The sequence below is a fragment of the Leptopilina heterotoma genome, unplaced genomic scaffold (assembly GCF_015476425.1).
Source record: "Leptopilina heterotoma isolate Lh14 unplaced genomic scaffold, ASM1547642v1 Lhet_409, whole genome shotgun sequence".
NCBI lineage: Eukaryota > Metazoa > Arthropoda > Insecta > Hymenoptera > Figitidae > Leptopilina > Leptopilina heterotoma.
In genome coordinates this window covers 339172-411260 of record NW_025111070.1, presented here as the reverse complement: position 1 = coordinate 411260, position 72089 = coordinate 339172, and the positions used below count along the sequence as shown (strand labels likewise).

Below are 72089 nucleotides of genomic sequence, written 5' to 3'. Positions count from 1 at the left end.
TTTTCAAATTAGCCACATTGTTAACAAATTAAAAAAATTACAAAAAAGGAAAACTTTTACAATTGTTTCAAATCTGGGGTACCAAACCACCCCAGTTTTTCGTTAGTCTATAAAAAAATCATATTTTAGTTCTAGGGTTAATAAAAACTCGTACTTTCATTAAAATTCCATTTACAATCGTGCGGCATTAAAACTGAGCGCTACAGCGCTATGCGAGGATTTACGTTTTATTTTTTTTTCTCTAAAACTACTGGCTGTCCCACGATGAAAATTTCAGGACAAGTTCAACACATTTATGGCTACAAATGGTAAAAAAATTATCAAAATTGAAGGTAGCATATTTTTTCTATGGCTTTTCAAAAAATTAAATTAATTTTTGAAACAAAAAATTTAAATAATTTTTTTAATTTTAATTTTTTAAATAAAAGTATATTTCAATACGAACAATTTAAGAGGTCATAAACTAAAATCCGTTAAGAACAAGCAGAGATATATATTTTTCAAAAAAAAGTACAAAAAAATTAAAAATCCAATATGTTCGCCAATTTTTGAAATTTTTTAAAATCGCTTGGGGATTTTATTTATTACCACCAGAGGATATAATCTACCCAATTTCAACTGAATCCCAAAACCTAATCTAATTTTTTGTGTTGAACTGACGTGGAATACACCATAAATAGTGAACATTTTGTAATTTTTTCAAAGAAAAATATCTTTTTTTTAAAGAGTTATTCGCTATATAAAAAAAAAACCAGTTTTCCCACTGCTGCAGTTATTGCGGCCTTCTGAGTGACTGAAATCAAAAAAACCAAAAAGATTATTAAACTAGATGATATTTGCCGTACAATGACCCTCGAATGTCAAAAAATATTGAATTGCAACAAAATGGTGGAGTTTTGAAAAAAGCTTTTAAATTTCGCCAAAAAAAATCCGATGGGTTTTGGCATCCCAAAATTTTATTTTTTATCCAATCAAAAAACTGGAGCCTCATTGTACGGCAAATATCTTCTAGTTTAATAATCTTTTTGGTTTTTTTGATTTCAGTCACTCAGAAGGCCGCAATAACTGCAGCAGTGGGAAAACTGGTTTTATTTTATATAGCGAATAACTCTTTAAAAAAAGATATTTTTCTTTGAAAAAATTACAAAATGTTCACTATTTATACAAATATACATGTACAAAACTTTAAAAAAAATTAGATGCAATAATTTCCCTGAAAAAAATTCCTAAAAATCGACGTTTTTTCAATCACTCACACTAGGTGTGCCCCTTAAGAATTATTAAAACTGCCCCCTTTAAGAATACAATAAACGATGTAAATTCTTTAACTTTCGTAACATGAACACTTTTATTAAACTAAGAAAATTACTATATTAACATTAATTTCACCTTGTGTGTGTGTGAGTACGTGTCATGAAAATTTATAAATGTGGAATTATTATATAGTTTACTCACTAATTGTAAATTGTAATTTACAATGAATTAATTTCTTTTTAGTACGAGAAAAATCTTTTTCTCCCTTTTTTATTATACAGGGTAATATCGACACTTATGGATGATATCCCGTTTTTAATTTCAATTATGCTCTTATCGATATTTTATACTTTTTACTTTTTATAAAAACGTAATTTCGTTTTTTTTTGTTTTTCTTCTAATTAAATTTGTACTCTCTGATTGGTCTAAATCTGAGACAATATTCAAAAAATAATATTTGTATATAAGTATCGAGAGATTCGTCGCGAGACCAGAGTATATCTGCGAATCTGTTTAATGACGCGGATATCTCTTGCCTATCATCTGCGAATCTATTTAATGACACAGATATATCTCGCCTATCATTGATTTTTCAATGATAGAATTTTTTTGCAGAATGCTATTTCGATTATTTCCTAATAGTTGCTGCATTTTTAAATAATTATAATTTATATATAATAAATTATTTATTAATTACATGAATTATTAAAAATAAATAATTAAACAAATAAATATATTAAACAAAAATTAAAAACATTAATTTTTTATTATTATTATTATTAAATTAAAAAAATTTATTTAAAAAAATTTTTTCTCTTGGTTGCCAATATTCGGCCAATATTGGACCAATATTAACAACCGATGCTTGGCGAACCCGTTACATCCCAAGCATCAGCCCATATTGGTCCAATTGGGAGTCAATCGGCGCCCAGCACGGCAACCAATATTGGACCGATATTGGACCGATTAAAGTCTATTGGCAATTTCTCACTGGGTATCCATTTTCCATTTAACTCGTTGTAGTGATTTTATAAAGTTGTTTACAAAAAGGAAAATTTTACTATGCAACATAAGAATGTATATTTTTTGTATTTCATAATAAACTTAATTTTAGGTACTCTTGATATTTTTCCTTGATTTTTTTCAAATTTTTTTTTATAAAGTAGTTCAGGAGAATACAGTTTTTTGAGTAATGACGTTTTTTTACGTAAAAAATTTTTTTAATGCTTATAACTCGGTCAAAAATTGATCAAATTGGACGTTTTTATAATGAACATTTTTGTTTTCACACGTAGTTTGTAAATTACGTACTATTTTCTTTTAAATTTTGTAATACACGGAAAGAAAAAGTCCGTCAACCATTAATGGATTAGTATATTACTTTGAGACGGGACACTTTTTCCGTTGATGGTTACTTAACTTTACTTAACGATTGAAAACGAGTCATGGATTGATTAGAATGCCAGTATGTGACCAATTGTTTTAGATTTAATGCTGAATTATTATCAATGGCTGTTTGAATGTTTACGAATCATTAGTGAAAGTTTGTGAAACGTTAGTTGACTCGTATTCTAAATCGGTGCTCTTCACTAGCGCATTGTTGCGCAGTGTACCGATGCGCATTTCTTCCGGTTTCTCTATAGTCCATGTGTTTTTGCTGTCTGCTATACATATCCCTATATACTATTATGTGTAATGTGAATATTTAACTTAACTAATAATTTGCAGTTGAATTGCGTCTAGAAATTGACCTCGATAAAAATATATTTTCTTTTATATTTCTCGCTAATTAAAAAGTAGTTATTAGTGCAAAATCATTTCTCACAAGTTGTGAAAAATTTTGTTATTTGGTATATAAGAACAGTTCGCTTCTAAACTTAAAGTGTTATAAGTGTGCGTTTCTACGTGTAGTTATTATAAGTGCGAAAATGTGTTGGTCTAAAGCGTCTAAGAGTGTAAATAAAATATCGGAACTGTGCAACGAAAAAAATGTTTTCATTCTGTACCAAATAGTGTCTAAAATTAGGGATAATTCTGAAAGAAGTTGAATTTTTTGAATGCTTTTGATAGTCATCGAAAATTTAATAGACAGTTTTCTAAATTTTAGTGAACGAGTTTTATATATTGATGACAGTTTTCTAAATTTTAGCAAGCAACTCGTCACTGATTGTGACTCAAAGTATGTTATCCATTCAATGATTTTGTGTCCCGTCTCAAAGTAATATACTAGTCTATTAATGATTGACGGACTTTTTCTTTCCGTGTACTTCTGACAAAGGAAACGTATTTAAAATAGTCCTCAAATTTGATGTTTATTGAATTATTACAAAACATCGTAGCGAGACAAATTTGGTTTAATTAGGACTTTAAAAAAATGTGTATATTTAACCATAGTTTATCTTGATTTAGTATATGTATTTAGTATATGTTTCATGCAACTGAGGTATATAAACATCCCTTTTTAGCAGGACGTTCATACAAAATTAGCATAGGAAGTCTCCATACTACAAACGCTTGATTTTTCTCTCCGTGTAATAATTTAATATTCTTCTTTTTTTTAATAAAAAGAGGAAGAATTAAATTGTTTTCTTAATGTGAAAGCACTGTGTAATATGTTTTTAAGAATTTGCTTTTGCGTCATATTTCGATTAATTTATCTTTTTTTTAGCTTTTTAAAAGAAATAATTTTATTTCTGCTTTTATCTTTTACAAAAAAAAAAATTTTTAGTATTAAAAGTTTCAATTTAATATTTTTAAACTTGATAATTTATATAATTTGTTATTGATGTTACAACAGTTTCATTTATGCTCGAAATGTAGAGTGTTCTTTCTTTGATATTACTGTTTTATGGTTTTTAAAGTGTTATAAGAAAATTAGTTGCATTTTCTAGAAGTATTTTAAGCATATTTTAATTTACAATTTAGCATTTTTTAATCAGAACATCCATAAAACGTAATTATTGAATATTTCAATGAATATTATAATTATTCAATATAAAGACATATTATGTACTGATATTTTGAACTTCAATTCGAACATAAATTTAGTTAATTTTTTAATATTAATAAAGATTATATATACAGTTGTTGTTTGAAACAATGTTAGAGCTTTCTTGATTTTATACGTAACGTTGAATAAGTATTTTAACCATGCAAGTTTTGCTTTTAATTAAAATTTTTTTTAGTACCGATTTTTAGTGAAGGTGTTTTGTTTATGTCTCCTGTATTTAGACCCAACCATTTTTCAAAGCTTGTTAAGTGGTTGAATTCTTAATACTCTTTTTCTAGAAGGATTTTATTTTAAATACAAAAATTTGCTTTCATTTAAATTCTTTTTTTAGTGTATACGGTTCATTTTATAGGAAGAATTTGCTTATGATAAATGCAAAATAAGAACTTATTTTCTGTTTTCTATGAGGAAATGTTTTGTTATAAATTTGTGTATTCAATAATGTTGTAATATGTAAACATTTTTTTTTATTTTAAAATTTTAAATAGAATTCTTGAGTTTTTGAAATTCTAATTCAATTTTTGTGCTAACTTGAAATTATTTATTCGACACAAATTAATGTTTAAAAAAAAGTTGTGTATCCTAATTTCGAAGTTTATTAAAAATGCTGAGATAGCTTTTATTGTTCTATGCGTAGACATTGTGTATGTTTTGGTTATTAATTTCGTTAAAATATACTTATTTAATTTGTCGACTATAATTTTTAGAGAGCAAGAATGATAAGAAATATATATTTTATTTAAATTACATAAAAGTGAATGAGAATTTAATTGTCTACGCAGGTATTTCATTTAATGTTTTCTTGCTACTGACCTAGTCACCTGAGATGTAACCTTACACAGTGTCGCGTAACAAAGTTCGTACACCTGTCTAATTTTATACATTTTCTCTGTATTTTATTTAAATTTTCAATTATTAATTTTCGTATTTAAAAATTATACTGTGGTAGGATCTTCCAAAAAATTGATCCAGAAATTAATTTTAGTTTTAATTATGAATAATACTAAACAATAAAAACATTATATCATGGATCTCAAAAACATTGAAATCTTTGAAAATCTAAATTTCATTTTTTTAGCATGACCAATGACTATAAGTAAACCTTTCTAAAATTATTTTTTTGTATCAGTTGAGTCTTTGTAAAATTTAATTGAACATGATTATATCATCTTAGTTTAAATTTTTCTAATAATATCAAACAATATTTCAGTATGTTTGTCTTTTTTTATGATCAAGTCATTAGAAAATTTTGTTAATATCAGTAATTTAATGTTAGTGACATATGTTTACTGTTTTTTAACTTTCAGGCTTATTTGTTTTAGTGCTGTGTTGCATTAAAAAATGCTCTTAAAAATACTATTTGCAAATATTTTACAAGTTAGTCGAAAGCATAATCTGATTAGAGCTTAAATGTCCTTTGTTTTATTAGTAATTCAGCTTGAAATTTCGATGGTTATTTCAATAAAATAATAGTATTCGATATTTCCTTGTAAAAAAAATCTGTCCGCGCAAGCGCGGACACATTCTCATCTGCGCTTCACGCGGGGGCTCGCTTCGCTCGCAAGTTTCAGCTCGCCTCGGGGCGCGCGATTATTGATCGTCGCGCTTCGCGCTCCGTGTGTTGTTGCGCGCTTCGCGCGCAAATGGCTCGCTTCGCTCGCCGGGGTCTGCAATTGTTGTGCATTATTTATGTTCTTGTTTCCTATTATATGTTTCATAAAACAGTTTTTTTTTCTTAAAGTTACTACGACTTTAAGGATTACATTCTCATCACATGTTTTAGTTTGCTGATGATTGCGATATTAAATGACACTGAAGTTACCAACGTTTGTTCGACGAAAAATATAATACGTAATAATTTCCATTTCCCCGCCTCAGATCCAATTTTTTTTCCACTTTTATTATAAATACTAATGTTAGAAGCCATTAGAAATTATTTTTAAGTGGAACCAGGTCGGGGAGGGCAACGATTTTGACATTTTTTTGTTACCGATTTTTCGAAAATTCAGAAATTTTGAAACAATTTCTATTTCCCCGCCTCAGATCCAATTTTTTTTCCACATTTATTATAGATACTAATATTAGAAGACATTAGAAATTATTTTCAAGTGGAACCAGGTCGGGGAGGGCAACGATTTTGACATTTTTTTTGTTACCGATTTTTCGAAAATTCATAAATTTTGAAACAATGTCTATTTCCCCGCCTCAGATCCAATTTTTTTTCTACATTTATTAAACATACTAATGTCAGGAATCATAAGAAATTATTTTCAACTGGAACCAGGTCGGGGAGGGTAATAATTTTGATTTTTTGTCGCGGATTTTTTAAAAAATCCGAAAAATCCGTGCCAAAAAATCAAAATCGTTGCCTTCCCCGACCTGGTTCCACTTGAAAATAATTTCTAATGGCTTCTAATATTAGTATCTATAATAAATGTGAAAAAAAAATTGGATCTGAGGCGGGGAAATTGTTACGTTTTATAATTTTCGACGAACAAACGTTGGTAACTTCAGTTTCATGATATTAAGTGAATTTAAATGTATATTTTTGGTCTTGATGATTAAAATTGTAAAGTTATTTTTAATTATACTAACTCTCTTAGTAAAAACATGATTTGCAGAAGCAGCTAAAATATTTTTAAAGAATTAGTATCAAATTTTTTGTGTAGTGTAGACCGGAGCGTAATGACTAACTTTTCACTCTTTGTTTATTTACTCAGACATTTTTGTTTTAATTAAGTGTTTATCTCCTAGAAAAGTTACTCTGGTATATTACTTTCTCATATGTGATGAGAATGTAAAAAACCATTTCCAACAAGATAGGACCAAAAATTGAAATGTAAAAAGGGGTCACACCAGCGCAACTGTATTAAAAAAATTTCATTGATTTTCTAAAATGTTATATCTTTTATGAATATATTTTAGTTATAACATTTTAGAAAACCAATAAAATTTTTTTAACCCAGTTGACCTCGCCTGACCCAAAAACTTAAAAAAAAATTAAGTTTCTATGAAAAAATGTTGTAGAGAAAAGTTGTTTGTATTTTTCTAATCGAAAGTAATATAAAATTAAAAATATTGAAATTTAAAAAAATTGAATTTTCAAAATTTTGAAACTACTGTAGTTTGTGTAGTTTTCGACGAAAATGGCTGGCTAACGAACTCGATCTGTATTTTAACAGTAACTTTGTGCATGCAAAGTTGCAAGTTGATGCAATAAGTTTTTCAAGAGTAATCGTAGGGACACCATTGTGTCTACAGACAGACACGAAGACAGACATACAGACAGACACTTTTTCTAGACCATGTTTAACAGACTCAGGGGACCCCAAAACGTCGAGATTTCAAGAAATTAGCGAAAGTCAATTTTCGACCAAAACTAATACTTTCTCATGTGATAATAATGTAAAATTGATTAAAAACAAAAAATATATTCAAATAGTGCAATTGAAAATGAAAAAATCATATTTCGAATTTTATATCGGTTAACCAGAACTCAAAAAAAATTTGTTTAATTTAGAAATACTAAAAAATTAAATTTTTAATAACTTTAAAAAAAAAATTTCTGAGTAATATGTAAAGCAATATTTCTAAACAATGTTGAGAGACAAAAAAAAAATATTTTGCTATGAAAATAAAATTTTTTAATTCTAGATAAACCGTTTGGCTAAATCTGGCCCAAAAACTTAAAAAATATACCTGGCCCAAGAACTTAAAAAAAAAAATTAAAAAATTCATAACTTTTTTGTTCTTTGTTGTACTGAAAAGTGTCTAAAGGAAAAGTTGTTTGTTTTTGCACCAAATTTAAGGAAAAAATTTTTAAAAAATATTTTTTTGAAAATTGTAAAAAGTACAAAATTTTGAAAATTTCAAAATTTTGTATTTTTGTTGTTTTTTGACGAAATTGGCTGCCCAACGAACTCAGGCTTCATTTTTATGGACTAAAAAAGTGTGCCAAATTGCAAGACGATTCATAAAAATTTATTCGAGTTATCGTGGCGACAAATTTTTCTACAGACAGACGACAGACAGACAGACGGACAGACACTTTTCTAAAAACCATTTTTTTGGAATCAGGGGGTCATGAAACGTAAAGATTTAGCAAAATTAGACATTGCTCAAAATCGCACAAATCCAAGACTTTCTCATTTTTGATGAGAATGTAAAAACAAATTTTATGGAAAAAATCAAAAAAAGGCAGAATTTTTGAAACTTTTGAGTTCTTTCTTGTTCCTAATTTTGTATTTTTACCTAAATTTGGCATCTAAAAGAAAAAAAGGAAGGTTTCGATATGTTTTTAATGTTTTCTCATGTTTCGGCTAATGCTTCACTCACTATAAATCTCAATTTTTTGCGCTTTTTTGGAAAAAAAATTTTTTAATTTGTGTAAAAGATGCAATTATCGATTCTAATGTTAAGAAAGGTGTATTAGCATAATGTGAACTAATTTTTATTAACACGGCCCCAATATGACAAATTTTCTACTGAAGAGAAGGCTGACAAAAAGTCCAAAAAAAGCCATAAATAGCAAATTTTTAAAAAATTAAAAAATTCATAACTTTTTTGTTTTTTGTTGTACTGAAAAGTGTCTAAAGGAAAAGTTGTTTGTTTTTGCACCAAATTTAAGGAAAAAATTTTTAAAAAATATTTTTTTGAAAATTGTAAAAAGTACAAAATTTTGAAAATTTCAAAATTTTGTATTTTTGTTGTTTTTTGACGAAATTGGCTGCCCAACGAACTCAGGCTTCATTTTTATGGACTAAAAAAGTGTGCCAAATTGCAAGACGATTCATAAAAATTTATTCGAGTTATCGTGGCGACAAATTTTTCTACAGACAGACGACAGACAGACAGACACAGGGACAGACAGACAGACGGACAGACACTTTTCTAAAAACCATTTTTTTGGAATCAGGGGGTCATGAAACGTAAAGATTTAGCAAAATTAGACATTACTCAAAATCGCACAAATCCAAGACTTTCTCATTTTTGATGAGAATGTAAAAAGTTGTATGTAAGACTTTTTATTTTAATAATTTCATTAAATATATTCAATTACGAATTTATTACAGTCGGTTGTGAATAAAATAAAATCCTCAACGAAAATTACTTGAAAAGGACAAGTGTTATAGTTAAGTTATAATTTGACTTGTTTGCCAATATTACTAAAACTTGGAATCTAGTTTTACCCTTATTTTAAAACATTAATGTTGTGTTTAATGAAGTTTATGTCTATTTATAGCATCAAACTGAATATTTACAAGTAATTTAATTTATGTTGTTAATTTTTTATGCAGAGATTATTTCGGGACAAAAGATATTTACTGAAATTTACCCCAATAACACTCACATGTAAAATCTATAAAAATTTTACACAAAAAATAACCTTTTACTTCGGTTATTAGTAAACATTTATAAAGCATATTTTGTATTTATACCTATGTATTTATTTTCTTTTACTATGTGCGTCACTTAATAACTCCAAATGCATCTCTTGTAACATTGAAAAAAACCTATTTAAATTCTGTATCCCATTTAATGAAGCTTTTTTTGTTCTATGTTTACTATTACGTTTTTTGTAAGTACTCTCTATTTTAAATTAAACGATTATTATATAGTTCGTTTATGAGATTTAATGCAAAATAAAAAAAAATTGAAGCTTTCTTATGCTTAACCGATACCAACCTGTTAAAGCTAAGTTTTGTTTCTAGTATTTTTGGTGTTTTGCTTCGTAATATTTCACATTCTTCAAAATAATGCACATTTAATTTGTGCTTTAAATTTCTACAAAGATTCATTCCTTTGTCGTGGACCAGATAATTTATTAATTTAATAAAATGAAAAATAATAATAAATAAAATAAATAAATAAAATAATTTAAAAAATTAATAATAATCTAAGTTTCATATTTAAATCGTCTTAATCGCGAGGCCCCCAAAGTCGCGGGGCCCCGGGATTTCACCCGGTTTGCCCTATGGTAGTTCCGCCACTGGTGGACTTTTTACTTTTTTAAACCTTCTTTTGCAACTAAAATTGTTTAAATACAGGTTAAAAATTATTTAAAAATTATGATTTTAGTTCCGGCTGTAACCACTTACCTATATTTTAATAAATCCGTTTGAATTTTTTGATTCCGTCTGTTCTGACTGAAGATATCATGTCAACCAGATTTTCGAGATTTTTTTTTCAAGTCGCCATTTCTTCGCTATTAAGAACAAAAAAAAATAGAAAAAAAATTTTTTATTTAGTTTAATATATGTGTAATAATATGTAAAAATTTTAAAATGTTTAAATAAATTTCACTATAAAAAAAAAATTTTTTCAGAATACGTGCAAAAGACCCAGACTGACGCCTTAACCCCTTAACTGTTTGAGGAAAATACAACATGATTGTCCCAAACTGCCCAGCGGAATCTGATACTTTCTCAAATAGTATAATATATTTAAATTATAATTAATTATTCAATTATTTTCTAAAATATCATTAATGACCCTTATAATTTCTTATAATATTGATATGAAGAAAAATATCTATCAATTTATATACAAATTATATTTATTTTAGTGATAGTGAACACGACCCACGGGTGGGTCGGAAACAGTTATGGCCATACTTTTTCACGACCCACCCGTGGGTCGGAAACAGGCAACGGGTTAAATAAATTTTAAAGATAAAATTTTTACTTTAATAAATATTGTAATCATTCTATTGTCAAATTGTTATAATAAATTATACTAAAATTTTTATTTATGACTTTGAGTAAATATACTTTAAGCTTGTTATCTAGTCTCAACATTCTTCCATAAATATTTCTTACGACTAGAAAAACTTAATAAATGTTTTGAAAGAGAATCAGGAGTAATTTTATTATTGCTGTAAGGTATTTGGTATTTCCCACTGTTAATCAAATTTCATTTCTACTAGTGGGCCCCAAGGCTTTACTCGCCCCAGGGCCCCGGCCTTTCTTGTTACGCTACTGAAGTCCACCATTTTGTTATTTTTCAATGAAAATTTTTTATTTTAGTTCCGGCTGTAACCACTTACCTATATTTTACTAATCCGTTTGAATTTTTTGATTCCGTCTGTTCTGACTAAAGATATCATGTCAACCAGATTTTCGAGATTTTTTTTGAAGTCGACATTTCTCCGCTATTAAGAACAAAAAAAATAGAAATTTTTTTTTATTTAGTTTAATATATGTGCAATAATATGTAAAAATTTTAAAATGTTTTTAAATAAATTTTACTATGAAAAAAAAAATTCTTCAAAATACGTGCAAAAGACCCAGACTGCCCCCTTAAACAAGATTTTTAGTTTCAAATATCTTCAAGTTAAATATCAATAATAATTTATTAATTTAATAAAATGAAAAATAATAATAAATATAATAAATAAATAAAATAATTTAAAAAATTAATAATAATCTAAGTTTCATATTTAAATCGTCTTAATCGCGGGGCCCCTAAATTCGCGGGGCCCCGGGATTTCGCCCGGTTTGCCCTATGGTAGTTCCGCCACTGGATAATCCCCTTCGGGGGCAAATTTTGACCATTTTTCAGCATGGTTCTTTTTATTGATTCTTTTCGAAGTCGTAATTTTTGTACTCTGCTGCAGGGAAAATCTTTTAGGAACAATATTTACTTTATTGCTTATCAATCTGTACAATAAAAATAGGTGGATTCAATATGATGGAGGACTTTTTTAAAATTTGATTTAATTTGCTTGAAATTTGCTATATTGCATTTTGTAGGTTCGTTTATTACGAAATCAGTGTTAGCTTTAAATAATTTTTAATGGCGTATCAAATATGAATTATATTTTTTTTCTAATTAAAAATTTAAAATAACAAAGGTGTCGTCCCATAAACCATATGTAGCTCTATTTTTGTCACTTTTTGACCCCTTGCTTTCTAAACTGGCTACGTGGATTATGGACGACCCCAAAGAAACATGGAACATATAATTGTAGATTTAACAATTGTTTAAATAAATAATTTTCCTTATGTATTATCACCCTATTCGAAGCGCCAAAAAACATAAATTGTTCTAAATTTGCAAATAACTAAGCTGGGCAATATTAAGATATTTTAAAGATTTAACAATTCAACAACTGTTTAAAATTATCGTTATTTCCTAACTCCACTGTAAAATAAAGGATCTAAAATAGAGCTGATTACTTATTGAATGTTTTAGATATAATTAAGATTTAAATATCATTAGTTATCACTGACAATTAATTCTCTTTATGATTTTTTTTATTTTAAAATTAACAAACATAACCTAAAATTTTTTCCGCGTTAGGTATTTTTCAGCGTGGAGCGTCACAAATAAATCAATTTATCAAAATTATATTCTTCTTAAAAGATAATAGTGTTTCATAATAATCTATAAGATTCTTTGTTAAAGCGAAGACAAAATTTAACAAACTTTGATTTCAATTTTGCTACTTTATTACTTGACACTTTTACTTTTACCTACACAAAAACAAGTGTCTTATTTTGAGACGTTTTGTCCCCATATTTGAAACACATAAATGTCTCACACATTTAGCACTGCATTTTGAGACACAATATGTGTTTCGAGTATCCGTCTCACAGTAAAAAGACGTTTTATGTGTCTTATACGCATTGAGTCACCTTTAATGTTTTAAAATGAGACACGAGATGAAGTTAAATGTCTCAATATAAAACAGATTTTGTATCTTAATGGTTTAAATACTTAAAGTATCTCATTTTAAGACACGAGTGAGATACCAGTTTTTGCAGTGTATTCGATCCGCTATTTTGAATTTTTTAAATCTGGCATCATGTTCGTAATCAGCGACCTCGAAAACCCCCCCAGTAACAAAGTCTAAGCGAATCCAATCATTTTTTAAAATAGTTGTATTTATGTACAGTGTGAGTCAAGCATTGACTCCTTTGACAAGTCTCTAGCACGTCGGATTTACCCGGTAGAATTTCTTAAAAACTACCAAAAACGAGATTTTTGGGACTTTTACTCCCACTTTTCTCAAAATCCTGACGTGATGGGATGTTTTCGTTACCAGATTCGGATTCAGCGCATCAAAAACTAGGGAAATGACTTCTCGATCTCAGACAACGTAAAATTTTTTTGCAGCAAAAGCCTGCAAAAAAATTTTTCTGCAACAGGGCCTGAGAACAAACAGCCACATTTAGGCTTAAATTTCAATCAGACCATTATAGGACCAGGTCGAGCCTAAGTTGGGTAATTTGTTTCATTCCCAAATTGATTTGAAACGTCTTGGACGACAAGGGTTCAATCTAGTCCGATTTGTTTACCGATTGACATCAAAATTATAACCTGGCTGAAAACTGTTTTTGTCCTGAGGGGTCCTATTAGGGGCCAAGTTTAAAAATAAGAACAAATCAGGACCACAGAATTAAACCCAACTTAGGCCTGATAAAAACCAGCCCTTATAAATCCCTGAGTCCGGTCATATATTTTATGTCAAATTTGAGTTCTTCTACACTAGCAATAAAGAGATTATTTCGAATATAAGAATTTAATATTCTTGATATTAAATAATTTTATATTTTTTTTTCCTTCTTGAGTCTGAGTATTATTTTCCTTTTTGAAAATATTATTTTTTTCATATACATTGATTGAGCTCGAATCAGAACGTGAGATCTGTGAACAAGAAATTACAAGTATACAATCGCAATCGCCTAGAAAGTCTAGCCTGTTGCCTTATAGAGGAGGTGCCCACAAAGCTTGCCAACCAATAAAATGTGCCGGCGTAGCGCCGACGCATTGATGTCACGACATCCCCATTCAATCTTTATCGTGAAATTTTTCTGGTTCTGATCAAATCCAAACCTAGCTACGTGACTTTAACTCCATTTTATATACTCAAGATGCAAGTTAAACGTTAAACTCCATTTGTCTAATTATTCCACTTTTGTGTAATAAAATGTTAAAAAAATGTTATATTACATATTTATAGAATTATTTAAACACTTTTATATGTGAATAAACTCTCTTTACAGAATATTCATCTGTTACAATATAATATAATTTGTATTTTGTGTTAATAAAAAATAAAATAAACAAAAAAACTTCAATTTCTATATACATACCTATATGTGTAGATAAGAAATTCTATAGAAAATTATTAGAAAAAATAATGAGAGAGTCATTATATCAATTTACTGATTGTCAATTTGATCCTTAAAATATTCACATATTCATATTTAGAGAGTAATGTATCCTATATTTTATTATATAATAATTAGTACGTTTTCTTTTGTATGTAAAAATTGTATGCAAAATGGTAATATCTCTAATACACTTGTCTATAAAAATTTAAATATTATACTTCAATTCACTTGTTTTTAAAACCATGCATTTAATATTAGGACTTTTATTATTCTTCTATGCATGGAATTTTTAACATTATCATTTTTTTTCATTTAAAAATAACCCAGATAACACGTAAGCTTACGGCAAGCTTGCGGCAAGGTTTCCATGCAATCTCACCAAGCTTACAGCGTAAACTCGCCTGAGATAGCAAATGTCCGCTGTATAGCAAGCTTTCCGTGAAAGGTTCTTGCACAATCTTTCCATGAAAAATTGCTACAAGATTGAAAGGAAAGATTGCTCTAAGCTTACAACGCAAGGTTTTTGCCAACTTGTCTTGAAAGATTGCTACATGCTTATTAGGAAATGTTGCTGCAAGTGTATTGCAAGGTTGTTACAAGCTTGTAGCAAGCTTGCTGTAATTTTTTAAAAATGAGTTTCAAATTTCAAAAATTATTTTTTTTTTTTATTTTTTCAATTTAAAGATGTTTTTGACGTCCATTTTTATTGATTAAGTCTTCCTTGTTTCATTTTAGAACTTAACATTGATGATAAATTTTTGGAAATAAATTCGAAGGTACTGAGAATTGAACCCGAGTTCGACGGACGCTAACCAAAAACCCTAACCAATAAGCTTAAACAACTAACTATCAAACAAAAGAAATCTTGCCTTAAACTTGTAAATGATTTTATGGGTTTCAGGTTAAAGGCAATATTTGTTGTTTGTTTGATAGCTGATTGTTTATTACCTTCGAATTTATTTTCAAAAATTTCTCATCAATGTTAAGTGAATGTCAGAAAGATCTTCAAATTGAAGAAATAAAAAACTAAAATTTTTTTTTTAATAATTTGAAACATATTTTTAAAAAAATTTCAGCAAGCTTGCTACAAACTTGATACAATAAGCTATACTAACGACCTTGCAACACACTTGCAGCAATATTTCTTATAAGCATGTGGAAATGTTTTATCGCAAACTTGCAGAAACCTTGCGTAGTAAGCTTGCAGCAATCTTTCCTTACAATCTTGTATCAATATTTCATGGCAAGATTGCAGGAACCTGTCACAGAAAGATTACAACAACCTTTCATGGAAAGCTTTATTGCTATACAGTAGACAATTTCAATCTCATACAAGCTTGCGGCAATCTTCCGCTGTAAGCTTGGCAAGATTGCATGGAAATCTTTTCTCAAGCTTGCCGCAAGCTTACGTGTTATCTAGGAACAATTAATACTCAATTAAATGTTTATTAAATTAACTGTTGCTTATCTCATGAACTAACAACTTTAACACGATAACTCGAAGAGGTTATAACGAATTTTGCTAAAATTTACCAGGTATATTTATCATAAAAATATCTCGAAATGGATTGATAGACTTTAAAAAATTCTCAGAAAAAATTTTTTTTTAAATTTTTTTCCAAAAAAAAATTTTTTTCACTTTTTTACTGAAAATTTTTTTGTTTATTTAGATTCATATTACTGTATAAGAAAATTTTATTCTTTCTATTAAGAGGAATGAACTTTATTTTATTAATGTTAAATTGTATTAAAAATGATTTAAAAATGAAATATATTTATCGTTAATGCTTCCCCCACGAAGAAGCAAATTTTTTTTGTTGATCGTAAAGAGGAAGCAAAATGTTCATGTAATGAACATCTGGATTTACAACTTGTTTATTAAAATTTGATATTGGGTAATAAATCGGATAATCACAGAAAATCTTTTATGCTTTCTGAAATCACTATTGAATTATATAAAAAGTTACTAATTATAGCCATATAGTGATGAAATATGAAAAAGTAATAAATTCAGTGTTATAGATTCACTAATAAATCAGTACTAAAGTTATTAATAAGTGAGTTTAACTCTCTTAATTTGAGTTAGTTATATATTAACAATTATAGTAATTCCCTTCGGTCTATCTCAATCAGTGCTAGTATTTAATTTATTTGCAGTCATTTTCACTGCAAAAACTGAAATTTAAATGATTTGGGTATAGGGTAAAGTTAATAGTGATTATATAGTGAAATTTTCACCGATTCGGATTAGGGGCGTTCAGAATCACTATGGAATCATAGTGACATAATCAGTCATAAATCATTAATATGATTACTAATGAATTAGTGTCAAAACCACTAATGAATAAATAATACAATAATAAATTAGTGAGAGGATTACAAATAAATCAATATAGTTAATTCATAAACACTAAAATTACTAATGTATCAGTTCTAGAATCACCAGTAAATCTGTTATAGAATCACTAACTTAATGGTGCTGAACCCTAGTTGATAAAAATATTACTCAATTTAACTCCGTATGTACATCTTATCCTATTGTATGAACAACCCCATGTCAGTGATATAAAAAATCCCACAAGAAAATCAACCCTACTCTATTAAAAAAAAGAATAAAAAAAATCGTCTCTGTCATTAGATTGATAAATGAATGCATGAGACACATTGTGTGATGACTCTCTAGACGAATGAAAAAGCAGTATTAACTCTCAATGTGGGAGGTTTAGAAAAGGTGTTTTGTGAAAGAGAGTAGTGAGTGAAACGGAAAAGGTGGTGGAGCGATAAAAAAGAATAAAGAGAGTGAAGAGGGGAGAACACAGAAGAAGAGGTGGATGATCAGAATCAGACTAGATAGCATATAGGATAGTTCGTGAGAAGATGATCCCCTCCACGTGTGGGCGGAGCGTACAGGTAACGTGCACACGTGAAACACCGATGCCATGTGTGCAACCCTGTGTTAGTATTTCGAAGAAAAACCGTGCAGGTAAGGGAACAGACCACTCGTCTAACCGGGGTCAGTCAGGGTCCTGCTCTTCGTTGGGACGCTCGTTCCTTCCATCAGAGAACTGGCCCCAGAGAAGTCGATTCCTTAAGTCACTCCAACAGTTTTCTTTTTTTTCTTTCAAACAAATATTTACACCTCAATTTCCTATCATCATCATCATCATCAACGAACATTCTTATTCATCAACGATACTTGTTTATCATTTCTTTCTCTTTTTAATTCTTGAGAAAGAAAAATCGATATTTTTTGACTTTGGATATTACAAGTGCCGAGGAAAGTTCGATTAGTGTTATTACGTAAGCGAACAAAAAATAGAAGAAGAAAATTAATACACATGCTTTATAATAAGTAGTCTTATACAAGAAGTGTCAAAAAAGTAAAACCGACTGTGAGTTTTGTTATCAAGTTTTGTATGTTCAAGTTCAAGTTAGTGGTGTACACGCAAGAAGACACTTGACATTTGTGGATTAGTTTTTAATTTTGTTTCCTGGAATGATCCAGAGGAAGAGATTTTAAACCCAACGAGAAAATCTATGCGAAACGAGATGTGTGGTGAGTTTTAATATTTTTGATGATTATTAATCCCAAAAATCCTTTAGGGAATAATTTTTTTAAATATTTTTTAATAGCGGTTTTGCATACGGATTTTTGATGCGAAAAGCAAATTTCTGTTTAGATAGAAGAGTAAATAGATCTAAAGAGATCTCAAATTGAAACCAATAACAACATACAAATGCTGCATTATTCTTGAATAAAATTTAGACCATCATAAAAATTGTGTGTCTGACTCCGAAATTTGCTCCGCTTTAATACCCCTTACGACATTGTATTTCTGCCAACATTTGATGCCAATTTTTGAATTCATTGTCAAATTCTGTAACCGTTTACTTGTTCTACACTTTTTGAATCATTAATATCCAATTTTTTTATATTTATTCTTGTCAATGCTATACGTTATGATGTACAACGTGCTTTTTGAATTATTAACTTCTAGATTTTTGACACTAATATACTGTATGATATGTTGTACAACATTCTTTGACGTTCTTAATGCTGTACTTTATGTGAAATAAAAAATGCAGCATTAATAAGATTAGATTAAAAAATTCTAAATATTAATGATTAGAAAACGTGTTGTACGTAAACGTATTTATACAGATTAAATCTTTAGTAAATCAAAAATTTTTTACATGTTGCACAAAATGCATTTCTATGATTAATATTCAGAATTTTTTACACTAATGTTGTTAATGCTATATACGATATATTGTACAACATGCTTTTTAAATTAGTAATATCTAGAATTTTTGACAATAATTAACATTCAAATTATTTATAGAAAGTCAGTTTCAAGCATATTTTTTTAATTTTGGTGTAAACGAAAAAATATTTTTAGACCAAAAATTTATGTTTTTGCATCCAATGTAATGGATTAAAAATCAAACATTTTTTTAGAATCTCAGACTGAGACAAAGAGTAAAATATCGGGTGTTTAAATTTAACTCTACTGACAGTTAATATATAGTTATATAGAGTTATATATATGTAGTATATATATATATATATATCACTGTAAAAAATTTAATATAAAAATTAATATTAAATTTGTAAATTGATTCAAAGGATTTGGTTACATTTACATTTTCAACAATAAAGTATAAGTTGGAGAATTTACAAATTTTATTATTATATTTAACAAATTCTGCAACTCAAATATATTATAACAAATATCCATATGCATTTTATTTAAATTCATATATCATTTCCATACCTCTTTGCTATACAAATGTTCTTTTGAAATCTGCAAATTAGTTCAAAATGCTAAAAAGCCAAGTGATTTTCACTTTCCTTTTCTGTAAAACACGTTTTCTTTATATACTTTTACAGGAGTTATGTTAATTCAATAGTGTATTTTTTCAGATGTATTTTTTATCACTAGAAAAGAAAAGTCTCTTATTATAAAACAAATTTTCATCCAAATTAGTTTGACGAAAATTAAAACAGTATTAATCTTATGTCTGAAGAAATTTAAAAAACCGATTATATAACAAAAAAGAATACCTATATTTTTATTTTTCAGTCAAAAATGAAGACAATTTTTCAAATTAAATAGTTTTTTGTATGTAAATTGACTTTTAATGTTGTATAATAATATACAGTCCGTACAATGAAATGTGAAAAAATTAAGAAAATAATTTTTTGCTCTTTTTTAAATTTTACTGAAAGGAAAGGAAACTCAAAAATTAATAATAATAAAATAATCATCTAATTAACAAATATTCCAATACATTTTAGTTTTAAGCTCAGTATTTAATTAAATAGCATATAAATATTCCAAAAATCAGTGGCATATATTTAATCTTAAAGTAAGAATAATTTTTTCCTTATTGTTTAATTCGCCACCAGTGTGATTTATTCTGTTTTAAAAATTTTTGAATTTACATAATAACAAAAGCGACAATAATGATATTAATAATAAAAATAATAACAAATATTGTAATATTAAGTGTAACAATAAAAATAATTTATTTATTATTTAATTAAATTAAACAAAAATTAAATTCTGATATTTCAAAATTTTTTACTCATTATTTATAACCGAAGATGCATAAAAAATGTGAAGAATAAATAAAATAAAAACAAATTAAGAAAAGATAAAAATTATAATTTTGATCGTTTACTATATATATACTCATCATCAGGGATTTAATTCATGAAAAGATCATTTAAATTAACAGATGTCATCATCATAGGTCGCAAAAGAAATATATCTAAATAATCAAAGTTTCGTTTTCAAAAAATTGTGAATTATTTTCATGCTTGAGTAAATAAAATATTTCATAGTATCCATTCAGACTAATTGATGTAATAATGTTAATAATTAATAAATAATATTCACATTTATATACTAGTGACTTTCTTGATTTCGTTAAATTTTTATTTGTATACTATATTTTATAAAAAATGCATTACTCTAAAAAATTTAAATACTATTGAAACTTAAGAGGAATAAATTTTCTATTTTGTGCTACAATATTATATTATATTTTATTATTTTTTTATAATATAAAAAATTATATTATATTGTATTTGTATAACTATAGTTAAATAATAATATACCGTTTTTAATTAAATGAAAAAAATTAATTAATTATGAACATATATAAATAATAAAATGTATAATATAATTATAAATATTTTTACATCAGAAAATAATGCAATATGATATATATATATTTTTAGACTAAAAATATAATATAAGTTGTTTGTATCAGTCGGTCTACAAATGTTGCTGTAAAGCATTTGGAAACTATTGGAGAAATGGAAAATTCATTTCTATAAAATAAGGATTTTATGAAGTTCGAGACCATCTGTTACAGCATTAACACGATGGAAATTTTTATTATGTTGATGATTTAAAAATAAGTCCCTTCCTTTTCTGAAAAGGTGATATTTGTTAAATTTAACAGATCGATTCTTGTACTTATTCAAAGTATATATTATATGTAGTAATATCATAATTAATAATACGAGTATAATAAAATTTATCTAAAATATAACAACATTATTTCTAATCAATTGACGTGACACAATCAATTGCTTTTATTATTTTCTCATTATTGTTATTAATATTATAATATAATATAACAGCAGTTGAATTTGTCAATATATATTAAAAATTATATATTATATATTAGGGGAGCGCAGTCCTAAGTTGGCCGTGGGCCTAAGTTGGCCACCCTGCATTTTTCAGAGATGGTATACTGGTCGAATCTATAATTTTGTGGTATGATATATTGATAAACCATGATATAATTTATGGACCTAATTTTAATCTAAGATTTTTCTATGCATTGTGAGGACAATAATATTGTTTACGACCAAAAAAATTTAATTTTTCTTTTTTTTCGAGAGCAGCTACAAGAGATAAATAATTAAAAATTTCTAAATGAGTGTGTGCGCTAGTTCCTTTATTTAATGTTGTAATAAGAGGTTCTGTTGATTTTTTAATTAAATTTTGTTTATTAGCGTAATAATTTGAAACTTGTAAAAATCTACAGTGGTCCTAAGTTGGCCACCTATTGTTTTTGTTTGTTTTTATTTAGGTTTTACATCTTTTTTGTGTTTTTCATCACAAGAAAGACCGTAAAAGTGTAACGTAGGAATTAAACAAAGACAAAAACAAAAAAAATGGTTTAAAAAACATTAGAAAAGACATAGTACAAAAACGCCTATCTCCACAGCCATCCACCACTGCAAATAAATTAAATAAAATAATGCTTCATTTTCTAAACAAAAATAGTTAAATAATGCGTTTTTATTCTCCTAAATGTATCAAATTTGTAAAATTTCTGCGTAATTGAAAAGAATATGCATTTCTTCCTTATACACAAGCGAAAAAAAGTGGTGGCCAACTTAGGACCGCTATTTCTGAAATGTCCAAAATGCAGCTTTTCACTATTTATTGTATTAAGACTACAAAAGCCATTCTAAAACGTTCTAAATACCACAAAATTATAGCAAAACGATCTCTGAACACTAATATATACTTGCCAAAGTGATTAAATTTCATTTTGTTACTATTTTCGAGCAATTTGCTTAGGCGGCCAACTTAGGACCACTCTCCCCTATATATTTAAATTATTATTATTATTATTATTTTTTATTTATTTTTTTTTGCTTTGGGACTTTTGGGAAATCTGCCTACAGATACCTTGGATTCCGCACTCCAAGATTATGTGGGGTTGGTAAAATGAAACAAAAGGAAATATTAAAAAAAAAGATAAATAAATAAATGTTATAATAAATATTTAATAAACTGGCGACCTACTACCAGCCCGACCCACTAAAACCCGTAACCCTTCTTCTGGAGCCCTTTCTTAAAAGATTAAGAATTAAAATCTTAGCACGTGGAATATATTTTATGATAATAAATCTTATTCACTATTAAATAAGTTATTTTTATCTCAAAATATTGGCATTCAATATATGCTAATTAAAAAAAGACACTATGTATACCAATAAGTTAATGCGAAGCAAACTTTAAATTCAAAGTGGTTCAAAATTTCCATACAACACAGTATTAACCTTCAATTATTTCCACCTTTGAAATAAAAAATTTCTCTCCGGTAATGTATATATATATATTGTTATAATTATTATAATATATTTAGTTTTTAATAGTCAAAGAATATATTTACAATGTAAAAGAATAGTTTGATTTAATTTAAATGTATACATATGTATGTTTATTAATATGTATCACAAATTAAAATATTGAATTGATGAAATCAAATTAAACACCCAACGGTTTATTTGTAACAGAAATCTTATAGGCTTAAAATTATGAAATTCAGTAAAATATTCACCTGTGACACAAAATATTTTATTGTCTAAATTCTGGGATTTGTTAAATAGACTTTATACATATTATTGGAACAGATTTCTGTTGTACATATTTTATATTAATCTACAGTGAGAAGTCAAAAAAATTCCAGAAGAAATATTATGTAATAAATTTTAACTGAGTAAATTAAAAAATATTAAAAATGATAATAATTATTATTCTATACATATTAATTTAAATTAATTATTTCGTTAATATTTTTAACATTTTGTTAAGAATCGTTTTTATTGTTAATATTGCTATTAGTATAACAATAGTTATAATTATTATTTTATTTGTATTTTTTTATTCTTTATTAATATTATTTTTTATTTCATTGTTATTTTTTATATTATCATAATGTCGTTAGGCAAATCTTAATTTTAAAAATCTAACAGCGAAAAGCTTTCATAACCACATGAATGTACAATAATTTTTTTACAGTAATTTGATGCTTGAGCGCCGTTAAAAGCTTTAATTGTCTTATTAGCAGATTGTTGGAGATAGGCGCGCAACCTATTTTGCCGTGCCGTCTATAAAAATAGAAAATAAATATAAATGAGTATATATTTAATAGTTTATATAATAAGTATGTAAAAGTATTCGATTTTTTTATTTGACATTGAAATATAATGAAAAAATATCCCACTGGAAAGCGTCATATAAAAAAAAATATGAAGATAAATTTTGTTTTAAATAATAAAAAATGTTTAGAAAATAGAGTTTACTAAATAACTAAAATTTTTTTTGAGTTAAGAAGCTTCCTTTGAATTAAAAAAAACTTGATAATTTCTAAGCTAAGAAAATGTTCTTTGATTTTTTTAAGTAAAAATATTTTCTTTGAATGAAAAATTATTTTTTACCTAAAAAAACTTTTTTTGAATTGGAATAAATTTCATTAATATGAAAATTCTTTTTCAGCACTGAAGAAGCTTTTTTTAAATTAAAAACTTCAGTTGAGTTACAAAAAAGCTTCAATTAGTTTGAATTTTATCGATTTTATAATAATTTAATTATTTAATGATTAGATTTAAAACAACTTTTTTTAAATAAGAGAACCTTTTTTCTAAGTGTAAATAATATATCACTGAACTAAAAATCTCTCTTTAAGGCGTACTTGCGTTTGCGAAGGCAAAAAATGGGCCCCACTTAAATGTTTTTTTTTCACAGTCATTTTATTTAAAATATTAAAAACGATTTTTGCACCTTAAAGTACATTATAAAAACTAAAAAAAGAAAAAATTGTTTCGTTTTTTAACCGTTATTTACGATTCGTAGAGTGCCTCAAAAATTGTCGATCTCAAATTTGTAAGAGTTTGCGGTGCCCCGCATAGAGCCTCTCCTGACTGTCTAAAATCAAAAAAACAAAATTTATTCTTTAGTATACATTAATACCTAGTGGACGTATATGATGAATTTAAAAAAAAGTAAAAAAAAACGAAAATGCGGTACTTTTAAAGTCAAAAATTGAAAAGATCAAAATCATCATTTCTTAAAAATTGACTTTAAAGGACCGCATTTTCGTTTTTTTTAACTTTTCTTTAATTTCATCATATACGTCCACTAGGTATTAATGTATACTAAAGAACAAATTTTGTTTTTTTGATTTTATACAGTCAGGAGAGGCTCTATGCGGGGCACCGTAAACTCGTACAAATTTGAGATCGCAATGTTTGGGGCCCTCTACGAATCGTAAATAACGGTTAAAAAACGAAACAATTTTTTCTTTTTTTAGTTTTTATAATGTACTTTAAGGTGCAAAAATCGTTTTTAATATTTTAAATAAAATGACTGTGAAAAAAAACATTAAAGTGGGGCCTATTTTTTGCCTTCGCAAATGCAAGTACGCCTTAACCAAAAAATATTTTCTTCTTTCCGTTGAAATTAAAAATTAAAAATTTTGTTTGTAATAGAAAAATCCCTTTTTTGAATTAATTTTATTAAAATTTTACATAAATATATATTTCTATATATTTTGATGAAACGTAGGTATATATATATATATATACTTATTTGAACTAGAAACCATTATAAATTTTTATTTCTTTTATTATATTTGAACAACCACACTCGATCAACGTTTGATATTATATTCAATGTAATTTTGTTAAGTAAACTTTAACTGGAGCATAAAAAGTTTATTCATAAATCAATATACACTTTACATTCGTCATTTCTGATGATTATGATGATGATAATGATAATGTTAATAATGATAATAAAAGAAAATGAAGAGAGCGCCCACACGTTAAGGAATATGTCAATTAAATTCACTTTAGTTATATAATTGCTAGTAAGATAATTAACAAATATCACATTTCCATTTTTCTCAAATTTCTTCATTTTCTTTATTATTAATATCATCACTATTTTATTATTATTATTATTATTATTTTTAATGTATGTATTTTTATGTATATATGTATTTTTCATTTTATTATTCCGTTTCAATTATAATTTCAAAAATTAAATAATTTCTTTTTTGATGAACAGATTTAGTATCAAATGTTAATTTACAAAAATTATTATTAACGTTTGAATTTATTTATAACTAATTTAATTTGCAAACTTAAAGTAATGTTTTTACTTATTGGTGGGCATATTTATCAAGTTTTTGAATTTTTTAAGAGGTGTTATTTTTACACATATATATCGTGAAAATATAAAAAATTTGAATTTTTTTTCAATATTCTAAAAAAAAATTTGTTACTTATCTCAGAAATACATGAATATTTTTTTCGTGAAAGATAACCTTCGAAATGAAATAATTATTGGATTTTCAATTGTTGTAACAAGTGCAAAAAAACAAATCTACCTGTATTGTTCTCTCAACCAAAGCGTAGAGAAAAATTTCATGTGTCACTTGTTTAAACTAAGAGAAATCAAAATATAAGATAACAATATATGTTTTATTAGTTGAATTTAAACGCGCGAAATAACATTTCTTGATCAAAGGCATAATATGCAATCTCATTTCCGTGAATTTAATTTTAGAATTCATTATTATATAATAATTTAATTTATATAATGCTTGTAATGGCAATAAATGTATTACTCTAATAATAATAAATTAGAATTGATATTATAATTCTTATCAATTGAGACATTAAATTAAAAAAATTTAGACTTGATTTTTTTTCTTATTGAAAAAATAATGTGCCATTTGAAATAATATGTAAAAATTTGGCCTATTTTTTTAATTTTCAATTTAAATTTTCTGATAATAATTTGCTTCTATTATAATTAGTTCTAAAATAATTTCAAAGCAAAGCAATATTGAAATAAACTAATTATCGAAATTTGTTTATTACTTCTGATAATTTTCTTTTGATGCGTATGAATGCAAATAAAATGGATAAAATCAGAAAATAGTTTTCTTCCGGATTTTCAAAACGAAATTATCGCCCTTTGTGTCAATACATATTTTTTAACGATTTTGCTGTATTATTTTCATTATTGAGCTTTGCCATTAATGGAAATCGTCTCACACACACACACGACATTATAAAGCTCATCGTCGGGGACAATCACGTCCCTTCAACATTGGATGATATTATATATCTTTCTATCTAATCATTTTGAACGATGCACGCACTTTGATATATCCAATTCGTTTCACTTTTTATTTCTTCCTCCATTTTTGTATATATATATATATATATATTGACGATTATTTTCCTGCGATAAGGTAAGAAAACAATGCCCTTTTTTATTTCAAAAATCTAACGATTTTCTCGTCCCCTAATTGTAATTTCTTCCAATTAAATAAATGCGATGATGTAAAGTGTGCACGCAGCATTATGGTATATTAGTGGGAAAAAAGTTATCGATAGTTTAGAAATATTTCTTTATTTCCCTTTATACTGTTTTCTTTTCTTGCACGGAAAAAAAGTACAACTGAAATGGAGAAATTTTTCGCCATAACAGCTAAACATTTCGTCAAAAACGAGCGAGCGATATTGGCATTATCGCTAGAATCGCGATATTGAATTTTACTTGAAAGACAACCTAACCCTAAAATTATTTTTAATTTTTTTCAATTGTATGTTTCAAATTATAACCATATGAAAGTAAATTATTGAAATTAATACTGTTTTAAAACTAAAAAAACACAAAACTGATATTTATGCTGTCAAAAAAATTTCTGGGTAGGAGCCGTAGGAGCGGTAGGTTTCCATAAACATCAAATATGGCTGACGAATTGCACTCAACCAAAGTTCACTATCACTGAATTGGCTAAACTTTCGGCTAATGTAGTTAAGCTTAATTCCAAACGTGGGTTATGTTGTTCTTCATTTTAATTATATTCCCAATATTGCTCGTTTGCGTCATCAAATTTTTTTCCGTGTGCAAATTTTAACTTACATTGCGTATATAGATATCTTTGAATTGAATGCATATTTCAATAGTACGAAAGGAGTTTAAAGAGGAGTGAAACGCAAGTGTGGAGTGGGGACAAAGAGAGCAACAGAGAAAAACTGCGATGTCTCGCTCACTCTCACTGCTCTACTCCAGCGCCTGCGCTCTGAATTTTTTTTAATTACAACGATTCAGCGGCAATTTAATTGGCTACTTAAATATGCGATGTAAATTCTGAAAATAAATCCACCTATACAGCTGATGTAAAACTGAAAATAAAAATTGTTCTTTTCTGATTAATTGCAGAGACAGTGTCGAGATCCTGGTACATAAAACCAGAATTGCACTGCAATCCGGTGGGTGTTCCAGCGGGAGCATTGTCGCCGCCAGCGACACTCTCGCCACCCAACAGTCCCAGTGTTTTACCACCTTCACCCTGGAGTCCAGGTGGCATTGGTAGCAGTAGTTCGAGCAGTACCATCTCAAATCCATCCACCTTGAGTCAACCAGCCCAAGATCGACTCAGCGCGTTCACCATTGTTTCCGGATACAATCCGGAACTACAACGTTTTCCCACTCTACCCGTTTCCTCGCAAGCTGCCTCACGAGGTTTGTTTACTATTTAGATACAAACAATATTTTTAAACTTTATATTTTTTCATTTTATTATTTTTTACTTATACTTTTAATTACTTTTTTACACGACAAAAAAGTTTCACCTGGAAGAGCTATAAGTTTCTCTAGAATAGCGATTTACTGATATTTTTAATTACTTGTTATATTTATTTTCTATTTTTTATATTTCCACTTCTTTTCTATTACTTTTCACCTAATTTTAATTATTTTTTATTATTTATTACATTTTTCAAATTTTCTCATTGTTTCCCTTTTTTTATAAATTACTTTTTATTTATTAATTATTTTTCTTCTTGTATTTTTTATTTTTTAATTTCTTTTTTCACTATTCTTTTTATCAATTCATTTTTGTTCACGATACGAGTATATGATCCATAATATTATTTGTAATAATCAAAAAAATTTTGACGTTCCAGGTTTTAAAAAATATACATATTATTTTCCATTTTGATTTCATAATCTATATATCTATAAAAAAAAGTATGTACACAAAAACAATATTTCGTAAATTCACGCAGTTTACACACCTGCAACTTTTACTAACTTATTAATTTTATTCTTTCTTTTGACAGTGTTGCCTGATACAAATTCTAAACGTGATAATAGATAATGTTTTCTATTTTCTACAATTCATTACATTCTGGTATAATATAAATTTCATGTTTTTATAGAAATCTTTCTCTTATATTCTACTAGTTTCTCATTTTACTTTTTACTAAAGAAGTTCTTAATAGACAATAAAATATCATGCTTATTTTATAGATAAATTTGAACATGTGAATATTTGGGAAATTATCAATTTGTATGTAATGTGAGTAAAATCGTGGGATGAGGGGGAGGAGGAGAAATTTTAAGTAGACATGAAGCAAAATGTGTAATTTGTAGCCCTTAATCCCTGTACATACATATTATAGCATTCTGCGTTTTTTCAATGACTTGATTCTTATGTTACAGAAATGCGTTGCGGTTTAATGTATGGGGGATATGCGGCGAGTACTGCATGGTGGGCCCACCATGCTGTAGGCCTTCTGTTACCTCATTCCCTCATTCCTCCAAGAATCCCCTCTCAACAGACGAACATCACCAGTTCACCGGTTCATCCTGAGCCTCTGAGTCCTGCGAGGGCCACATCACCCCGTAGATGTACACCAGAAAAAGCGAAATTCGGTGAGTACTTGCAGCCCTCCTTTTCTCTTGACTTCATCGCATTTTATTCAAAGAGGATTTTTATTTTTGGTTACAAATTTTTTTCAAAAATTAGTACTGTTGATTTAAAATTTTTAAATTACTTTGCTCCTTTTAATTTAAAAATTTTCTCCTCGTTCATTAAGTGTAAGTCCAAGTTGTGAAATGTAAACAAACCAAAAGGTAAACAAACCAAACACAAAAATCGCACTTTTGTATCAGCCATTTCTTCTACAAAAATTAACATTTTTACACTTTCTCTACAAAAATGGAAAGTGTTTGATTAGGGGAGACTAGGTGCAGTTGTTACAATTTTGATAAAAACAGTTACTGTAATTAGAGTTTAACTCCAATTTGTTTCGTCAAACATTAAATCAAAGGTATATTATCTAGTTTAAAAAGGCCATAATTGATTTAGCTCTATATCTATTATTTAATTAACTAGAATCATTTGAGTGACAGCGTGTAAATTGTAACAACTGCAGAAAGTGAATGTCGGTTGTTACAATACCAAAAATCATCTATAAAATTTCTAAATTGAAGACAAATAATTTTTTATAACCATTTTTATTAATTATTTTTAATTTTTGACTCAACGTAATAGTATGTGACAGTTCCATAGAGATGGCAGCATTAATATTGTTTCGAAATGAAAGAAACTTAAGAGGAAGTGACACCTTTGACCCGAAAAAAAAATCGAATTTTTTTTTGTTGCTTAAACGATACTTTATAATGTGTAGAATAGAAATTATATCATTAGAGATGATTTCGAAGTTATTTTATGTGAAAAAAATCAAAATCTGCAAAAGGTGTCCAAGAGCGCTTCAAGTGCTTTCAAAACTTTAAACGCGTTTTTCTCGAAATGACGTTTTTCAAAACGGTGGGCAGTCTAGCTAGGAACAGTTTTGATCGGATTGACTTCGGACAAAGTTTTTTTTGATCGTCATTTACTATAATGCTTTCGAGTACGTAGCGGATTTTTTTTGGTTTCTTTTTTTTTTTTGGCAACAGATTTTTTGACAAATTTTCGCCCTAAAAATCGACTTTTTACTTCAAACAACTGCTAAATACACCAAAATTAATATTTTTAAAATATCCTACGTACTTGAAAGCTAAATCTATCTCAGATTCAGAAAAACTTTGAATTTTTGATTTAGATTAAACGGTCTAACCGGAATCTTGCCCACCGATTTGCTCTGCAGAGAAAGGAGACCAACTTCGGCGCCCTCTATAGACAACAAATTTAAACTTTTTTTACGAATAAATAAATTTTTGTAAACTTAAATAGTTAACAAATAAATCCCTCAAAACCAAATTTTGTTTACTTTATTCCCGTGTCTTAAAAAAATTCATGAAAAACCGGTTCAAAAGAGGCCTCAAGGTGTCACTCCCCCTTAAAAATTTTTTTTTTATTAATTTTGAAGACGAATTTAGAAAAACCATGAGATTTTTCATAAGAAATGAGTGTGATTACATTTTTGACAAATATTTTACATTTCAAACGAATCTGCTGAATTTTGGAAAAAATATCCGTTCTCATTATCACTTGTAACAATTGCACAACAGGTACATTTTTTACAATAAAACACTTTATTAAAAAAGTATACACTAAATGTGGACAACCAAGGCAGTTTTTTAAAGCTTAATCCTCATAGAATTGATATTAAAAAAATTTACTTTGTTAAGTACAAAGGTCTATTAATTATTTAACAAATATCAGGCAGAGAAATATTTACTTTTGGCCTCTAAAAACCAATGTACTTATTTTTTTACTTGTAAAGCTTGCATATAATTTTTTAACATATTGCAGTAAGTTCGTACATAAAAACTAAACATTTTTCTCTTTGGAACCCCATCTCTATAACTAACTGTTTCTGAGATATTCCATTTGCACAACTGCACAGCATAACAACCGCACCTAGTCAATGCATTCTTAGTAAGTTCTGCGCATGCGCAGAGAGCAAAAAAGTCTCAAGTCGCCAAAAATTAAATTGTTTGACTATATCAACCGCATGGACGATGAAGAAGGTTTTACCCTTTCCCTTGTAATTTCAAGGAGGAAAGGGAAAAATTTCTCTTTCCACATGTTGAACGTCCAATCGCTCTCTGGAACTTCTTCATCATCCGTCCGGTTGATATAGTCAAACAGTTTTATTTTCGCAACGCGTCAAAAATGCTATTTTTCAGGTCATTTTAATTAGTTATTTTACTAATTGCTTTTTATTGCTCATAGTCAAAAATGATTTCATTGGACATTTTGACACTCTAATTTTCTATTTTTGTAAAGAATGTGTAAAAATATTAATTGAGGCCTTGGATCCAATAACTCGCCCGACGCTCGAAGACACGCGCTAATACCAGTCGGGTAGCAGTGAGAGGCCCAGAGGCGCTCACTGCTCACTGACTGGCAGTTGCGCGTTCCTCCGAGCGTCGGGCGAGTTATTGGATCCAAGGCCTCAATTTTTGTAGGAGAAATGGCTGTTACAAAAGTGCGATTTTTGTGTTTGGTTTGTTTACCTTTTGGTTTATTTACATTTCACAACTTTGACATACCCTTTTTTCCGCCAAAGGACTTTCCAAAGTATCGTTTCCAACCCAATGGGAAATTTACAACTGGCGTAGTACTGCGCCAGCACTGGCAGCACTGGCGGCAAGGCTGAGAGCCAGCACTGGCATGGCACTGGGATGATAACGCCGTCTGGCGCTGCCGAAGTACTGTCTGTCAGTGCTGCCAGACAGCGCTGGCGCAGCACTGGACCAGTGCTGGCTGAGAATATTGCCGCAATAAATGCCGTATTGCTATTAATTAGTCGTAAATTCATAATTATAAATAATTTAACAACAAAATGGTAAATAATATTAATAAATAGTTATTATTCATAAAATATTTCTCTTCTTAAAGAAATTGTATTAAAGATGGAGACTAACAATGGATATAGTAAATGAAGTAGAAAAAAATTGTTTATAACATTTAAAAATTAAATAATAAACAATTACAGTAAGTGTGCATTAGATTTTCATATTTTAGTACCTAACGATTGGAATCTAGAAATATCGCAAACCTATGAAAATAAACAAAATTGCTGACGAGGGGAATCGAACCGACGACCTACGGACCAACAGACTAACGCTCTAACCACTGTGCTAACGACACGTGTGTACAGTAAAGTATTAATATCTCAGTATCATTCAGACATACAACTATTGAGTCAAAGATGAGAAAAAAATTGGGACACGTTAGAAATAATAAATTGAAATAAAATAAATTAAACTAAATTTTTAATAATTAAATTAAATTACTTTACTTATTGCATTTAACATTTTACGTAATTCTTAAATTACGTGGTAATTTTTTAATAATTTTTTTTTCATAGTAAAAGAAGTATAATAGTATTTTAATAGGAACCAAATTATTATTGACATTAAAGTTTAAATTTTGTTTATAATTTTAATTTGTTTAAATAATTTATTATTTACAAAATTAGACAATTGTGTTAAATTGTTATTATGAAATTTAATAAGAATAAAAAATGAACAACTGAAAAGTAAAATATTAATTTTTTTTAATAAATTTATATTTATAAACATTGATAAACTTTTTTTATAATTTTTTTCAAGTTTATGTCAAAAAAGCAATGTTGGCAAAGAGCGTTGTGAACAATTTTTCTATACTCAGCCAGCACTTGCCGCCGTGGCTTGTCCAAGCTTTGGCGAAACAAAAATTCTGTACTGCGCCAGCACTAATTGTCGAGGCTCGGCTAGACTACGCCGAACAATCGTCTGAGTACTAAGCCAGTGGTGAACATCGGCACTACACTGGCATTTCCCATTGGGAATATACAGAATAATAAAGTAGAAAGACAAATTCGTAAATTCAAATCGACTTGCTCTCTTGAATATATTTAAAATTTTCAATTTCACGTTTCTCCTTTGTGTTTCACTTCCGCCCTTTTCTGCCCAAATGATATGAACGATTACTGTCACTCGATATATTTTCAAATGTAATATTTTTTTGGTCTCATCCTGCTGCTGGGATTTTTTCCCCTGATTTATTTTAACAGAGAATTTTTCGTTTCTTTGATTTTCTTTCGTCCCTTTTTGTTTCGTAGTAATATAAATGCGGGCAGGTACTTTATTTACTTTCCTTTGCCCTCTCACTTACACCTTTCTCGTTCCTCTTCTCCTTCTGGCACGCTCGCATGTCGCCCACCTGTCGGCAAAAAGAATCGAGAAGCCACCGTAAATTCACTTTAGGACAATGCCTTCTTCTTCTGATTCTTTTCTTCTCATCGTCTATTTCTAAAAATTCACTTCCAAATTTTAATCTACGTTTCTTCTACATCCATAATATTTATTTTGACGCGATTCCCAGAGCGTTTCTCTATATTTTCTAAAAAATAAAATCCCGACTCAAAATATTCTGTTCTTTTTAAATGAGACGTTGATCACAAAACCACTTTTTCTCCCACTTGCCCTTAAATGAGTTTAATATTTAATATATTATGTGACGCGCTCCAAAAAAAGGTACCTAAAAGGCAATAAATTTTAGGTTATGTTTGTAAGTTTTTGAATGAAAATTCAGAAAGGGGATCAACTCACAATATAAACCACTAGTCTTCATTAAATTCAAAATATTCAATTAATAATAATAATAATAATAATAATAATAATAATAATAATAATAATAATAATAATAGAAGGAAATAAATTTATCATTCGGTAATTAAATATTAAAGTTGAAAGAAGTTAACAATTTTTCCGAATCAATCTCACAAATAAATAAAGTCTCTTGATAAGCTCATGGGTTTCATACACGGAAAAACCTTTAAGCAGTCTGCTCACCCGAAACTTATGCGTCAGCGCCACCACTAAACTTGTTCATCTGCACTCCCAAACTGGGTGACCAACGTACTCAGTTGTAATTTTCTAAACTTTTTAGGAAGTTTGTCTATCGAAAACGGTAATGCTACGCACCCAGTGGCGGGCGATCAGACTTTCCATGCAGTGAGAAGCGAAATTTTGTGACAGTGGGAAGACAGACTTCTCAAAGGTTTTTCCGTGTATGTATCGACAGCACAGTTGCCCTAATCAGCATGGTGGGATCCTTAAGAAACTTCCTACATTATCATTGAATAATGTAGGAAGGGATAGTATACGTCAAGGAACTCGGAGTGCATGTAGCTCAGTGGTCAGAGTAGTCTACCGCGGCAATAGAAAGATCGTGGGCTCGTATTCCACAATGCTACCGTTTTTTCTGAGTTCTTTGATAATTTTGAAATTATGAATTAATTTCGAAAATATTTCTTAGATTAAGCAGGTTTCTGTATTAGGGCAGCTGTGCTGTCGATACATATGTAACCCATGAGCTTATCAAGAGATTTATTTAAGAGATTTTATTTATTTGTGAGATTGATTCGGAAAAATTGTTAATTTCTTTCAACTTTAATAAAATAATAATAATAATACAGTTTATATTTAAAGATACGAAGCAAAGAAATAGAGATGAAAATTAAAAATAAGAATTTTCGAATTACAGATGAGGAAGCACCGTTAAATTTGAGCACAAAACCCAGTGATGTTTCTTCAACGAATAGTCGGAAGAGCGAAATCTGGTCACCTGGCTCCGTCTGCGAAAGAGAAGCAAGAGAGACGAGGGTACCCTCTGATCAACATTCCCCTTCGGCAACGACGCCGGTAATCACTAGACAAATTCACCACTCCCCCCTCACACCACCCTCGTCATCCGAGAGAACCTTTCAGGTAAGTTACCAAAACTTTTTTTTACCCTAAATTCATTCATTTTTTATAAACTTTCCAGCCCTCAAATCAACGAGTTCCATAGGAAACAAAACACATTCAGTAATTTTTTTTGTATTTTATAAAATAATTTTTGTTTCTATTAATTATTTTAAGGTTTTTAGTTTGGTAATTACCAAATATTTAATTAACTCTTTAAATTTAATAAATTCTTAAAAATTTAAGGAACTTTCTTTAAAACTGAAATTTAAATGAATATTCCGCAAAGTTTAATGAATCATTTTTTAAAGGGCCTAGCGGAGTAAGCATGTAAAATCGGCCCCCGCTCAAAAAAATTTGAAATTCTTGTTACATGTTGTTAGCATTAAAATATAATTTTTCACCAAATATTTTTTCAAAAAATGCATTTTTGTAAGAGTTATGGAGGGGAAAAGGAAAATAAAAAATTTGTTTTTTCTCGAAAACCACTGGATCAATTTGAATGAAATTTATACGTGTTTTTGATTAGCTCAGTCGTCTCGCTTGGCGGACGTTTTAGAACCAAGGGTAAGTACCCTTGGTTCGCGCCCATTTGGCTTGGTATTTTTCCGGCACGTGAGATAATCTGAGCGGGAGGTTTGACGTCGAGGTACCGTCGATTATTGTCCGGTACACACTATTAGAACTAGACTGTCGATAAACCGGTTGTATTCAGGAGAGGTTTTCTACAGTTTCCCTCTCCACTGTCGAGAAAACCCATTAGATGGGTGGTCCAGGCAAATGCGAGTACTCCTAATTTCAAGTCGTTCTGTAGACGCAAAATTTAGCATTAAGTTTAATAATGAGGAAATTTGTAAAGAAAATTACGAAAAATGTATAAACACTTGTACCCAGGCGGAAATTTCCAACCGGCACGGATCCTAGCCCGTACTGACGCCGGTGTAACTGTACTGGCTCGGAACCGCCTGCCAACCGAATGTGAACGGGCATTCTACCGAATAGTGACTAGGCCAGGAGCGCGCTGGCAACCGGCTCGGAACTGGCATTCTACCGCCCGCTGACCGGCCGGGAGAAGCCGTTCCGTGTATAATTCAACCGGCTGGGACCTGGCACTCTACCGACCGTGGATTTTTCATTTAATAGCCAGCCGAGCGCTGGCATTCTACCGACTGACAACCGGGTCGGATCCAAATGATAATTTCAACAAATATCAATACAAAAAATAATAATTAATTGCAAAAGATAAATACTAATGACAATTCATTGACAGTTCACTTTACACATTTTTTTATACACTTAAACGCAATTTTTTATTACATAGACATTTGAAAAATCCTAACGCTTGGGGGTACGAACCTACGCCTAACCGAATATTTACACACCGAAATCTCGCACGCTAACCACTATGCTACGCTCGCATGGGACTCTCAAACCTTAAATGCTTTCAAGTCTCACTAGCTCAAATAAAACTTGTCGAATAACTACGCGTCAATGCTACAGCTATATTTTTATTATTATATAATATATTAAATAATTGTATCTCAATATAATAATTTTGAACATAATAATATTAATAATTTTAATTAATATCACAATAATAAAAAATTTATTATCATTGAGATATTATTAATTAACATTAATTTTATTGAGAATTAATAATAAATTATTAACATGAATATTAATATTTATTAATATTTATTAATATTAATAATTTATTATTAATTCTCAATATTATTAATTAATAATATCTCAATAATAATAAATTTATATTAATATTATAAATTTATTTATAATAATTATAAAGTATAAGTGCACAACAAATTTTTTTAATTGTTTAATTTTGAAAAAAGTCTCAATAAATAATTACTTAATATTTTAATTAAATTCATTTATTAATTAATCATTATTTTCTAAAATAATGCAATTAATTATTGTAATAATTATTTAGTTATGACACATTTATTGAAAATAAATTTATAATGTGATTTATAATGTGACAATAAATGACGACATCCGCAGTCGGATCCGGCCCAGCACCGAGCCAGTACAGACTTAACATATCCGTCATTCTTCCGACGCCGCAGAAGAATAAGATCCGCCGGCGGAAGAAATCCAGTACCGAGCCAGTACTGACAATAGTGGGAAGACGGATCCGACAGTCGGAGCATAATCTGTACCGCGCCGGTTGCTTTTTCAGATCCGAATCGGTACAGACCGTCGGTACTTGCGCTCTGTACGGGCGCGGATCCCAGCCGGTTGTAAATTCCGACATTCGTCCGACTTTTCCGCCTGGGTATAGCCAAGTATGTAAGGCTGAAGACAGGTGTACAAACTAATAAAATATACGTGGGGCAAAATTTCTCAAGTGTACCAATGTCAAAATTGCAAGTTGTTGGATCGGGCTAATATTTTCACAGTATTTAGTACTATGTATGAGTACTTAAACCACTAAGTATTATGAAATTTTATAAAAAAAATTGTAGAAGGGGGAGGGGGTTGAAGATTTTGGATAAGTATGAACAGTGAGTTTTCTAAAAAATCGTAGCTTCTATATTATAAAGTAAAAAAAATTTTGACCTTTATGTTTTTAGTAGGTTTTTTCACGCTCTTTCAAATGGTAAAAAAATTTTAAAAAAAAATTCAAAATTTAACCCTTTTTTTTTAAAATTAAAAATTTTTTTTTCAAGAAGGACCCTTTTTTTCCTTTTTTTCTGTACCAAAAGAAAGCTTAAGATGTGTACTTTCAATAACTAAATCGAGAAAAATGACGTTTTTTTTGTTTTCAAATTATAAATTATTTAATTAATAAAAATTGAAATATTTTACAACAAAATAAAGTTAACGCAATTCTGAAGTTAGTACTGTAAAGCACTACGAAATCCGCATCTAACGAGTCCAATATAAAGTATTTTGGATAAATTGACGTTTTATAAATAAATATTTATAAAAATTAATTAACAAATGAATATTATTTATAAAAATAAAGATAAAGTGTTAGTTTTTTTTAAACAAATGTTTATACAATTATACTTTTAAAAAAATGTATTCCAGTTATTTGTAATAATTGTTTAAATAAAATATTCAACACGTCCCAGTGAGAAATTGCCAATAGACTTTAATCGGTCCAATATTGGTTGCCGTGCTGGGCGCCGATTGACTCCCAATATTGGACCAATATGGGCTGATGCTTGGGATGTAACGGGTTCGCCAAGCATCGGTTGTTAATATTGGTCCAATATTGGCCGAATATTGGCAACCAAGAGAAAAAATTTTTTTAAATAAATTTTTTTAATTTAATAATAATAATAATAATAAAAAATTAATGTTTCTAATTTTTGTTTAATATATTTATTTGTTTAATTATTTATTTTTAATAATTCATGTAATTAATAAATAATTTATTATATATAAATTATAATTATTTAAAAATGCAGCAACTATTAGGAAATAATCGAAATAGCATTCTGCAAAAAAATTCTATCATTGAAAAATCAATGATAGGCGAGAGATATCTGCGTCATTAAATAGATTCGCAGATGATAGGCAAGAGATATCCGCGTCATTAAACAGATTCGCAGATATACTCTGGTCTCGCGACGAATCTCTCGATACTTATATACACTGGAGTCGCCGTGTCAGTTGCGAGAACGGTTACAGCGTCCCTCTTTCGGCAGAGATAAGAATTGTCACGTAAACTGCTAAATCGCTTTACCGACGGCCTTATTATACCCGCAGTTTACGTGACAATTCTTATCTCTGCCGCAAGAGGGACGCTGTAACCGTTCTCGCAACTGACACGGCGACTCCAGTGTATATAAGTATCGAGAGATTCGTCGCGAGACCAGAGTATATCTGCGAATCTGTTTAATGACGCGGATATCTCTTGCCTATCATCTGCGAATCTATTTAATGACGCAGATATCTCTCGCCTATCATTGATTTTTCAATGATAGAATTTTTTTGCAGAATGCTATTTCGATTATTTCCTAATAGTTGCTGCATTTTTAAATAATTATAATTTATATATTATAAATTATTTATTATTTACATGAATTATTAAAAATAAATAATTAAACAAATAAATATATTAAACAAAAATTAGAAACATTAATTTTTTATTATTATTATTATTAAATTAAAAAAATTTATTAAAAAAATTTTTTTCTCTTGGTTGCCAATATTCCGCCAATATTGGACCAATATTAACAACCGATGCTTGGCGAACCCGTTACATCCCAAGCATCAGCCCATATTGGTCCAATATTGGGAGCCTTTATTGGACCGATGATTGGTCTCTTGGCTTCCAATATTGGACCGATATTGGACCCGTAAGAACTTTCTCACTGGGACCTTATGCGTGTGTTGCGCTGCATAACTATCTTCCTGGCTTAATATTATTTTACATTTCTAAAGAATATTTTTTTTATTTTTTACATTTTTGATGTAAGAAAAGATGATTTATTTTTTACATCAATAATTTTTTATTATTTTAATAGTATTTATTATTATTAAATTATTTTTTAATTAATTTATTAGGAATTTTTACAAATATTTATTTATAAAACGTCAATTTATCCAAAATACTTCATATTGGACTCGTTAGATGCGGATTTTGTAGTGCTTTACAGTACTAACTTTAGAATTGCGTTAACTTTATTTTGTTGTAAAATGTTTCAAATTTTATTAATTTTTATTAATTAAATAATTTATTATTCGAAAACAAAAAAAACGTCATTTTTTTTGTTTTAGTTATTGAAAGTACACATCTTAAGCTTTCTTTTGGTACAAAAAAAAGAAAAAAAAGGGTCCTTCTTGAAAAAAAAATCAAAAAAATTTTTAATTTTCAAAAAAAGGGTTAAATTTTGAATTTTTTTTCAAAATTTTTTTACCATTTGAAAGAGCGTGAAAAAACCTACCAAAAACATACAGGTCAAAATTTTTTTTACTTTTGAATATAGAAGCTACGATTTTTTAGAAAACTCACTGTTCATACTTATCCAACCCTAATCTTCAACCCCCTCCCCCCTCTACAATTTTTTATAAAATTTCATAATACTTGGTGGTTTAAGTACTCATACATAGTACTAAATACTGTGAAAATATTAGCCCGATCCAACAACTTGCAATTTTGACATTGGTACACTTGAGAAATTTCGCCCCACGTGTTTTATAAATTAATAAGAGGAATTTAACAAAAAAATTCAAAAAATTTTGACCATAAAAAACCCAAAAAAAATTTCTTTTTGTCCTTATTTGGAGATACTACTTTGGAATTTTTACAGAAAATTCTCCTAAATGTGTACTTTTGAGAAATATTTTTGTTAATTTTTTTAATGGGGTACCACATAGTGAAAAAAATTAAAATCCTAGGTGGCGAATCATTCCGGCTGAAGCACAATGTATCCAGTAACTGATTATTTTTAAATTTGCTTGAAATTTAGTAATTATGTGTTTTTGGGATCACTCATTACGAATTTAATGTTAGATTTTCAAAATTCAAAATCAGCGACCCCAAAAACCCCCGAGTGACAAGTTTAAAGCGAATACGGTGAATTTTTCAAAAAGTCGTCCGCCATATTGGATCCGCCATTTTGAATTTTGAAAATCTAACTTTACATTCATAATAAGTGACCCTAAAAATACATAATTACTAAATTTCAAGCAAATTTAAAAATAATCAGTTACTGGATACATTGTGCTTCAGCCGGAATGATGCGTCACCTAGGATTTTAATTTTTTTCACTATGTGGTATCCTATTAAAACACATATAAATTTCATTAAAATCGATCCAGTGGTTTTCGAGAAATAACAAATTTTTGATTTTTCTTTCCCCCTCCATAACTCTTACAAAAATGCATATTTTGAAAAAATATTTGGTGAAAAATTTTATCCTAATGCTGACAACATGTAACAAGAATTTCAAATTTTTTTTGAGCGGGGGCAGATTTTACATGCTTACTCCGCTAGGCCCTTTAATGTTTTTCTTAAACCTTAATTTTATTAAAAATTGAAAGTTAAAATTTGAAATTAGAGGAGACTAGGTGCAGTTGTTACAATTTTGATAAAAACAGTTACTGTGATTAGAGTTTAACTCCAATTTGTTTCGTCAAACGAATCAAAGGTATATTATCTAGTTTAAAAAGGCCATAATTGATTTAGCGCTCTATATCTATTATTTAATTAACTAGAATCATTTGAGTGACAGCGTGTAAATTGTAACAACTGCACAAAGTGAATTTCGGTTGTTACAATACCAAAAATCATATATGAAATTTCTAAATTGAAGACAAATAACTTTTTATGACCATTTTTATTAATTATTTATAATTTTTGACTCAACGTAATAGTACGTGATAGTTCCATAGAGATGGCAGCATTTATATTGTTTCGAAATGAAAGAAACTTAAAATTTTTTTTTGTTATTAATTTTAAAGACGAATTTAGAAAAACCATGAGATTTTTCATAAAAAATGAGTGTGATTACATTTTTGACAAATGTTTTACATTTCAAATGAATCTGCTGAATTTTGGAAAAAATATCCGTTCTCATTATCACTTGTATTTTTTACAATAAAACACTTTATTAAAAAAGTATACACTAAATGTGGGCAACCAAGGCAGTTTTTTAAAGCTTAATCCTCATAGAATTGATATTAAAAAAATGTACTTTGTTAAGCATTAAGATATATTAATTATTTAAAAATTATCAAGCAGAGAACTATTTAATTTTGGCCTCTAAAAACCAATGTGCTTATTTTTTTACTTGTAAAGCTTGCATATAATTTTTAAACATATTGCAGTAAGTTCGTACATTAAAACTAAACATTTTTCTCTTTGGAACCCCATCTCTATAACTAACTGTTTCTGAGATATTCTATTTGTAACAACTGCACAGCGCAACAACCGCACCTAGTCTCCCCTATATTAAATTTTAATTAACTGTACCTAAAAAAATTGTTTATAAATTTTGTTTTCTTTATTCAAATGAACTGGAACTTAAGGATGAAATGTTTTCTTTTTAATTTTCTATACCACAAATCATGAAATTAACTGTGGAAAAGTAATCTTGATTCACGTGACAAGTAAAACATTCTTGTTGAAGTGTACTTGAGAAAAAATCAAAGGTCCCAGGAGCCTCGTAGATCTCAGTGGCGGCAAATAGAGACCAGTGCAGTTTAAAGATGAAAGATTAAACTCGCGATAGTCTGACTTTCGAGGAACGTAAAATGAATATCGATCCTAGAAATCTCACTTTACCTTACACTACACTTGTCCACAAGATGAATCTTCCAAATGACTTTTTTCCTATACAAGGAGTTTTGACCAAATAAGTGTTAGTTGCAAAAATTAGTATTTCAATTTCCTAAAGTGTATATATAATATACTATATGTACATAGGAAAAAATTTTCTAAAGAAAACTGATACTCTTCTTTTAGAAGGAAATAAAGTAATTTATATATATTTTTTTATTTTGATAATTTAGAATTTTAATTTTCTATCGAATATGTAATATTCTTTTGCTTATTTTGTTTATAGAATTATAAAATTTTTTGTTAGGTAAATATAAACTAAAAATAAGGAATACTGTTTTTAAATCTGAGAATCAATTGGAAATTATTTTCTTATTAGAGGAAAATTGTAAAGGAGTGAAGTCGGTAAAAAAAGTGTTATCATTCTAAGTCCCGTGAATTTACCCTGGCATAGTTGTTTTATGACAAATATGTGGAGCTTCCAACTGCGGTGATCGTAAAACGTTTCGATTTTCCATAAACTCTTGCAGTTAAACTCGACTTCAATATTTCTATCTGCGGTGACAATATTAGAAAATATATTAATATTGAAGGACTTGACAAATCGATAAATCGTAATAATTTTTTTTAAATGTAACTGATTGTTCGAAAAAAATTTGTTTTGTTTTTCGAAAAAAACGAGAAATAAAGGGCAATATTTTGTAAAATCCAAAACTAAATTTTTAATGCACTTTAATAATATAAATTATTTAGCATATAATCGGGCAATTTTTTGGCTTAAATAAAATTTTGCATTTTTTTACTTTCTTTTACATGAAAATATCCATTTGATGTCTTTAACACACCACAACTTGAGTTCAGAAGAAAAAAAATATCAAATACTTTTTGAAATAGGTCGTTGGCGATTTGAAATTTTTGAAAACTGACCGCAAAATAGTAATTATTGAATCCAAAAATCCGCTTGTAAAAAGTTTCAGGTAAATACGGTAAATTTCTAAACATTCGTTCGCCATGTTAGATCATCCATTTTTAATTTTTGGAAACTGGCTTCAGATTCGTAATTGGAAACTTCAAATACCCTGATTAATGAGATTTCATCGAATATGGTCCATTTATATTAATGAATAAATAAATAAATTATAAAAAATTAAGGGGAGAAAAAATTAAATTTTAAAGCTATATTAGGTATTAGAAAAATGTCATGATGACTTAAAAAATAAAATTTCCACAAACTTTTTATTTATACAAAGATTTAAATCTTTATGTTTCTTTATGTGACGTCACATAACTGATACACGTATTGCATTTGAGTAAACAGAAAATTTTTGAACTTAAATGTAAAATTAAGGAATTTCCTGCATCAGGAAAAATGTACAGTTAGTCATTCACTCACTGAAAATCAAAATTTTTTTTCGTTTTTTTAACTGAAAAATGTTTTAAATTTCAACACCTTTCATTTTTTTATTTCTTATATCTATAAACAATTTCAAATTCTAAACTCTCTTCGTTTTTCAGTCAAAAAAATATTTATTAATTTTTTTAAAAATTTTATATTTAATTATATTAAAAAATACCTAATAATATAAAATAATATTATTTAATTCAAAATATTATTTAATTGTAAAAAAAATTAAAAAGTTTCTTGATTTTTCAAAAATACACAAGTTTTATTATTAATAATAATTAAAATATTAATTTATTAATTTGCAAAAGTAGTTAACAAATATTAAAATAAATTAAAAATTTAATAAATTTCTCGATGTTAAAAATTGCTTTTAATTTTCTTTCTTGTAATTTGTATATAGTTCTTGGAGTGAAATTTACTGTTTGCAAATCTCAATTATTCATCAACAGGCAATGAACGTCGTCAATTATTATAAATATATTCTTTGTCTTGATATTCTACAGGAAGTGATGAATGCTTTACGGGCAAAGTTGTTACTTCTTCCACACCCTTTGACGCTTTATCTTTCACACAATTGGCTTTATTTTCTCGAGATTTATTTTCTCGCTCTTATACTGAATTTTAATGCATTTTCACACGACGAATAATATTCAATAATTGCAATAATAACTTTTTCGCGGTATCAGTAAATATAATTTTAAAAAAATTGAGTAAAATTGTTATTAATATTTTTTTATTACATTTTTTATTATTATTATTACTATTACTAATTTTACTATTATTACTATCTCTTACTATTATTAACATGTTATTACTATTTTTATAGTACTTTTATTTTTTTCTTCACATAAAGTACTTTTTCCCTGTAAAAAAATGATTCAGCTTATTAATAAAATTATTCATTTCCATAAAATGTAGAAGGGGAATACTTAAATTTATTAATAAATCGATTGGAAAGTGATGGAATGATTCAGAAAAGTTTTTGTATAGTGATAATGATAATTTTATAGTAATAGAAGGACATGCACGATATGTATACATATTGTATATATGTAGATAAAAGTACACGATTCTGTGAATACTTATGGTTCATTGTTCAATAAAGCAAGAATGGATGCAGTATTGTCAAGACTGGCGCCTGTGACAATAATACATGACGAGAAAACGGTGCTGCGTAAATATATGCGCGTTCGGCATTATTACTCGATCACATTTAGTACAATAAAAATAAATTTTAAAGGATGAAATAAGTCATTAATTATTTTTATTATAACCTAAATTGCAAATTTGAATTATATATTTATTACTAGTTTCTTTTTTATTGTTCTTTTTTGGGTTACTAATTTCTATTAATATTTACTTATTAATTTTTATTTATTATTTACTTACTTGTTAATATTATTTATTAAATATTACTATTTAGTAACTTTCATAATTATTCAGCATACTTTAATAAAGAAATAATTAACTATTCTTCAGTAAATATTATTATTTAATAAATTTACCAATTAAATATTTAATTTATTATTTGTTTATTAGTAAAAATACGTTTTTTTTGTTTTAGTGTAAACAGTGCGGAAAGGCTTTTAAGAGATCTAGCACATTAAGCACACATTTATTAATTCATTCCGACACGAGACCATATCCTTGCGACTATTGTGGCAAAAGATTTCATCAAAAGTCCGATATGAAGAAACACACCTACATTCACACTGGTGAGTCTTAACTATTTTCATTAATTTCTTATGATTTTATTTATTTATTATTATATAATAAATAAAACAATGGATAAAAATTATTGCAGTAAATAAATAGATAAATATAAATAAATATTGAAGAATAAGAAAAACAATTGAACAAAATTAAAAAGAAATAATTATAAATAAATAAATATAAATAAATATAATTAAAGAATAATTGTTTTCTACAAGTTTTTAAAAAATAATTTTTTTCCAATTTCTAATTATTATGAGAAAAAAAAATAATAAGTTTTGTTTTACGAGAAAATCATAAACTTACATGTGGGAAAGATAAAATATTTTTAAGGTGTTGGTAAAGCGTTTTAGATTACCATCATATGAAGTATATACTTGTCTTCATTTGAGTAAAAATTGTAAGCGAAATAAAAATTCACTTACATATAATATACTATATGTACTTTGCCCAAAGTTTGTGCGCGCTCATATATAAGTTAGATGCGCTAACATGTATATGTATATTTATCGCTCGTTTGGAAAGTATTAAAGGGCACCGGTAAAAATTACAGGTTACTTTTTCCGGTCGCGCGCAATAACGATCCAATGTTTCGTATACATAAACATACACACACATGAGAATAAGCTTCACTAACTTCAAAAGTGTTTTTAAATTATGCACAAAGACGCGCCTCGTTAATGTTACAGTTCACTTAAGTCAGTCATAAAAATTTCTCAAAATTCTACAAAAAAGCAGAAAGAAAAAATTGTAGAATATACTCAAGAAAAAGGGATAGAGAGAGAGAGAGAGAGAGAGAGAGAGAGAGAGAGAGAGAGAGAGAGAGAGAGAGAGAGAGAGAGAAACAGACAGGAGAAAAAATCTTGTAAAAATCCTTGCGTTTATTGTAATTTTAACACCTGCCGAAAATGTAGTGATAAAAATGTGTTTGTATATTCTGAAACAGTTTTTGAACAGTTCTGAACAGTTTTTTTTTATTTTGAATTCAGTTTTTGCCGAGCTAACTCTAAAAAAACGAAGCTCGATATATAGAACACTTATAAATGAAAGTGTCACTAAAATATTTACAACCCCCTTAATAAAATTGAACTTTTTTTCTAAACTTTACAAGCAGCAATTATTTCATGCAATTCGTAATCGTTTTGTATGCGATTGCTCAATTGAAAACTTAATAATAGCCAGGAAAAAAACATGGTCTTCAATAAAAACTTTTTCAAGAAACTTTTTATCGATTATCACGTTTGTCAAATAAAGTTTTAACATACATATATATGTATTTTTTGCTTATATGTGACGCGACACAAAAAGGTACCTATAAATTTTACAGGGTGAGCGCTTACAGCAAGACCAGAAATCGTATTTGAGCAGACATGTCTATCTTGCCCTTACGAAAAAATATGACATGTAATGTACGACATGAATAAGTGTAGTAATTTGCGTGACGTTATTTCGCGACGCTATAAACAAAACATTATCATGTACAAACTTCAAGGCACAAAAAATTTTAACAGAACTATGTATATAGTTTAACTGATGTTTGCTGCCAAATCTTTAATAATTATCTATCACAACTAAGAAGTTTGCGATGACAGCGGCCGACCACTTCGTTCTGTCAACCAACATAAGTATTTTGAGTGAGTTCGCTGTGATATAGCGAACCTTTTTGATATGACAGCAAACTTGTTAGCTATGTTCCTATTTCAACTATAACCAATCTTTCTATGCGTGTAAGGTTATTTTAAAATTCGAAATACTATGCAAATTTTTTCTTAAGAGTCGGATTAAGGAGTTAAAGGACAAAATAAAAACTATAATATCATACTGTCCCATCGAAAAAAAATATTTTATTTTTACTTCTAATTAGAAATTTTAATTGATAATTTGATAAAGGTGAAACAAGTTAACAATCTCTCCGAATCAAATTTGATAATTTGGTTAGGTTACCTGAAAAGTTGAAAACAATTTGACATTCTCGATCTGGTGTTTTTTTTCGTGGTGTCGCGAAAAAACGCCACGTAAATTACAACACTTATTCGTGTTGTAAATTACAAGTCATACTTTTTCGTAAGGGTGGGCTTTATAACTATTTGAGTTTTCAATTTCTGATTTTTGCATGTGGAAAAGCAGCTTAAAATCTATCGAATAGTATCAAAAATACAAAAATGAATTTTCTGATCGATTTCCCTTTAAGTATAAATACCTTCTTCAAGTCAGTCAAACTCCAGCTCCATAATTTCGAAACAATTTAAGTAATACACTGAAAAAAGAATTTATTTGATTATCAAGTAAATATTATTTATTTGTATCAAATAGTTTTTATTTAAGAAATTTTTTGAATGAAATGTTTTTTAAAAAATTAAAAGCACGAAAATATCTATAATTTGATGTATATTAATATACTAACATTAGATAGTATAATATATTAATACCTATACTAAATTATAAGAATAAACTTTAGTGAAATTTTATTAAAAGCGATGCCAAGTATTTATTCTCTTTATAGAATTTCCTTTCTATTGTTTTTTCTGCAATAGGTTTTCAATATGTTTGAATAAGTGCATGATATATATTTATAGAACCTGATAATTGTGGTTTGTGCGGTTCTTAATCAAGTTTCTTACAATTAAGTCCATAATGTCATACAATTACATAACATCAGGTGCAATTTAAAAATTATGTCATAAATTTAAAATGTCATATTTATAAATATATATTCAATATAAGAAATCGTTGAGAATGATTTTAAATTAGAAATACAGGATATGAACTACATATAAAGTTGAATTTTATCTGTATATATGTAAAGTAATATTAATATGATACGAAACCCTATTTTCCTCCCAGAAACGCCTTCTTTCATATATGAGAGAATTCAAGGGGTTTGGACATATATTGAGAACCTTATGCGGTAAGTCCGCCCCCACATGACAATCAGACAAAATACAATGCGTCAATTTCTTAATAATGCACGACATTTAGGGGTCATACTGGCAATTTGTATAAAGTTTTAATTATTGTATATCAGTCGACAACTATGGCTTTAAAGTGTTTAAAACTGTTTTCAAATTATCGATTTAATTTAACTTAGGTATATATAATATATATGGAAAAACAAATTGCAGATTTCCTTCCCGATTTCAAATTCTCTATTACTAGAGACAGTGAAAAGAAAATTTATTAGGCCAGTAAAGAATCTTGTAGAACTTTTTTTTAAAGACATCTAAATTTTGTCAAATATTCTTCCTTTATTTTTTTATTATTGTTATAAATATTTTTATAACCGTATGAAATTATTAAAATTTATAATATGCTTTTTATTTTCTAGTCTAATATTTAGAAAAATAAATAAAAGCACACGTGAGAGGCACGTGTCTTCAATTAAAATATATGCATCATAAGTGGATAAATCATCAGATATGTATATATACAGTACATAGTGGATATAACTCTAACTGATTCTTTACCTCGGTCTATAATCTTGGCAACCCTTTCGCACCTTAATCGCGATACGGCGCGTCGCCTTTGGAAAGTGTATTTAAGTATTCTCTCTCTCTCCCCTGATGTGTATAGCCCAAAACAGCTCGAGCGTGTCCAGGAATGACCGGAAGGAAGGCACGATGGGAAAATGGGCTGTTTGCCGTGTGCTAAGTGAGCTTCCGGCGAAAAAGCGCGTGTGCGGCACGTGACTGACACAAACTGACGTTTGGGGTGCATGTCGCCTGCTAATTAAATTTAAAAAAGGGGTTTAAAAGCAAAGAAAATATAAGAGAAAAGGAAAGAAACAAACGGCTCTCACTTTTCTTTTCATGCTATGCATCTGCGAAAAACTGCTTTTTCTTTTAAAAATAAATAGTTTTCCAAAATTATTATTATTATATTATGCTGAAGCATTTAATAAATAACAATAATTGTATTTATTGAAAATAAGAATAATTAGAAGATTATTTATTCTTAAGTAACTAATTTAAATTAGGTAGCTTATTGTTGACTATTTAATAATTTTATTTAATAATTATATGTGACCTGGAATGTTAAAAGGGACCTTACGTCCAAAATCAAGTTTTCGAGTAAAACGTTCTTAAAGTTAACAAACCGATATTCATACTTCTGCATATTAAAATGGTTTGAAATTCGTTACTCGGGGGTTTTTGGGGTCGCTGATTACGAATATGCTATCAGAATTCCAAAATTCAAAACGGCGGATCCAATATGGCGCCAAAAAAATGTAAGAAGCAAATAGATTCGCTTGAAACAGTTTGCAAACTTATCAGATTTACTCGGTACATGTTGCTAGGAGGTTTTTAGGGTCGCTGATTACGAATATAGCATCAGATTTTCCAAATTCAAAATGGCAGATGCAATATGGCGGACAAAAATTTAAAAATTATTTTAAATTGCCTGAAATTCATTTCTTAGAGGTTTTTGGGGTTGCTGATTACGAATCTGACCTCAGATTTTCAAAATTCAAAATGGCGGATCCAATATGGCGGACAAAAATTTTAAAATTATCTAAATTTGCCTGAAATTCATTACGTGGGGGTTTTTGGGGTTGCTGATTACGAATCTGACATCAGATTTTCAAAATTCAAATTGGCGGATATAATAGGTAGGACAAAATTAAAAAATTGATCGAATTTATTTGTAACTTTTTACTGAAATTTTTAATAATTTTTAATTTTCATCAATATTAAATTGTCAAACGTATTAACGAAACCCTTTCAAATAAAAATTTAAAAATAAAAAATTTGTTAAAATTAATTTCAGTGATCGTTAATTTGACGAAAAATTGACGATCACTATCGTTATTCTTTTTTTATTATGATATAATAAGGTTAGTTTTTCTACTTTCTGCTTCGTTATAAAACCATTTTGAATCAGCGACCCCAAAAACCCCTAAGAAATGAATTTCAGGCAAACTTAAATAATTAAAAAATTTTTGTCTGCCATATTGGATCGGCCATTTTGAATTTTGAAAATCTGATGTCAGATTCGTAATCAGCGACCCTAAAACCCCCCGAGTAACAAGTTTCAAGCAAATCTGTTCACTTTTTATATATTTCTTTTGTGCTGATGTTTTTCTACGTTTTTTTAGCCAATTGCGTCCATCTTTGAAGCGCAATTGTAAAAAAAACTAATAAAGCTAGAGGTGTGGGCTTTATTGCGTTGAACAGAGCAGACCGTTTTCTATAAAAATCACTAAAAAACTGAAAATCGATTTTTTTGACCTAAGGTCCCTTTTAACATTCCAGGTCACATATGATTTAATAAATTATTAGGTAACTATAATCTATACTATGGTAACTATTTAAACCTACTATTTAAATTAGGTAACTATAACTTCTTTGACGAAAAATTTGACTAACTTTGGTATGCATAAATATGGATGGAAAATAACAAAAAAATAATATAAAGTTTTTCAGTAGTCCATTCGAGTCGAAAAGATTGTAAACAAAAATGAAAAAATAGATATTAATTTATAATATAATTATATGCAGCTTCTAGTTTAACCTTGAAAAAGACACGTAGGCAATTTTACGATACTTTTGAGGCTCGATATCACTGTTATCAGGCGTATTTGTCTCTCTCTCAATACACGGCAACTTGTTGCGGCATAATCACACTCCATTTAATTTTACTTTTAAAGATAAGGCGATTTATCCCTAAATGCAAAAAAACTAGGTGATTCTATATATTTTAGTGTATTGTCAACGATGCTTGGCAATGTTGTGTATATATACATATATATGTGTGGATAATAGTTTCTAGGCTAGAGTAATTATTATCTTTCTTGTTTATTTCAATGTCGTCGTAATGACTCGTGTCCGTTGCATCGAACCGGTTCAATTTATCGGTAACCAAAAGCATTTCTGCTTTAGTGTCCCGTGCCCTCGATAACTTGGCTTTTTTTCTTCTGATAAACTATATGCACATTTTTTAACAAAAAACGCACTCTTTGCCTGTAAGGATAAAATATTACAAACCACATCTTGAAACATATTGTTTTAGTTTTCTATTTTTAAACCATTTAAGACAGAATATTATGTTAATAATAGGTAATCATAGTAATAATAATATATATGGACAAAATCGGTTAAACATACCTATTTTTTTCTCGTTCTTTATAGAAAACTATTAAACACGTATTTTTTATTTTTGTATAATTGCCCAAATTTTCGAGTTATGAATTTTCGAAATTGTGGATTTTTATAAGTAGACCTATTTTCAGTAGCTTATAAATTTGAAAGTATTCACTTTAGAAAAAAGTTGTCAAAGAAAGAAAATTTTAGTTTTTCTTAAACTTTTAAGTAAATGTAAAAAAATTATTTTAATAAATAGAGGTGTGCAAAATTCGAATTGAGAAAAATACGATTCGAACTTGTCAATTCGAGAACCGAAGTTTCGAATTGCACAACTCGAATCAGTTACCCAGGCGGAAATTTCCAACCGGCGCGGATCCTAGCCCGTACTGACGCCGGTGTAACTGTACTGGCTCGCAACCGCCTGCCAACCGAATGTGAACGGGCATTCTACCGAATAGTGACTAGGCCAGGAGCGCGCTGGCAACCGGCTCGGAACTGGCATTCTACCGCCCGCTGACCGGCCGGGAGAAGCCGTTCCGTGTATAATTCAACCGGCTGGGACCTGGCACTCTACCGACCGTGGATTTTTCATTCAATAGCCAGCTGAGCGCTGGCATTCTACCGACTGACAACCGGGTCGGATCCAAATGATAATTTCAACAAATATCAATACAAAAAATAATAATTAATTGCAAAAGATAAATACTAATGACAATTCATTGACAGTTCACTTTACACATTTTTTTATACACTTAAACGCAATTTTTTATTACATAGACATTTGAAAAATCCTAACGCTTGGGGTACGAACCTACGCCTAACCGAATATTTACGCACCGAAATCTCGCACGCTAACCACTATGCTACGCTCGCATGGGACTCTCAAATCTTAAATACTCTCAAGTGTCACAAGCTGAAATAAAACTTGTAGAATTACTACGCGTCAATGATACCGCCATATTTTCAATACTTAATTGAATGTATATTTAGGACTATTTCAATATTTCGTTAAAAAAGAAACTTGTTATATTTTTATTATTATATAATACATATATTGAATAATTGTTTTTCAATATAATAATATTGAACGTAATAATATTAATAATTTTAATTAATATCTCAATAATAATAAATTTATTATTATTAAGATATTATTAATTAACATTAATATTATTGAGAATTAATAATAAATTATCAATATTAATATTAATTAATAATATATCAATAACCATAAATTTATTATTATTGAGATATTAATTAAAATTATTAATATCATTACCTTCAATATTATTATATTGAGAAACAATTATTCAGTTATTATTGAGATATTATTAATTAATAATATATAATATTAATTAATAACGAATTTTTCTAATTATTTAATTTTTAAAAAAGTCTCAATAAATAATTACTTAATATATTGATTAGATTCATTTATTAATAATTATTTTCTAAAATAATGCAATTACTTGTAATAATTATTTAATTTATAATGTGACAATAAATGACGAGATCCGCAGTCGGATCCGCCCCAGTACCGAGCCAGTACAGACTCAACATATCCGTCATTCTTCCGACGCCGCAGAAGAATAAGATCCGCCGGCGGAAGAAATCCAGTACCGAGCCAGTACTGACAATAGTGGGAAGACGGTTCCGACAGTCGGAGCATAATCTGTACCGCGCCGGTTGCTTTTTCAGATCCGAATCGGTACAGACCGTCGGTACTTGCGGTCTGTACGGGCGCGGATCCCAGCCGGTTGTAAACTCCGACGTTCGTCCGACTTTTCCGCCTGGGTAACTTTCGATTTGAATCGAACAATTCGCAATTCGAAAATTAGAATTTCGAATTGGCCGATTCGAGTCGAAAGTAGACCGAGTTCAGTTGTGCAATTCGAAATTCGAAACGCTGATTTTCGAGTTGACTATAATTTGAATTAAATTAGCTTCGATTCGAATTTTCTGTTGTCGAGTCGATTAATGTTCGGTTCGACTCGATTAAATGCACACCTCTGAATTGTCTGTTTGAAACTGTCTATATCCTACAATTTTTCGTTTTAACACTCAAATTGATTAAAAATTATAGGATGTTGACAGTTTCGAACATTCAATTGTAAAAAAATCACACTGCGAAATGTAGTGTAGCTTACGAGCAACTTGCAAGCGAATTTTGAAAAAAAAAATTTAACTCCTTAAACTCAAACGGCCCATCTCAGGACTTTTAGGAAAATTTTCTCTATATTATCATGTTTAAATAAATAAAGAAAAAATTTAAATTAATCACGCCCAAATTAAAAAAAACAATGAATTTGTTTATAAAAAAAATTTTGTTTAATTAAAAATTTTTTTAAATAATTTTTTTTACATTACTTAAAAGTTGAAGAAAAACTAAAATTTTCTTTCTTTGACACCTTTTTTTAAAGTCAATATTTTCAAATTTATAAGCTACTGAAAATAGGTCTACTTATAAAAATCCACAATTTCGAAAATTCATAACTCGAAAATTTGGGCAATTATACAAAAATAAAAAAATGTGTGTTTAATATTTTTCTATAAAGAACGGGAAAAAAATAGGCATATGTTTAACCGATTTTAAAATGTCATAGAAAAATTTCACGTGGAATTGCCCATATATATATGTTACCGGTAATACGTCTCAATTTTGAGAAAAACGGGACATATTCAAAATATGCCATTTTTGGCACTTTTTGAAGCACTATAAAAAAGAACGCGACGTGATAGAAAGCTCTAATATAGAACTTCGAGATGGCAATCAAGAATATCGATCTGCTACTCTTTTGGCAATTAACTTTTTCTTGCGTATTTCTACAGTCAATTTTTACTATTTCCACAAAGAAATTTTACTAATTTTCATACTAGTAGTACTAGTAGAGTAAAAGTTACTTTATTAATTTTTCCCATACAGAACTGAAAAATTTCTTAATTCAACAATAACAGAAAGAAAAGTTTCTTACAACAGAAACGAAACTTTTTCTTCCAACTCAGAACTAACCACAACTTTATTTCTCCATTTTCTCGTCGAAAAAATATTTTCTATTTTTTCTTTTCATTGCACCTTGGTACCGTCGGTAAGAGATAAAATAGTGAAGCTATTTCTTATGCAGAAACCTACTTATCATCGCAGTTTTCCTATGTACTTGAAACCCCTCTTCCATATTTGAATGATTTACCGGCGAAAAAAAGAAAAAACAAAGGAAAAAATGAAATAAAGAAGAGAAAAAAAGAGCGTGCACAAAAATGCACAGTAAAAGAGTTATAATGCACGTCATTCTAATGAACGGTAATTGAACCTATCGAACTATAAATAATGGAAAACACACTAGACGCGAGTCTTACAAATTGATTTCCTTACCCCTTTTGCATATTATTCGCCGCCCAACTTTTGTTTCAACGCTCAATAAGAAGAAAAAGGGGTTGCGATTCAAGTTCGGAGAATTTTATTACAACTTCACCCGCAACTAAACACATAATCTCGCTTTTATGACTGATCATAATATTGTGCGCATTTCCTTTTCTCTTTTCCTTTATTTTTCTCTCTCTTCTTTTCCTCATTTCTACACTTTCTCTATTAGTCAAAACTTGAAAACAATAGTCATCAGGACTTTAGAAACACACTTTACAATAAAGATCACTTAACATAGTTTCACTTACTTGTTAGCTAACTACTTAGCAAGAAATACATATGCATATGTAGATCAAAGAAATTTTTACATTCTTTTGCTCGGAAATGAGAAGTTTTTATTTTTTTCGTTTCATTCCTAACTTTTTTTATTTTCTCTTTCTTCTTTTCTTTTTTCATTTTTTTATTATGTCAAAATTTTCTCGTACAATTAAAGAAAAAAAGGTGTCAAAAGTTAAAAAAATTCTAGATATATTCCACTAGTTAAAAAATTTTAAAATTCAGAATGATCGATTTAATATGATTTTCCACACACATATTGATTAATAATCGTGTATTATTTCAGGTGTTTTAGTTCTCAAGTTCAATGTTAAATATGAGGCAATCTAATGAAAAAAAGTTAATTTCAATATTTGAATAATTCAAATTTGTGAAAATGTTTTGGAATTATTTTAATTTTATAGAAAATTTTTAAAATTGATATTCATTCTATACAAAAATGTTTGCTAATTTACATTTATTATAATTATTCATTAAATAATTTTATACTGTTAAGTTATAACTGTAAAAGCTTATCATTAGAAAATATTAATTAACTTTTCATATAAAGTAACACAGTAAAAAGAAAGTCTTATTTTAAGGCATGAAAGGTACCTTAATTTAAGATGCAATATAAAATTTTTAAGACAGCCTTCGCTTAATTTCAAATCATAATTTTTTTCTGAATTTAAAGATCAAAGCATGCTGATTATCAGCACTGAATGTGCTGAATTTAAGGGAATCATGTTAAAATATCAACAGTTGTAAACTTTTAATATCTAAACATTAAAAATTCTTTTAGGTATTTTGCATTAAGGAGGTTGTTTACAGGTATGCAAACCTTCAGAAAAAATATTGAATTGACATCAAAGAATTTTTTAATATTATTGTTATTCGTATCTTCTGGAAGAACAAATATCAATTTTCAAAAAAAAAATTTGAAACTTACAAAAATTGTTTATTTAGTCATTTTGCATATGATCAAAGTTTTCTTCATATTAAAAGGTTAAACTTTTTCAAAACTAATTCGATTTAAGTCAATGATGGCTTATTTTCTTCAGAAAATGGTTCTCTATAACTTGACCGCTCAGATTTATAAACAAATTCACCGTTTTGAAAATATACTTATTTGCTTAAAAAAGTGATTTAATTTAAAAAAAATTTTTAAACAAATAAGCATATTTTCAAAACAGTGAATTTGTTTATAAATCTGAGCGGTCGAGTTATAGAGAACCATTTTCTGAAGAAAATAAGCCATCATTGACTTAAATCGAATCAGTTTTGAAAAAGTTTAACCTTTTAATATGATGAAAACTTTGATCATATGCAAAATGACTAAATAAACAATTTTTGTAAGTTTCAAATTTTTTTCTTGTAAATTGATATTTTTTCTTCCAGAAGATACGAATAACAATAATATTAAAAAATTCTTTAATGTCAATTCAATATTTTTTCTGAAGGTCTGCATACCTGTAAACAACCTCCTTAAACATATTATTCATGAAGAGTTCTAAATATTTATTACATATAATTATTAATTATTAATTATTTATTACATGTAACAAAATTTGACACTTTGAGGTTATGTATTTTGTTCTTTATTGTTAGCGCAAAAGTGCAAAAAGTGCACATAAGTGCAACCTGAAAAGTCGAAGCAGTTTCTTGTAGTTTGAGGGCCCCAAATAAGAGCCCCATAGTTTGCACCACATTTCCGGTTGCGAAAAATGGTGTAAACAATCGTCAAAGTTCGAAAAACATGCTTTTTTGATGACTGTTGCTTCCGGTTAAATTTTAGGGGAAAAAGTTGTGATAGAAAGTTATAGAACTTGGAAATAGTTTTCAAATGATTAGTCGCAAGTTAAAAAAGCTTAATTAGTTTAGTTGCAAATGAATTTAAACCATTAAAAATAGCACTTTTTTAATTGTTTAATAACTTTGTTAATGACTATCGAATTTGTTTCTAACTTCCCAGAAATATTCCCCTTGCGAGGCTGATAAAATCCCAAAAAAAATCAACTTGATTGGGTAAATAGTTTATGCATAATTCCATTTGTTAACTAAAAACATGTAATTTTTCAACGGAATTTCCCCACTTTTGGACCTGCGAATTTCGTTTTTTTTTCTTGGAGAGTACAGTTAAGGAGTCTAACTTTAATTCCATTTAAATGGGAAATTGATTTTTTTTATTTAAGTGCATAGTAATAGACGTTAAAAAAGGGAATGTTTTTTTGACATAAACAAATGGAATAACTCGGCCAATTTTTACTTTATCGATTTCTTGTAAAGGGCATTTGATTTCATTTGTTTTCACAAAACTTTTCCAAAAAAAAATCCGACCTAACTTCAAGGGGTCGGGAGTAAACTTTTTTTTTTAAAAAAATTCCTGACAAGTTAATTATTAATGTTTTTTATTCAAATTCGCACAACTTACAGTTTGATACATGTATTTTATGTAAAAAAATTAAACATAAGGTTTTGTGCATTTATTTTTAATTTATAACAAGTAAAAGTAAATGTATCCATTTTTCAACCTCTGAACGGCGGAGTGGGGGTACTCGGAGGAGCGTGATTCTCGCCGCCACAACAGAATTCAGCCGTTCAAGTTTGCAAAAATGGTCATAACTTCGTTAATTATTTACCGATTTTAATGTTTCTTTTTTTAATTTGATGTATTTTTTTACGCTGAATCCAAAAATGATTTTATATGTTTTCAAATTACAATATTTTTAATAATAAAAAAGAAAATTTTTTTAACAACAAATTTTTAATTATTATTTAACATATTTGACAAAAAATTCTTTTCGTACATATAATTCCATTAAATTTAAAATAATAATATTATGACATAAAAAAATTCAAATTAATTATATATAAGCTTGTAGCATTAGGTTCACATATGCACGCCTGTTCAACTATCAATACAACAATGCTACACACTTATAAGTAAATAATTTTAATTTTTTTATGTCATAATATATATTATTTATATTATCTATTATTTTAAATTTGATGGAATTATATGTAGGAAAAGAATTTTTTGTCAAATATGATAAATAATAATTAAAAATTTGTTGTTAAAAAAAATTTTCTTTTTTATTATTAAAAATATTGTATTTTGAATACATATAAAACCATTTTTGGATTCAGCATAAAAAATACATCAAATTAAAAAAAGAAAGATAAAATCGGTAAATAATTAACGGAGTTATGACCATTTTTGCAAACTTGAACGGCTGAATTCTGTTGTGGCGGCGAGAATCACGCTCCTCCGAGTACCCCCACTCCGCCGTTTAGAGATTGAAAAATGGATACATTTACTTTTACTTGTTATAAATTAAAAATAAATGCACAAAACCTTATGTTTAATTTTTTTACATAAAATACATGTATCAAACTGTAAGTGGTGCGAATTTCAATAAAAAACATTAATAATTAACTTGTTAGGAATTTTTTTTTAAAAAAAAAGTTAACTCCCGACCCCTTGAAGTTAGGTCGGATTTTTTTTTGGAAAAGTTTTGTGAAAACAAATGAAATCAAATGCCCTTTACAAGAAATCGATAAAGTACAAATTGGCCGAGTTATTCCATTTGTTTATGTCAAAAAAACATACCCTTTTTTAACGTCTATTACTATGCACTTAAATAAAAAAAATCAATTACCCATTTAAATGGAATTAAAGTTAGACTCCTTAACTGTACTCTCCAAGAAAAAAAAACGAAATTCGCAGGTCCAAAAGTGGGGTAATTCCGTTGAAAAATTACATGTTTTTAGTTAACAAATGGAATTATGCATAAACTATTTACCCGTTCAAGTTGATTTTTTGGGGATTTTATCAGCCTCGCAAGGGGAATATTTCTGGGAAGTTAGAAACAAATTCGATAGTCATTAACAAAGTTATTAAACAATTAAAAAAGTGCTATTTTTAATGGTTTAAATTCATTTGCAACTAAACTAATTAAGCTTTTTTAACTTGCTACTAATCATTTGAAAGCTATTTCCAAGCTCTATAACTTTCTATCACAACTTTTTCCCCTAAAATTTAACCGGAAGCAACAGTCATCGAAAAAGCATGTTTTTCGAACTTTGACGATTGTTTACACCATTTTTCGCAACCGGAAATGTGGTGCAAACTATGGGGCTCTTATTTGGGGCCCTCAAACTACAAGAAACTGCTTCGACTTTTCAGGTTGCACTTATGTGCACTTTTTGCACTCACCGACTGGCCTATATAGTGTATTTAGGTATTTATCAACAACGTAAAAAACTAACCTAAACCTGTCAATTGCTTGAGAATTAAAAATAATATGTGAATAAAATGTAAGAAAAGTAAAGAATACAACTATTAAATTCAGTGAATTATTTAGAAATTCACTACAGTAATGAGAACTGTCAATTTAGATTGCCTATCCTTATTTTAAATTAAGACCGTTCTTAGTTTCAAGACTTGTTTAATTTCAGCTCGTTCTTTAAATAAGATTTACTTAACAATTACAAAATTTTAGTTAATTTCTTAAAATCACACATTCGGGTTATGACGAAATTTAATAATAACATTTTAATAACCTAATAATAATAATAAATAAAAAAACAAAATGTAGATAAAAATGAAGAAGTAGTTATGAAGGAATAATTAAATTAAAAAATTAATAAAAATCGGAAATGAATGCTTTTAAGAAATGATTAAGACGCAGTATAGTGATTCGTCGATTTGCTCATTAGTAAAACTGAAAAGTAATATGTGTGTTATTACTATAGGTTCATTAAGCATGTCCCTACATAATTAAGAAACTGAAAATCGCTTCTTGTAAGTCTATTATTAAAATAGACTCTTTAAGTGAAGCAAGTGGTAAATATTTAAGTCATCGGCCAAAAGGGTCGTTAATGAGTTGTGTTGAATCGATATTTTCTTGGGTCGCTGACATTCTGAACAAACATTTCTTTAAACCCTTTTTGTGCCTGTCACTCCAATTATTATTATTATTATTATTATTATTATTATTATTATTATTATTTTTATTATTATTATTATTATTATTATTATATATATAATTAATAATTATTATTTTCGCAAAATACCGCAGCCGATACATAACGATATAATAACATTTTTATTAAAATTTATTATCTCAAAGTGTTTCAAATTTTTTATTCAAAATAGAAATTTTTTGATAAATAAATATATTTATTTTAAGAAAACGGTTTTAACATAAAAAAGCAAATATTATTACAAGTAGGGGAGAGTCTCCAGTTGTGAGACACCTCCAGTTGTGAGACAGTCAATTTTTGTTAACATGCAATAGTTAAAAGCCGATTGGTTTATATAAAAACATTTCTTTTTATATGAGCCAACTTTTTCGTGTACGCCGAAGCGAATATATAAACTGTTTTTGTTAAATACCAACACTGTGTGTGATAATCGACTAAAAAGCGTTTTTTCAATAAAAGCAAAGTACTTTTTTTCCAAGTTAATTAATTGGAGAAGGTAAATGTAATGCATTTTCTTTTAGTGTTTTCCTTATATTTTGTGATGCAATATTGCATTGTTCCAATCTACGGTTGAAAATAATTTAATTTTCTTTTTTCAAAATAGCGCCAATTTCTGGATGTGAGACACAGCATATCACCAGTTGTGAGACGGTGTCAACACCCATCTGGGCAGCATAAAAAATACGACGTTGCAGGCATACTATTTAAATGTTGTTTTGATTTTTTTTCTAGTATTTTTGGGCATGTCAAGTGGAAAAAAGTCAATTGATTCAGAAGAAATCAATTTTAATGCTCTTGTTGAAGCTATTAAATTGTGTTTATTTGATAGTCATATTTTGGCGAATAAATATTATTATTTAGTATATAATAATATATATTATTAATATATTTAATTATTTCTACTAAACATAACGTTTTATGTCAAACTTATTAAATTTTAGCAATTTTTAATGAGTGTCTCACAACTGGAGACATTTTTTTTTTTTGACAAAAGCGATGTGCTCGGAAAATGTATCGTAAAATTTTTTGAGTTCATCGAAACACTACACTTTCTTTTAATAAAAGTTGCGTATTTCTGTTGCCTTTCGAACGGTGTATTTTATTTACAATTTCGTTTACCCGTTTACAATTTACGGGTCAAAAATGAAACCCGTCTCACAACTGGAGACTCTCCCCTATTTATTATAAATTGTACGGTAAACGTTTATTATAAATATTATTGTAAACATTTATTATAAAAGAAGTTTACAGTTTAGATAAAGTTTAAGTGAAATAAATTTGGAGTAATTTTTTTTAAGAGAGACAAATAATTTTTTTTATTATAATTGATAAGGTTTGTTAAACATTAGGAACTGCTTTGCAATGTGGGGGGGCTCTGTTATCACAGATTGTCATTATGATAATTGATCTTGAACAAATGACAAGTGGAATAATCATAATTTGTCACGTGATGTTATTTTAAATATATTAAAAACGGTTTTTCTTTTTATTATCTGACACCTGCATCCGTGGAGAATATTGAAAATTTGTATTATAAAATTATTCATAAATGTGAATATATAATATATAAAAGTGGCGCACACCACCTTTCTTTGAAAATTCTTTAAACTCTTATCAACTTTTTTTTATTTATTTATAATATAATTTAAAAAATGCAAAATTTTCTTTTACGAATGTATAAATCATTGTTTTACATTCTCATATTAGATATATATATGCAAAAGTAGAGTGCAATTCGCAATAATATATTTTATGGATTTACTCATATAATCATTGTAAATGTTGTTTCTTCATTTTTTTTTCACGAAGAGCGATCCACACACACATCATATGATTTATTAGTTGATTCAGGTGCTGGTTTTGCTAACCTTGATGGACAATTTCATATCCAAAGCCTATTACAATTTGTATTGTGATAAATCGACTTAATTTCATTTTTTACCTTTGTTATGACATTTATTGCTTGTTGATATTTTCACTATGACACAATAATTGCAATTTCTAATTAGAATTTCAGGTGTGAATTGTTTAGTTGCATTTTTACTAAGCTTTCAGTTTGAAGGAGTGTTATTTATTATTATTAACATTTAATTAGTATAAAATGAAAAGTTTTCAAAGAATCGTCTTAGAATTTTCTTTTCCTGTTTCAGGTGAGAAACCGCACAAGTGTGTAGTGTGCGGAAAGGCGTTTTCCCAAAGTAGCAATTTGATAACTCACATGAGAAAGCACACGGGATATAAGCCTTTCCAATGTGGTCTTTGTGACAAGGCTTTCCAAAGAAAGGTCGACCTTCGAAGACATCGCGAGGGTCAACATCCGGCTGCACCTGCTCTCGATTATCGATCTCTGCAGGTACCAACCCCCATTAGACAATCGCCCCTTCCCCCTCACCTTATCACATGAATTGCAATTTCAAATTGTTAAAAAGAAATGAAAAAAAAAATTTATGTCAAAAATATTTTCAAAATAATATATCTCAAATTGTGTATATTTTCAAAGTCATTTATATATGTATATATATAAAAATATATACATACATGTAAGAAAAAGCTTAACGTTCAAGCTTTTTCAAATTTGAAAAAAAAAACATTTTTTAGGGATTTGCGACACAGTAAAAGAAAATATATATTTTTCGACTCGCAACAAAATTTCTCGCATTAATAATATTGAATTTGATGAAACTCAGCAGGCTTAGAAATTACGGAAATTAAAAAATTTTTAATTTAAATTGACTTCAATAAGTCAAATAATTCATTAATATAAGTTATTAATAGTAATATTTATATTAATATAATATCGAATTATAATTCGATTTCATTAAAAATAAGATCTCGAAATTAATTTGAAACTTTAAGCAATTGATGATTGACTACTTAATAATCATGAGTGAATTCATATATTTTAATTACATTCAGTTTTAAGAACGGGAAATTAAAAAATAAAAATCCATTTGTTAAAACACTCGTTCATGAATCGCGGGCAATAACTTCATTATAATTTTTCTTTTAACTTTCTTAATATGTGTTAGTGTGCGTGTGTGCGAATTTAGCACAACAATTAATGTATGCTAATTACCGTTTGAGTGTTGAGCACGCGGCGAATCAAAATTTCACATGCATAACATTCATTTTCAACACACGATTGCAATAAAGGTCTGATGGATTATTTTATATGAAAACGCATTTGATGATTGATCACCTGCAGCAACTCATCGTCACATCAAGATTGCCTCGATGATTCAAAACGAGATTTCATCTTTTCACGCTACACGTCAAATATTCATTTTTTATTGAGTAGATGTTCAAGTTATTTATTTAGCTCTTAAAGCGATTCTCTATAATTATTCCCTTCTTTTCATTTAATTCGGTCAGAAAAAATATTTCGTTTGTTTTAATATAAATATTTTATTTAACTAACCAAACATTTAGGTAAAGTAACCAATTATTTGGCGAAACGAAATATTTAGTTGAACTAAAATATTTGTCTAGAAAAACAAAATGTATTTTTTTAAATATTTGACTGTAATTAAATAAATTTAATGACTAATTTAGTAAAATGAGTTTTTTTTATTTTTCAATTCCTTTTTTTGCATTATAGAAGAATTCTTGATTGATTAAAAGGTAGCTTTGCATGTGCAATCGTCTGTTATATATCAAAAGGTATAGAAATGTCTATAAGTGCACCTGTTGAAAGTAACCTGTACTTACAAGCTTCACTCACAAAAGATCTCTGTAATGCAAAATATATATATCAAAATTTTCAAGGTCTGCTGGGTTGTTATAAAGTAATTTAAAAGTGAGAAAGAAAAGAAAGAGAGAGAAAATTGAAAAAAAAGAGAAAAAAAATATTGAATTAGACAAACGGAAATGTGTCCGTAATTGAAAAATGATCCGTCGGAGAATCTTAAACCGTCCAATATGCAAATATAAATGTACGAATAGATACCAGTTACACGTGCGTGACAAAAGTTGTGTCTGTCTTAATTATTTATTACAAATATTTTTGCCCAATTATTGCATTTCAAATAAATTCGATTACGACAGAAAAAAAATTAAAAAAAAAATATACAAGAACCAAAATTATTGATTAATAAATAATAAAAAAAATTACTAGCGAAAATCACCAAATTATATAAAAAGAATTTTATCATTAAAAAATCTGTGCTAATAAATGAAAGTATTTTTCATAACGCGGTGCAAAAAAGGGCACTTTTTTGCACCTTGTTATGAAAAATATCGTTCGTAACTAGTGCTAGCAGTTGCCAGTTTCGCCAGCTTCACCTACAGTTTGTTCCAAAAAAAGTGCTCATTCAAAAATTGACAACTGCTAGCACTAGTTACGAAATATACTATTTAATTCGAAAAATATTTCAATTTTTATTTCATGTAAGATGTTAAAGATATATATGAATTTATTAAATGAGAATAGAGACTTTTGTCTTTAACATCTTACATCAAATAATTTACTCAAATAAGTCGAAACTAAACACAACATCTATTCACTGAAGTTATTTCAAGCTTTACTTTTAATAATCATAACAATTTTTATAACAACTTTTCGCATAGTCAATTATTTTTTATACTTTTCCGATTTCAATTTAAAAAAATGTTAAATGTAATAATTAAAATTTTCTTGAATTTTAGTTTAAATCAAATAAAAATTATTTAACCAATAAATTTGATTAATTTTAATTAATTTTAATTAATTTTAATTGGTAAATTTTGGAAATTATTTTCTTTTTACAGTACAAAAATAAAGTGTAATCTAAAAAAGAAAAAAAAAGATGTACACTGAAAAACTGTTGGTAGAATTGTTCGCTCAATGCGCTGAAGGGCTGCGTTAAAAAGAAACGCACAGCTTACTTTATTTTTAGGAGAGTAACTCTCCTTTTTAATCGAGCTGCCGAACTATCTGTCAATTAGCCGCTCACTCAACGCCATTGGTGGTCAAGTTTAAGAGAGCAACTCGCCCAATTTTGATTGAGCTGTGAGTTTAAACGTCAAGTAACAGTCAATAGCTGCACAACAGTCAATAGCGAAACTGTTCTACATTGAGAGAAATGGATAGTCAGATTTTGATGTTAAACAGATGATGTTACACGATACTATCATTATGCTACTGGCGACCATCACAGATGTTACAAAAATATAGTTATGCTACTCCATACTATCAAGATATTACTCCGTATAATCTTGATGATAACGAATACACAGGTCAACAAAAAAAAAAAAAAACTTTTTTTTATGAGATATCGGAATGGTTTCCGATGTATTTTTGGACGCTGAACACGATCCCGAATTCCAAAATTATCCATCACGTCAGGATTTTGAGAAAAGTGGGGGTAAAGACCCCAAAAACGCTTTTTTGAGGATTTTCAACATTTTTTTTCTCTTTAACCTGACGTGCTAGAGACTTCCACAAAGTCTTAAATTAAAGCTTGTAATGTGCACTACAAGACCCATATCCATAAAATAAAAAAAAATTAAGATTTCTTTTAAAAAATGGGGTTGAAAACACTAAAAAAATGTGTGTTTTTGGATTGCTTTAATAGACTTCTTGCAATTGCTTGGATTCGATTGAAAATGGTTACTTAGGGGTTTTGGGGTCACTGATTACGAATCCGATATTAGTTTTCAAAAATTCAAAATGGCGAATTCGTAATCAGCGACCCCAAAAACCCTGGAGTAACAAACTTTCAAGCGAATCCAAGCAATTCTTAATTTTTACATTTGCCATCTTGGTTTCGCCATTTTAAATTTTTGAAAACTAATTTCGGATTCGTAATCAACGACTCCAAAAACCCCGAATAACAATTTTCAAGCGAATCCAAGTAATTGCATGAAGTCTATTAAAGCAATCCAAAAACACACCTTTTTGGTGTCTTCAACTCCATTTTTTGAAAAAGCTTTTAATTTTTTTTATTTTATGGATATGGGTCTTGTAGTGCACATTACAAGCTTTAATTTAAGATGGGCGTGATGGGCAATTTTGGAATTCGGGATCGTGTTCAGCGTCCAAAAATACATCGGAAACCATTCCGATATCTCATAAAAAAAAGTAAGTCTTTTTTTGTTGACCTGTGTTACTATCTAGATAGCTGTCCGTATTTGTAGCATTAAAGATGGCCACCCTAACTATCATTATGTTACCCACTACTATAAATTTATCTCCGTGTATCAACAGTTTTTCAGTGTATCTATTTTTAGAAACCGAAGTATTTGAGGATGTTAATATTTGTTTTAGAATAAATTGGACATATATAATCGACAAGAAAAAATTGATTTTTATCAACATTTTTCATGCACGTGTCACCAAATAGATATACGATTATAATTATAGACTAGAGTGCCTTTCGGTGTCAACACATATACCTGAACTAATGTATTTAATACAATTTGTTATTATATTTATACTAGACCTAGTATACAGCAACGCAAGTAAGCAAAACTTATTATATTCAAGAGTCCTCTTTACAAAATTAGTAGAAAAAAATGTTTTTTATCCACACGAATTTAGATAAAAAAATTGTTTCCTCTTCAGATTCAACTTTAATTACAAAAATTTTTCATTTATAAAGGAAAAAATATAAATAACAAATATAATAAAAAAGGAGAAAAAATATAATAATTATTATTTAATAAAAATAATTATGTTCAAATTTTGTTTTATTTATCATCAAAACATATATTCATATCGAAAAATTAAATAAAAGTATAGAAAATGTTAAAAAATCATGTAAAAGACAAATAATATTTTTGAGTTACATTTTCAAAAATGTGGATAAAAAATTTTAACAAAAAAAAACTTAGTCTGTCTCTTGAATAGTAAAAAATACTGCCTTGCGTGCTTAATTACTATAATGTACATATAAAGTACATGTATTAATTACATGTTATAGTCCGTCGAAGCCAAAGCCGTCCGTGCTGAAAAGATTGTTCCAATGAACAAATGAAAAAAGCAAAAAAAAAATTGTTTAAATTCGAAATTGCGAAGAAACAAAAAAATTTACACAATTTTGTCAAATTTACAAATGTCTATAAAAAAATGTTAATTTGAAAAAGTATTTTTTTGTGAATATATTTCCCCTCCCTCTAAATTTATTAATTTTTTATAATTCTGATTTCAATTAAGATGATTGCTTCAATTTCTTGTTGGTACCAAAGAGGAGTTTCTAATTTTTATGACTGTAATTAGAATTGGTCAAAATTTTATTATTTCTGGTCACCATATTTGAAAAGACTCGTCAGTTATTATTATTATTTTAAAGAGAAAAAACACGAGTTCGATTGCCGTGCAAAATTAAAGTTAATATTTTTGTAAACAAAAATATTTCATTATTTAAAAGTTCAATTGTTTATAAATAATTTTGTTTTATTGTTTACAAACGAATTTTAATAAGTTAAAAAAAGAGAACTCGAAAATTTAAAGAAAAATTTATTCTTATGTGTCAATTTTTGCTTGTATAAATTTGAAAGTATACAAAATTCATTGTATAATAACTAAAAGCACTGATTGATTAATATGTTCATGATGATGCAAAAAAATCTGTCTATTATAAAAAACAAAACAAAAAAACAAATTGTACAAATTTATTATAATTCACTTTTGAAAAATTGACAAATTTCACGTTTTTCAGCACATGTAAAAAGTAAAATGCACCTGATTAAGAAAAAAATTAATACTAAGTTATTTGCACTGTATTTTTTGCACGTATTGCAATTGTGTTTGCGATCTAAAATCTAAGATTGTCAAGGGAATGATAAAAATGGGGGGAATTTAAAAACAACGACAGAGTGGTTTTCATTGCAAAATTTCAAACTGTCCGGCAAAAATTCATATCGGCTAGAGGACCAAAGATAATTTAAGACTGGCTCGAGATCGATCGGTAGGACCCGAATTTTTGTTCAATAAAAAATTATTTATTTATATTTTATAATTTTGTAAATGTATCTAAAAAATAAAAAAAAGTAATATATTTGTATAAAAAAATTATAAAGGAAAATGTCCAAATATTGTAAAAAGAAAAATATGTAATATTCTATAAATTTTATAAAACATTGTAGGGGAATTATTCTGTTTAAATCTGTATTAATATTGTTTATTATAAGTTCGAAAATAAATGAAAATGGTTTGTGCAAAAATTCTCAAACCGCGCCGAAATCTCGAGCTAAAGTTTGTATGTCTGAATGTGTATACCTACGCACGAAAAGATTGTATCATACCATTAGCGTAATTAGTCTTGTAAGTAACTTAATTAAGTAGGTAGTTAAGCGAAAGGAGAGACATCAGTGCTTCATTGCGAATTTGCGATTAATTTATAATATATGTATATCTGAAAATCGACGATTCAGTGAACTACTATTTAAAAGTGCTTTCTCTTTTTTTAAAAAAACATTCTTCATTTTATTGTACACCAAAGTGTTAATAATTTAAAATATGTGTAAGATTAATTATTTTTTTCTATTATATAATCTGACGAAATACACTTCCTCTGTATAAATTATTATTTTAGTTAAAAGCGAGAAGCTCAAAATGAAGAAAAAATTGCGATAGGATATTAGAAACAAAAAATGTTTGTGTGAGAGTGAGTGAGAAAAAAATTGTTTTACCGAGCGAACGAAAATCAATTATTATTATTGAATTCTGCGGTTTATCGATTTTCAAAATATGTTTATTTAGAAATAGAGAAAATATTGAATAAAGCGATTGTTTTTTCTAATAATTAATGTCTTTTTCTGTATACTTTATCCTCTTTTTATTTTTTAAATTTTAAAACAAAGAATGACTTCAAGCCATTGAAAAATAATACTTTTTGTTCCAACTTCTTAAAGTTTTTAAAAAATTACATTGAAATTAAATCAAATTAAAATTACCCGCGTCGAAAAGGAAGTACGGGCAAAGTCCATCAAAGTACAGAATAGTATGGGCAAAGTACAGTAAAGTACGGCTAATGAGCGTTTCCCATACTTTGGAATATGCATGGTTAACAACGATATTTAAAGTACGGGGACAGCTCGGCAAAGTACGGGATCAAGAAAATAGGTTTTTCGGGAATATTTTCGAATAGAGAACTACACCAAAGTATTTGAGGCCAGTTTTTTGGGAAATATTAAATCAGAAAATTCAAAATCTGAATCTTTAGAGTTCGGCAAAGTACGGGAAAGTACAGCAAAGTACGGGAGAGTAAAAAAAAAGTTTTTTTTGAAATATTAAATATAAAAATTAAAATTCTGAATTTTTGGAGTTCGGCAAAGTACAGAAAAGTACAGCAAAGTATGGGAAATTTAAAAATTAGTTCTTTTGAAATATTAAATTAGAAAATTTTAAATCTGAATTTTTGGAGTTCGGCAAAGTACAGACAAGTACAGCAAAGTATGGGAGAGTAAAAAAATAGATTCTTTTTGATATATTAAATTAGAAAATTTTAAAACTGAATTTTTGGAGTTCGGCAAAGTACAGAAAAGTACAGCAAAGTATGGAAAATTTAAAAATTAGTTTTTTTTGAAATATTAAATTAGAAAATAAAATTCTGAATTTTTGGAGTTCGGCAAAGTACGGGAAAGTACAGCAAAGTATGGGAGAGTAAAAAAATAGTTTTTTTTTTAATATTAAATTAGAAAATTTTAAAACTGAATTTTTGGAGTTCGGCAAAGTACAGAAAAGTACAGCAAAGTATGGGAGAGTAAAAAAATATTTTTTTTTTGAAATATTAAATTAGAAAATAAAATTCTGAATTTTTGGAGTTCGGCAAAGTACGGGAAAGTACAGCAAAGTATAGGAGAGTAAAAAAATATTTTTTTTTTGAAATATTAAATATAAAAATTAAAATTCTGAATTTTTGGAGTTCGGCAAAGTACAGAAAAGTACAGCAAAGTATGGGAAATTTAAAAATTAGTTTTTTTTGAAATATTAAATTAGAAAATTTTAAATCTGAATTTTTGGAGTTCGGCAAAGTACAGAAAAGTACAGCAAAGTATGGGAAATTTAAAAATTAGTTTCTTTTGAAATAATAAATTAGAAAATTTTAAATCTGAATTTTTGGAGTTCGGCAAAGTACAGAAAAGTACAGCAAAGTATGGGAGAGTAAAAAAATATATTTTTTTTGAAATATTAAATTAGAAAATAAAATTCTGAATTTTTGGAGTTCGGCAAAGTACGGGAAAGTACAGCAAAGTATGGGAGAGTAAAAAAATAGATTTTTTTTATATATTAAATTAGAATATTTTAAATCTGAATTTTTGGATTTCGGCAAAGTACAGAAAAATACAGCAAAGTATGGGAAATTTAAAAATTAGTTTTTTTTGAAATATTAAATTAGAAAATAAAATTCTGAATTTTAGGAGTTCGGCAAAGTACGGGAAAGTACAGCAAAGTATGGGAGATTTAAAAATTAGTTTCTTTTGAAATTATTAAATTAGAAAATAAAATTCTGAATTTTTGGAGTTCGGCAAATTACGGTAATATACAAAAAAATTTCATTTCACACCCTTACCTCGCTGTACTTTGTAAAACATTGACTATACTGCACACACGGAAACTTAAATTTGATTTTAATTCTTTAACACACCATTTTATCAATAGCAATAAGATTCTTCTACATTTTGACATATTCTTTACGAAAATCCAAAATTCCAAAACTTAATTTTATGAGGTTATATTTTACGAAAAACCATTTATTTACTAGCCCATAGTTTGCTGCACTTTTCCGTACTTTGCCGAACTCCGATATCCAGATTTTAAATTTTCTTATTCAAGATTTTCAAAAAACCCTTTTTTACTCTCCCATACTTTGCTGTACTTTTCCGTACTTTGCCGAACTCCAAAAATTCAGAATTTTATTTTCTAATTTAATATTTCAAAAAAAACTAATTTTTAAATTTCCCATACTTTGCTGTACTTTTCTGTACTTTGCCGAACTCCAAAAGTTCAGATTTAAAATTTTCTAATTTAATATATAAAAAAAATCTATTTTTTAAATATCCCATACTTTGCTGTACTTTTCTGTACTTTGTCGAACTCCAAACATTCAGATTTAAAATTTTCTAATTTAATATTTCAAAAAAAACTAATTTTTAAATTTCCCATACTTTGCTGTACTTTTCTGTACTTTGCCGAACTCCAAAAATTCAGATTTAAAATTTTCTAATTTAATATTTCAAAAAAAACTAATTTTTAAATTTCCCATACTTTGCTGTACTTTTCTGTACTTTGCCGAACTCCAAAAATTCAGAATTTTAATTTTTATATTTAATATTTCAAAAAAAAAATATTTTTTTACTCTCCCATACTTTGCTGTACTTTCCCGTACTTTGCTGAACTCCAAAAATTCAGAATTTTATTTTCTAATTTAATATTTCAAAAAAAAAAATTTTTTACTCTTCCATACTTTGCTGTAGTTTTCTGTACTTTGCCGAACTGCAAAAATTCAGATTTAAAATTTTCTAATTTAATATTTCAAAAAAAACTTCTTTTTTACTCTCCCATACTTTGCTGTGCTTTCCCGTACTTTGCCGAACTCCAAAAATTCAGAATTTTATTTTCTAATTTAATATTTCAAAAAAAACTAATTTTTAAATTTTCCATACTTTGCTGTACTTTTCTGTACTTTGCCGAACTCCAAAAATTCAGTTTTAAAATTTTCTAATTTGATATATCAAAAAGAATCTATTTTTTTACTCTCCCATACTTTGCTGTACTTGTCTGTACTTTGCCGAACTCCAAAAATTCAGAATTTTATTTTCTAATTTAATATTTCAAAAAAAACTAATTTTTAAATTTCCCATACTTTGCTGTACTTTTCTGTACTTTGCCGAACTTAAAAAATTCAGATTTAAAATTTTCTAATTTAATATATAAAAAAAATCTATTTTTTAAATATCCCATACTTTGCTGTACGTTTCTGTACTTTGTCGAACTCCAAACATTCAGATTTAAAATTTTCTAATTTAATATTTCAAAAAAAACTAATTTTTAAATTTCCCATACTTTGCTGTACTTTTCTGTACTTTGCCGAACTCCAAAAATTCATATTTAAAATTTTTTAATTTAATATTTCAAAAAAAACTAATTTTTAAATTTCCCATACTTTGCTGTACTTTTCTGTACTTTGACGAACTCCAAAAATTCAGAATTTTAATTTTTATATTTAATATTTCAAAAAAAACTTTTTTTTTACTCTCCCATACTTTGCTGTACTTTTCTGTACTTTGCCGAACTCCAAAAATTCAGATTTAAAATTTTCTAATTTAATATTTCAAAAAAAACTAATTTTTAAATTTCCCATACTTT

General features: G+C 28.1%; 1 protein-coding gene across 1 annotated transcript; it reads left to right on the top strand.

The window, feature by feature from the left end:
* Positions 1-17069: 17069 nt before the first annotated feature.
* On the top strand, positions 17070-63688 carry LOC122506326 (zinc finger protein 629-like). Its single transcript, XM_043618441.1, has 6 exons — positions 17070-17938; positions 27438-27740; positions 28722-28934; positions 34489-34712; positions 44910-45060; positions 61951-63688. The coding sequence occupies exons 1-6, from the start codon at positions 17920-17922 to the stop codon at positions 62202-62204; spliced, it is 1164 nt and encodes a 387-aa protein (XP_043474376.1). The 5' UTR covers positions 17070-17919; the 3' UTR covers positions 62205-63688.
* Positions 63689-72089: the final 8401 nt, after the last annotated feature.

Coding starts and splice junctions, on each gene's coding strand:
- LOC122506326 (XM_043618441.1), top strand. Junction 28,935..34,488: donor ACCAGAAAAAGCGAAATTCG/GTGAGTACTTGC, acceptor TTCGAATTACAG/ATGAGGAAGCACCGTTAAAT. Junction 34,713..44,909: donor CATCCGAGAGAACCTTTCAG/GTAAGTTACCAA, acceptor TTTTTGTTTTAG/TGTAAACAGTGCGGAAAGGC.